Genomic DNA, 72,089 nt, shown 5'->3' on the forward strand with positions numbered 1-72,089 from the left:
AAGGAGCAAATTCACGAGTCAAAGTTCAACAAAGCAACATTTCATAAACCTAACCTCTGATTGCAGCAATGTCATTGGAATGATATTTCACCATTATAAATCCTGCTTAGACCAACCGTTTTAGTTGTAGTATTCAGTATGTATATGGTGTTGCTGTAAAAGTCTAACTTTTTAGAACTAAAATATGGAAACATATTTGAACTGTCAATTTGCTTTTCAAATTTTCAAAATCGTTGCAACGTAAGATGTGAATGCAGACAATGTTGCGCAGAGTTTATGGTTAGAGCATCATGAGAAGGAGCTGTTGTGTGGTGAACTCAAATCTCAATTGATGGTTGTAAAATGTTCTATATCCCAAGAGCGAATCGCTCTATCCAGCACACAGCACATAATTACAAGCACCCAGTGATTTATGAGCGTGCAGGCTCTGCTTAGTGTACACAGTTGGCTTCTCAGATAGATCTACAGCTACAACTGTGTTCAGCCAGTGCCCAGACACTTGGAATCATCTCATACCCATTCCCAAGCAGGGATGTCAAACCAGACAGTATATGCCTCGCAGCCAAAGGGGCTGTTTGGTTTTCACATAAGCAAAGCTGAATACACAGGCAGCTTGAGGCACTCCCGCTGAGAAACTCCTGTCTCTGAAAAAAGATTTAAGTGGCCTCTGAAAGTAACTACTGCAATCTTGTTAAAAACTCTTATTTGTGTACTCTTGCATTGTCAACTATGCACCCACTAAACAACAAGGTTGGAGTCATACAATATGTCTCCATGTTGGTACAAAGAATCAATTGAACTGATCGATAAGGATATACAGGGCTATATAGAGTTGTAGCTCTTGCAAGTTAGTCGTAGCTACCTTCAGGTTTGATGGAGATGGCGGAGCGAAGGGTGTGAATGGAATATGTAACATCTTGCAGGAAGAAAATACAAGGAGCATACTAATACTTTGGTTTGTCGTTCAGTTTTTTCATTTTCATAGATTATCTTTCTGTATAACCTGCACAGGTGGAATTCAGCTGTACTGGAAACCAATCAGAGACATTTAATAACAATTACTATCTTTCATCACATGGGAGTCACAATCTCCAGCAGCAATAGGCTGAAAGGATGACTCAATTTATGCATGTTTGGCTCAACACACATCATCTGTTGTATCATAGTGTCAATTGACAAATGATTAATATTGTGAGCTTTCAAATAGCAGCTATAGAGAGCCAGCTCCCTCTCATTAACACAGCATAGTTTCTCTAGTTGGTCTTTCTGGCACTTTCTGTCCACATTCTAAGCTAAATATGTTCTACTGTACGGGAGTTTTATTTATTGTAGTGGGTCGGGACTTTGGCCCTCTACTAATGATAATGTAAGGACAAATATATATGGACTGATATTTATATTATGAAAAGCATTATTACTACCATTAAATCAGGAAGTAGAGTGTGGCATCTACTAATCATAGCAGGGTTGGCGGTTGATCCCTCGCTCCGACTGTCCATGTCTTGAAGTGTCAAAGACACTGAAACTTAAGTTGCTCCCGACAGCTCAGTTGCTGTTAAGTATGTGAGTAAGTGTGTGTGTGTGTGTGTGTGTGTGTCTAAATGAGAGGCCAATTGTGAAGCTCTTGGTCCATAAAGGTAGACAGAAAAGTGATATATAAATGCAGTAAATGTACCATTAATCCTTTTTTTGAAGAATGAAACAAACTCAAGGCCTGTAATGGGCTCATCATGTTGTAGTAGTTGGTTTAACAGGGCGGCATGGAGGACACCAGAGTTAGGGCAGCGCAGCAATTACAGGCAGTCAGTTCTGCAGGTTTTAAAAGGATTTTAATTAAACAAACATAAAACAACTCAAAACGTAGCTCGGTCCAGAGCTGCATCAGTGATCTACTGAACTACCGTCCTTTAGCCGGGCCAATAGCCGACTTACCGGCTCAATTCTCCACCTTCACAAAAAGGAGACGCCGCTCTTCTCCTCTCGTTGCCTGTCCTCCTGCTCTGTTTCCCCCCCCCCCCTCCTTGGCTTTTGTAAGCCTCTCTGATGAGGGGGATCTGAATCAGGTGTGTCTCGTCTCACACCTGATCCCAATGCTCTCCTGACGAGCGGGTGGAGCCTTCTGGCTGCAATGTAGATTCCATCCACCACACCTCCCCTCAGGCCCTTACATTGGTTATAGCCAATCTGTTGGCTACAGCAGAGGCCAACATGATCCTCTCTTTGGATTGGTGTTTCTGTTCCTCAAATGTATTGTATTTGTTCTGCGTTCTTCTCACTGGGGGGTGGGGCTCTGTTCGAAAAAGGAGCTGTACCAATCAATCATAACTGATACAACTACACACAGCACTGTTGAAACTGAACAGTTTGTGTTAAACTCTTATTAAACAATACCTACATATTTGGTTGTTGCTTAATTCATCATGAACATGTAATGTTAAAGACAGGATAGTATATAGCGTTATTTATAATATTTAGCATTATTCCATATTGGAAAATAGATGAATATTGAATTTGTGTGAATCAACTCATTGGTAATGACCTGATGTTTAAAGCATCTCTACTCGAGCAGAGAATGAATGTGCATCGCCCCATCTGTGTTACACAAATGCATATAGTGTATAATTCACATATACCTATGTTGTCGACTTTACATAAACATATGTATTACCACTTCTATTATAAAATGTGAACATCCAATACCAATCTGTGACAGTCTCCAGTGTATTCATTATATTTTTCGTAATTATATTACTATGAATTTGGTGATAGACAGAGCGAGCCAGAGACTGACAATATGGTATTTGCGGGGCCCCTCGCATTTCCCGAAACCTTGATAAAGTGCGAGGCTTGGCGTTTCGATGCGGCCGTTAATTAGCTCCATCTCCCTTGTGGGGTCTGCCTGATTGAGCGCCTAATGGTTTGCTTTAAAGTGCTGAATGAACAAATGTGCGTGTGCATGTATCAACTGAGTGTGCGCATGTGCTTCAAAGTGCTTTGTTTGTTTTGTGTATGGCTTATTTTCTAATGTGTGTGTATGTGCTGATGAGAGTATCTGTCTTTAGCTGTCTGTGTGAGCGTGGAGTCTGCACTGTGCCTCTGTCAGCGTTATCAGATACTTGACTGCGGTTGTTTCTCTGAGGCTGTGATGGCAAGGGATTGGCACAGTACACCTTGAGTGGAATTATCTTATGTTTTCATTTAATTGCTTGGAATTGGCTTAGTTGTGGATTTTCTTGGTTGGGTCTGACTTTTAGGCCTGACTTGCTGCATTCATGAGCACACAGCCGCAGCGTTGGTCACTTACTGTAGGCCTCTGACTCTGTGACACAGGTAGTGTTAGCATAGCTGCATATATGTGTATTAATCAACAGCTAAAATGCCTCTGAAGCACTCTGAGCGACTTCAAAGATGTCAAGACATAATAACTTTAGTCCCCAAACACCATTACCTTTGAATAATCAGACTTTCTCTCATCTCAAAAGAGATTATTAAAGGGATTTCTCTTATCATTTTAATGACCAGAATATTGCTTTTGCTATGGCATGTGCAGCAGTGGATTCATATATGTGTTGTGTCCACTTGGACACAGGAGATCCAGGCGTGCATGTTTTTTTTAAGAATTTCTTTACTCAACAGGAACAAAAGTACACGAACACACTGAAAAGCACAGAAACACACACTGATCAGTTCCACACGTTGTACTACTACTACAGGCTATTCTAGTCTCTACTGAATAGCGCGAGCGTAGCTTTTTCCCTCGCTTTTTCCCCAAAGGACCCCTGAGCTGACCCAAGTCTCTGCCTGAACTTAAATCCTTGTAACCAACAACAAACAAACAGATGCCAGGCGAACAAACAAAACAATTAACAATCAATAAAAATCATGCCATAAAAAGCTGCCATCATGTGTGGATCATCGCGATCATGTGATTATTAAGTGAACCTCATTATTTCAATTTGAAGACCATGATCATGACCTTCTTGACCTGTTGTATATAGGAGTGAGGGCAGGCAGCTGTCCAATGGATGAGGATTATTTGTTGATGCTGTGGCATTCAACTTGAATATTGGAGTTTGAATGTTTGAATATGATCCAGGAAATCCAGTTTCAGTAGAACATGTATTAGATTAAGCTTATTGGACACCACAGCACTGCACAGAGTTTTATAACATTATCAGGCAGGATAAGAAGTTCCCCCGGCAGCAATCATTGCATCCTCCAGTGTGAAGTAAACAATGACACCATAAGCCAAACTGTTTCTTAAGCCTAATTTATACTTCTGTGGAAAAGCCTGTGCAGAGCTTCTGCAGAGCTCGTTTGCGGATCTCACTTGTTCTTCCTGAAAAATGTGACTACGCACTAGGGACAACAGCCACCGCTGACGGTTGATTGGACATCGGAGTCGGGAGTATGGATTTATCCAGAACTTTGTTGTAAAGGATGTGTACCCCACATCCTTTACAACAACAACCTTATTTATTGTATGCAAAGTAGCTCCTCCTCATCCAACTCTTCCATAATTTTATTTTTACAGGCATGGAGTTGTGTTGGGTCAAACATATATGAAACTATTAAATTACGCCCATTAACTAAAGCAAAAACTGATTGGAAAACTGCAGGTCATAATAAAAAAGTATTAACAATCTGCCATCAAATTATGTATGTGTGTAACAGGTGCTCAGACCAGAACTCACAGACAGAAGAATATAAATCAGGCATCCCTGGGAACTTGATCTCAAGTTACTGCCGATGCTTTACATTTGCAGTATGCTGAAAGCATAAATACACAAAAGGTAATTTCAAACATATTTGTCGGCTCTGACCTCCCTTTCATGGACACACTCAGTGCACAGGAGAGCACATTCCTGAGAGACCGAGCACAACTCAGGATACAGCCGGAGACACCACAGGCCAGAGAGCATCACCACTCACCACGCGTGCTTCCACAACCGCCTTTTTCTAGCCACTGTCAGACTGATTGTAAAGGACATTAAGGCTGAAGGGAAATACCACACCTCTTTTTATGTTCAACTATCTCAACCCCGCCTCTCACTCTCCGGTACTACCTTTATCTCTGTCATACAGAGTGCATTGCTCGTGAGCCTTTTGTATGTGCATTTGGATACCTTTAATATTCATAGTGTATTTGTAGTATATTGTTTTTATTTGCATATAGCTTTTATCTTTTTCAATGCTGCTTTTTAAACGACATTTCGTTAGTTATATAAAACCATTCACGCTTACATGCAATGTGAACAGGCGATTTAGAGTCTCAATTAACTTTTCTTGGGACTTCTAATCTAATCTACATCCATCTCAACTAGCATGTGGAGTTCTTTACGTTATATTCATATTTGGATGCCTTTAATTTTCTCCTCAGACAAGCCAGGCTGGTCTCGTCTCTCCTCTCGTTAAACTGTCAAATGCTTTTAAAGGGGTCGACAGGAGCTGATGAGGTTGGACGTCATGGAAGCCTGCTCTGACTCATGCTGCTATGAATTCCTTCCCCAACCAGCTCTCAGTAGAGCACATCTCTGAAGAAAAAAAATGTAACCATCCCGAAATGAATGTAAACTGTCCAAAATCGAAGTCGTTAATAACCTGATGGCATCATTGATAGTTGTTGATAGTATAATAATAACAATATACAAATTTGAAGAAATTAACAATTATACTTATTTTGCTAGACCAGAACAAAAAGGCAAAAGTCGAAATGTTTTATATTTTATGGAAAGCACTTTGTAATCAATAACAGCTGCATACACTTTTTGTAAGCAAAGTACAAGTACTTAAAATACATGTTTTTCAAAAAGAGTGAAACACGGCAACCATAAGAGGTCCTTTTAAAATACAGTCAAAAGATTTGGCTAATGGGTCCACATTGCTGCTCAAGGATTGTACCTCTTTACTCTTCAAAATGTAGTTTAGTTGGTCATACTCACATGCGCTGGCAATCACTCTCATTCTAAATCTGAGAAAACTAGATGCCTCTGAGTCTTCGGGTACATGGACGGTCCTCTCCAGCTTTCTCAGCGCAAAGAGCTACTTTGTAATGGAGAGTGAAGGCCTTAACACTTAACTTCTCTCCATGTCTCTTCATCAATGTATTTTAACCTGCCCTACTCCCTCACTTAACCTCTCTCCAGTCTCTCTTAACATCTCTCACCGTCTCTATTATCACTCTTCTCACTGAAACTGCTGCTTCCTCTTTCTCTCCTGCTGTCTTTCTCTTTCTACCTTCCCTACTTTTCTCTTTCCTTCCTACCGACTCATCACGTAATTGTTCCAACAGAGAGACTCTGCTGGACGGCCACAACAGCAGTACTGTGTATTTGGTTTCTGTCCTTTGGGTGTCTCTGTTTGTCTCATTCTATTTATTTCTCTGTCCCTTTCCGGGCTCCTTCAAAAATCAGATAAAAAAAAGATCTTCCTTTTTATGTCATCCACTGGAGACAGACGTTTGGTCTTCATCACCCCACTCTCTCCTCTCGTACACCATCATTGTCTGTCTCCCTTGCTTTACGTCTGTTTCACCTTCCCAGCATCCTCCTTCCATCAAACACATAACTGTTCTCTCTTTTCCTCTGGGTTCATCTGTTTCATTCAATTATTTCCTGACTGTTTTCATCGCCCCTTCCTTAGTAGTCCTTTCCTCTTCCTGCCAATTGTGGCATTTGGTCTACTATTTGTTTCCCCATAGTTTTTCGTAATGTACAGTACTTCTTGCTGGTGTTGTGTGTGTATTGTGTGAGGAGCCAGCATCCATTAGCATAGCTTAGCATACAGACTGGAAACAGCAAGCCTGCATCTTTCCAAAGGTAAGCTTACTAATTAATTACGAAGAATCATATTACATTATATATATATATATATATATAATTGTGCAATGCTTGCTTGGGTGAAATCCAACAGGAAAAGCTATCAATTAATTAGAAATGCATCAATTGTCAAGGTCGCCGTCGACTCAATCAGCCCATGAATTTTCTGTCTGTGTGTTTATGATTGTTCCTTTCACAGTCAGCACCATAGGCTTGCTTCAGGTATCCTCAATCATATGGATGGCTTGTCAATTTCATCTTAACATTAATAAGCATGTTCATGGGTGCCAAAAAATGTGATCTTTTTGTTACTTGTTTTTGTTCTATATGTTATTCCCTGATAAAATACCCCAGTGCTTACATTTCTGACAAACTGTGATCCTCATACACTGGTCATACACTCAAGCAAAGTGTTATACTCTGGGAATTTTCCAGAGTATAAACCATTCAATTATTTGATTTCCTTTTCCACAATCAATCATTTTGTGAGAGTAGCTGTCATTTATTTTCCAAATGGTGGACATCTTATTTGAAATGAAACCTATCAATGCCTTTCAGCGAAAACAGGCTTATCATTCCTTTTCTCCCTCCTCTTTATTTTCTCTTCCTCTCTGTCCACTCATGGCCCCGGGGCCAGTCTATTGGCCTGTCAGACAGCCAGGATCCAACATGTCTGTCAGGGCTGAGTCAGCCTGCCACTCACTCAGTCATTCAGTCATTCGGTCGGTCTTTCCTTCTGTCTCGACTCTGTTAAGGTAAACATTAGCGAGGGGGGTGCATGGAAAAACATTTCCCTTTTAGCCACTGCTCACAAATGAGCATATTAGTATTCCACAGAGCGAGGCACTTTCCAGCACTTTCTAATCGCTTGGCATCGTGCAGCCTCCAACCAGTGCAGAAAATCAATGACATCATAGCCACATAATTGCACGTTACCAGCAGAGGCATGAGAGTCCGGAGCCTTTGGCAAGCTCGTCTGTGACAGAACATGGGAGTACCCTTTGTGTATCGACGTTTGTGATCAAATAGTGGTCCACCAGCATATGTTCATGTTATGTGTAAAACAGTGGAGATCATGGGATTCATCCGCCAAGCAATTTGAGTGATGGTTGCAGCCTATGTGCATGGCTCTCTTGTGGATATGAGTGCGCCGCTGAATGGCTGTAACGGTAGCGGAGAATAGAGTACATTCTCACACGCGTGGTCTCCTGGGCTTCTTAATATCTGCGGGCGAACACTGCACCATCTGCACTGCTCAGAGCACAGAGGAGGGGGGAGGGCGGGGGAAAGAGAGAACATTCTCATAGCGAGATTGTAGCATTAGCTGCATTGCTGAGCAGTGACCTGCCACTCTGTTTCCAATTTCAAATTCAAATGCAGAACTCATCCTTGGGGACCCTCACCTTTCTCCCCTCTTCTTTGTCTCTCTCTGTCTTTCTCCTCTTGGCTTCTCTCCTTCATTCCCTCTCGCCTTTCCGTCTCATTCTATCCTGCTCTCAATTCGCTTTTTCAATTTCAAAATGCCTTTGAAGCCAATGCCAGCCGCAAGACATCCCCCCCTCTCTCACACACACACACTCACACACACACACACACACACACACACACACACACACACACACACACACACACACACACACACTCCTCCTCCCCCCTGGGATTCAACTCAGGGACTCCTTACCTTTTCCTTCTCCTCTCTATATCTCTCCTTACTGTGTCATCAATCCTCGGTCCCCCCACCTAGCCATGCCTATCTCGCTCCATTTCTTTTTCCACTGGATGTATTGTTCTTGCATGAAAAACTGGTTCCTGGACAGGGGTGAAGTACATCTTTTGTGACCCGGTATTCCCTGCTGGGCCTCTCCCTCTCTCTTTGACTTTTTTAGTTAAGACTCTCTTGGAGGACACCGGCACCAAGCTGTAACACGATACAGATGGAACAAAGTATCAACAGAAAAGCTCTCCTAAAAGGGAATGGCCCTCCGATTCCCATCCTCCCCCATCAGCCTGTAGCTGCACCCTCTCTTCATCCTTTTTTTTTAACAACCAGGTTTTTGTTACAGGTGCTTTGTAGTTTTCTCTAAGTTTAGTCAGTGACTCAGTGAGGGAGTGTATAACCTGTCCTTGTACACTGCGTCTCAGAAACTTTCTCTATGGAATTCTTTTTTTTTATTCGGTTCAAAGTGGACAGGTTTTTTTGCTTTAACTTACCATTATGAAGTATATGTTGATTAGACAATGTAATGGCTAGAATAATTAGTTATTAATGATTAATTATGATTTAATTATATCATTATTAATTTTGTTTTTAAATAATTGTAGTTCAATCAATTGAGATAACATTTCTTTTGGGATGGATCTGGTCAAAAGTTAAAAGTGAAGTGCATATCAAATTCCAACATACTATAAAACAAAACAATACATTATCGAGAAAAAACTAAAGTCCATGCATCAACAGAAAAGGTTAAATAGAAAAAGTGTAAGACAACTTTTATTGAATGTCTGCCAATACCAAGATCCATCTATTTGATGTATGTGACACATTGAAAATAACAGCTGTAGCCAACACAATTTGACCAGCCTCTTTTTTTGTAGCTGCTCCGGTGGATCCAAATACAAGTATATACGATTTAGCTGGTATGATATGAACGAAGGTTTAACTGGGATAATGTAAATGTGAAACTTACGAGACCCAATATGCTGAAGACTCAATTTGGACGAAATGGATTTGTTGAAAAGTGAAAACTACAAATACTTGTCTACTCGTGTTTGTACAATTACGTTACGGGGTGAAAGTTCTTCCCTCACCAACTCTTTGATGAGGACCGACATCGGCCTCCGACAAGGCCCGAAAACTGCCAAGTTAAATTTGTCATCAAGTAACTCATGTAATTAACATTAATTAGTGTCAAAGCGCAGCTGTACTTAATTAATCAAGTGTTTTATTCATCAAAAAGTCTGTCAAAATAAGTCAAATGAATGGATGGGAGGAATCTGTATAGTCTGTAGGAGTGTGTGGGCTAAAATGTGCTGCGTAGATGTTGTGTTGAAACACCAAGGAACCGAAACCAAAAGCCATGCACAGGGATATGGGCTGAGACTGACACTGCTGCTCAGGCTTTTCTGCATGTGCCACATGGGCCCAGGTGTGTCATGACGCTGATTACTCTCAAATCAAGTCTGCAGTCCTAAAGATAGAAAGCACAGACACAGCAGAGGAATCAAAGAGAAGGGCAATTAGCAACAGCTGATCTGCAACCATTAATGTTGGTCATTATTTGACCATAAACCAAATTGCTGGGCAAATAAACATTTAGCCTTGATGATGGTGCTGAATGGAAAAGTCAAGGAATCACTAATTATCCTGTGATGTCCATTGAGGGTGATAAATAACCTTCAACTCTTGTCAATTTCATGGCAATCCATCCTGGTGTTCAAACGTTTCACAAAAAAACAAATGTCAACCTCATGGTGTCGCTAAAGAAAAAGTCAATGGATCCCTTAAGTAATTGAGGCACATACCATGACTGTACAAAGTTAATGGCTGGTAAAACTGAAAGGTGTCCAGTGGAAACAGATCCAGTTTGGCACAGAAGGCATGACTGTAACGTCTGATGCATGTGTTTCCGTTAATGTTTCACAGTTTTTTACAATTGATGTTGTGTGCTAATAACAGCTGTTCCCTGTACATGCCACTGTCAGGCTGATTCATTACAAATGTTTGTTTCACTAGTCACAGTCCCAAAGGCCATTGCCCTTAATGAAGCCATGAAATGCACTTGTGAAGCATGGAGGGCACGGTCATCGGCAGCCTATTCAAAACAATACATTCAGCAGGACTTTACAACTCTGAGGCATTGATAGCGCCCCATACCTCCTCTCTGAATGCCTTCCCACACTCTCCAATTCAGTTAAGGAAAAGCAGCTGGTCAGTGACCACTGACGCCATTCAGACAGTTACAGTGACGCAGATTATGTTGGCAGGCAATGTGAAAGGGTCATTTCAGGTCAGCCCTCGTCCTGAAGAGTCTCAAAAAGATTTGATTAAATAACATTGTCACATATTTTGATTGAATCTTTCAAGAGAGACAGACGGCGGGAGAGACAGCAAAAGAGTGAGCTAAAGACAGAAACAGAAAGGTCATGTGTGGGCAAGCAGGCAATATAAATCAAACGTAGGCTCCGCATAGGAAGGGATGTAAATTCTGAAACTTTATTTGGTAATTATGTCATGAAATTCTTTGTAATTCTATACTTTAGCAGAAGTGTCTTCAGTCTTCACTGCAGATTCTCTGGTTACACTGGAAACAACTAACATGTAACAGCAATGCCATATTGCAGGTTCAAACTCTTGGAGTATAACTCTTTTGCTGCGTTCATACCAGCATTTTTCCCCGCAAATGGTGCGTTTGACACGGGGCGAACAGAGCGTTTGATGAAGCGCAAATTCACGCGAGTTGAAATCTTCCAAATCTGGCGAAAAAATTGCGTGACGCTGAGTTGCGTCAGCCAATCAGCCTTGAGAGGCTGTGCCCGTTATCACCGCCGTCCTGCCGATGCTTGCTGAATCTGCTGCTGCTGGTCTACCTGAAGTAGCGCTGGTAGCGGCCGTCATTCAGGCGCTGTTGTGGGACTACGGATAATATTATGAACCCAGACACCATGGAGTTTGATGTTCCGACGTATGTGGAATTTACACAACAAGTTTAAAGCAGAACTAGTGGTTATTTCCATGGTGGATGGCGGAAACGGTAATGGTGTTTTTACGGAGATAAGCCAAACGCAGTTCCTGAAGGAGTCGGTGAAATTTACCGAGCTGTGTGTGGCTACGGATGGTGTTATGACACCAGACATGAGGGCGTTTGATTTTCCAACGTTTGTGGGACTTCCACAAAAAGTATAACGCGGTGCGAAAATATTCGCGATGCGTCAAAGGGGGCATGGCTTATCTCCGTTGCTTATCTCTGTGAAAAGAGCTATCATTTCCGCTATCGACCATGGAACATATAACCATTATTTCTGCGTTATACTTGCGTTGTGGAAGTCCCAAAAACGTCGGAACATCAAACGCCCTCGTGTTTGGGTTCATAACATCATCCGTAGCCGCACACAGCTCGGTAGATTTCACCGACTCCTCCAGGAACTGCATCTGGCTTATCTCCGTAAAAACAGTTACCGTTTCCACTATCCACCATAGAAATAACCACTAGTTCTGCTTTATACTTGTTGTGTAAATTCCACATACGACGTGATGCTGAGTGAAAAGCCAATCAGCGTTAAGATGCTCCGCACGTCACTGCCGTCCTGCTGTTGCTGAATCAGACTGCTGCTGGTCCGCCCAGAAGTAGCGCTGGAAGCAGCCGTCATTCAGACGCTGTTCCTGGAGGAGTCTTAGCTGTGTGCGGCTACGGATAATATTATAAACCCAGACACGAGGGCGTTTGATGTTCCGATATTTGCGGAATTTCCACAACAAGTATAAAGCAGAACCAGTGGTTATTTCAATGGTGGATTGCGGAAATGGTAACTGTTTTTACGCCGATAAGCCACAGAGATAAGCTGCGCCCCCTTTCCGGCGCGAATGAAGTGAATGACGCGAATTAACAACATAAAGTCGAGCAAGTAAAGCGTTGCGAATATTCTTTTGGTGTGAACGCAGCATTACTCTTAGGGTATAACTCTTAAGGTATAACTGTGTCAGAATTACAGTGTTCAGGTTATTGTGATGTTAAAGTATGTTGATGTTGATTATCCTACATTGTGCTTTGTCTTTAAATAAAACCTCAGCTGAATTTCAATAGAACTCCATCTCCTTTTGTCCATCACTGTTCCCATATCAGCCCAACTAAAGCCACTGTAAGCAACTAGTTGCCAGGGCCAAGCCGTTCCTCCTGTGTGTCCCTGTGTTTCTCTCTTCCCCTGTGTCTCTTGTTTTTCCCGTCTGTGTGTGTGGTGGGGGCGTGGCTCCTACCTGGTTTCCTCCCAGCTCCCTCCTGACAACAGCTCATTCCCCTCACCTGTCCAGTCTGCTCAGCTGAATTCCATCTTCTCATCCACTCAGCAGTATACCGACCCAGGTTTTCCATCATCCTCGAGGCCAGATCGTTGTCGCAATCACAGTGGTAGTTAGGCGTTCTTGGCCGCTCAGTAATTGTGAATTCTGAGTGCTTTCCTCATGTTATCACTTGCCTGTACTTACCCTGTCTCTCTGTGCTTCCAGGATCACCCTCTCCAGTTTCCCAGCCTGCCTGCCTCGCTCGCTCATTCCCAACCTGCCATGCTCACACCCCACTCTTCCTGAACTGCCCTGCTCATCTCAGTCATCTCCCATCGCACTCTTACCCTCAGTCTCCACTGCTCTATCTTAACCTCTGGCCATTCTCATCACCCATTATCCCTGCAATAAACCTTTCACTTTATTTTACTCCCCTTATCTGCGTTTGGGTCCAGACCTACAGACTACCGTACAAGACTATTTCAATATCTTACTAAAGGACCAATGTGAAGGATTTAGGTTGCATATATTGAGAAATTGAATATATTATTAATCATTATGTGAACTTTTGAAGAGCTTGTGCCTGCGTTCAAGTTGCTAAATGACCACTTGATGCTAGATGACCCACTAAAAGTGTGCTTCCCATGTGGTTGTGTGCATCCCCCTCTTCACACTCTGTTGGCTGTGTCCTGTCTATAGTCCAGCCAGCCAGTGGATCAGAGCAACAGGGACAAGCACCCCTCTTTTGTGTTCGGGTAATTGTGTTTTTGTATAAGCTGTCCAGCTGCATTACAGTAGCCAGGACCCAGTGTCTACCCTGCTCTCATCACCAAGGCTACTGGGGCTCGACTGCGTTGGCAAACAAACACTGCTCCCATCTCGCTATGCTGATTCAAGCCATCCTTGTGAGCTGATGCTGAAATTGCATTAGGTATAACCAATAGATCAGAGACATCTCATGGGTGTGAGGCTTTATTGAGTCTGTATTATAGCAAGGGAGTGAAACTGGAGTAGAGGATAAAATGACGGAGGAGGAGGAGGATGTTGTTTGAAGGTATGGATCAAATGGGGTGGTGTTATGTCTTCTTATGCTGCTGCACAGACACGACAGGATTGGAAAGGCAAGGAGGTGGCAGACAGACAGATTGAATACAAGGACAGGCAGATACACAAGCAAACAGAAAGACAGTGAGGAAGACAGATATGCAGAAGAAAGAGAGAGGATTAAGAAACGTAAGAGTAAGATGAACCAAGACCAAACCACATACAGGCATAGTCAGAAGAAATATGGCAGCCAGGGAGAAAAATATTTGAAAACCAAACATGAGTAGTATGTGTAAAGGTAGGTGCTAGACAGACAGACTCCCATCTACTGTGCCTTGTGCGAGAATGTGCTGATAGAGGGCTTAGCTGCTGGAGGATTTTCACTCTTTAGTTTGGCTTTTCTGCTAAGTAGTACGGCGATACAATCGGCCACTGTCTGTGCGTACATATGGAATTCCATTAACCTTTCTGGCTCTGTTGGTTAAATGTCAGCATGGCGCATGAAATTGAATTGGTCATTGATTCAGAAGCAGGATGATTCTCCCACTTAGTTGGAGACAAGTGGCATACAGGCGGAGTGAACGTGGATGTTCCTTGCTGGGACAAACTAAAGCCTAAATAAGAATGCTCCGGGGGTGCAAGACGTCTGTGTAGACAGCTGCAATGTGTATTCTCTACAGAAAGTTTACTCCGATTTTCTAAAGGACTTTTCCCTCCTTTCTTAGATGAAAAGAAGAGTCAATCACTTGAAATCACAATATTCATAACTAGTGGAGTGGAGTCAAATTGTGTAGGATTTTTGTAGGACATTTTAAGTGAGTCCATAAAAAACTAGCTTCATGAATGTCAATCAAAACACCAGCCGGATGAGATGAAAAGGAACATGTCAGATGTTTCTCCAGGAAGATTTTCTTCCTTTTTTTTTTCAAGACTCAGGAAAAACATTACATCCTTAAGCCAGGCAGACTGAGATGGTGGACCTGGAGACTTCCAAGCAAGCAGTATTCTGCGACGAGCCAGAAGAGTAGTAAAAGCAATGATATCATTTTTCTTGGTGCTATATAGGATGGGTTTGGCAGGGATTCCAAAATACTTTTAACAATACGTTAAAGCAGATGATTATGGTTGGACATTAAAACAACTAACTGAAGAGATCCTGCAATTTAAAATCCCAGTATTGTGTATATTTCATATTAAACCATTTTTTTACTAAAAATAAGTTATGATACTTGTATTGAAAAGGACATTGTGGGACACAATACTTTAGACATGATGTCTGACCACATGTGTTCTATAACAATAGCACAGGTAGCAACAAGCCAAACAGCGTAGTGGAGCAGTTAGAAACCTAAGAGTGCTATTTGCTCGGTATCGCGTCTGTGGCTCTCTGGGGGTAACAGTATAGGAGTGACCTTCTTGATCCTGCCTGAAGAAGATTAAACATATATCTAGCTCTGCGCTAGTCAGCCTGGGGTGGGTTACTCCACTTGTTTGCTAATGCCCATACAGATGCAGGACTTTTGTTTCAGGTTTGTGTAATGGTAAGGCTTAGTCCTACTTCTTGTTTGTTTATATAATGTACTGTAGGGATTGGACCTTGATGCAGACACTGACCTCATGCCTTGCCTTTTGTTTAGAGCATTGTGGAGTCAGAGAGTGGGCCATGAAACACTCACTCACTGTATTGTCTTTGCTCTGTCTTTATCCCACATGTCTGTTTTGGATTTAAAAGAAATTAGGAAATTGGTCTCTGCTTTTAACCCATCCTTAGAGGAGCAGTGTGCTGCCCCATGGGACGCCCGGGGAGCAACTGCGGGTTCAGTGTCTTGCTCGAGGACACTTTGACTTGCGTATTATGGGGAGACTGGGGATCAAACCGGCGGCAACCATGTGGTTACGTACGACCACTCTCCCCATGAGCTACAGCCTCTCCACAATAATCTTCCTCTCTAGTCTCTGAGATGCTTCCTCCGAGACCAAGGTTGCAGTCTGAGGATGGAACCTGGGATATTGTTAGTTTTTTTGTCAGGGATTGGTGGCAGGTGCATTTAGTTTTTTTGATTGTATTCAACCTTTACCCAATAATGTTAACATACAATTCTTATTTTTTTTACAGAAACTAAATGAAAAATTTGACTTCAAGATTTACAGAATACTTGCAGTAGGGAATACACTACAGGCATCGCAACTTGATTTTAAGCCAACAGTGAAAACATGGTATAACAACCACATATTGTAAAAAGGGGGGGTCAAACACATATTTTCTAGTTTGACAGTACAAGTTGATTTTAAACTTTCAGCATTTTCAAATCAACATGTTGCTGTTCTGCTGGATATATATGCACTCGACAGTCCTGCTGCATACATAAACAAATCCTGACCTTTGTTCTCATTTGTGGATGCTCAATATTAATGGCAAAAAGGAGGGCGGTTTCTGAGAGGCAGCAAGGGAGGACTTTCAGAATATATAGGAGCTCAGATGCTGAAACAATGAGGAGAGGTAACAATCGTGCAGCTGAGGAGGTCAGCGAATCGATGTGTGGGGATTATGGTGCAATGTGAATGTCGATAGGTCAAGCGACATACTCGCTAATGAAGCTGAGTTATGACTCATTCATTTAGCTGCTGGCCACACACTCCACTGTCTGCTGCCCCTTACTACTTTATTTATTTATTCTTTTCCAGTGTGTCTGTCTTTCTTGCTCTTTTTCCATTCCTTTCTCTCTTTTCTCACATGCTTATTTCTCCTATTTATTTCTGTGTTCCTTCAGCTGTCCCTGCCACATTTCTATTTGTCTTTCTTTCTTCATCTCCAGCTTTTATCCTTACCCCCATGTGTCAGAATTAACCCGCCTACCATCATGCTCTCCCACTCCATGCTCTTTGTTTTCACCCTTATATCTTCTTTCTCTCTCTCTTGAGCTCTTTCTCAATACTCTCAAGTTGCTTGTAACTAAATCTCAGTGTTCTCCATTTCCTCCCTGCTAATACCCACCTAATACCCCCTCCCACACACACGCACACGCGCACACACACACAGTCTAAGCATTCACACACAATGTCCAATCTAAGAACACAAACGGTCCAGATTTTTACTGCAGCCACACTGACATATCTTTGAAAAAGAACCCCTGTCCTTGATGCACAGTGAAGGCTTTTTCTTGACAAGTGATGGGGAAAATGTCAGACAAAAAGATCTGACAAAATTCTAGTTAATTCTTCCCAACAGCACCAAAGTTAAGGGGAAGACTCGTGAAGAATGCTTTTACGTACTTGATTTTTGCTACTGTATGTTTCTCAACAAGGGAACGGAACAGTGGCGGCTGGTGTATTTTTTTTTTGGTGGGGCCATCGAATCCCAGTATGATTCAATGCAAAAAAAGGTATCACGCATTACTACTTTGCAGTTAAATATTTAACATGTATTTAACACTTTGACATAATAAGGACATCTTATTAATACAATTCAGTATAGGGATGGGCATTGTTTGGGTTTTTTCCGATCCCGGTGCTAAAACGATACTGGTGCCTAAACTGAACTGAACTGATACTTTTTTTTATTGCCAAGGCAGATTTTTTTCTTCAAATTGAACAATATATGAACTATTTAAAGTATACTTTAAATATAAATAAATAAATACAAAACACTTGACTTCAAACTACAGCTTCAAACTTTTTAACTTAAACTTAAAAAAAAAGAACAGACACAAGCATCAGGTGTCCTGATTGGGACCGTGTGCAACAGAACTCCACTTCTACAGACTGCTGCTTTACTGGACTACACGTCATCATATCATCATAATATCAACTGGGAGAGCTTTGTTCCAAAACGCCGAGACGGTCGGCACGGCCAAAGCTCGTGCATGTCTCCTCAGCGATCACTCTGTGAGCACACACTGATGCTGCTGTTTGCGCCCCCTTGAGCCCGTCTCTGTATGAGAGAGAGAGGGAGCAGTGAGTGCGCTCTGATCTGCGCTATTTTATTTTAATAAAGAATCGATACTAAAAATATGCAAAATCATATAATTTTTATTGTACGAGTACCGCGCTAGCTTTTAAGTATTGTGCAACATTACAGAGTAGTGTAAAATAAGTATTTGAATCGGCTCAGGCACAGAAAGGAAGCACCGAAATCTGCATTGCTTTTCGGTCAGGTAGGTCCGGTTGATCTGGGACCAGGTGTTTTACCTGTAGTTTCTCAGCCAAAGGTCTTCTCTCAAACGGGTGTTGGAGGAGGGATTATACAGAGTTAGCGTTTGGTTTTCTATGAAGACCAGTGGCTCCTGCTCGCTGCTGTCATGTTGTTATCATGGGTGGCGCGCGCCTCGTCTGCCCGAGGAGACAGAGACACGGGAACGTGCAGCCTTGGGGCTTGGTGAGAATAGCCCTCCAGGAAGTCTTTTTTAGGGCGCTGATTGGATAAATTATATGTAATTAATTTATTTAATCAGTGATTGGCTAAACTGCGTATTAAACCCGTCTTCCTTGGGCCCAATCGATTGAGCCCCACGACGTGCACGAGCATTAGAGACGTACTTGAGCAGAGAGGACGTGCATGAGCAGAGGGTACAGGCAGGAAAAGCAGATATTTGGCGCAGATATCCTTTTTTACAAATATTACTGGGTATATTCCATAGCTCAAAAACACATTTTTTTTTTTGGGTGGCTCAAGGTGGGTGGGGCCAAGCCCCGTTGCCCTCTATTGGCCCGCCGCCACTGGAACGGACTGCAGTATATCTGAATTTCCTTACATTTGAAATGCAACAATAAAATAATGTGACAGGGTTGAATCTGTTCATCTTTGGAGAGCGATGCTGTTATCTGTATAACACTGGGCCACATCACAGCTTTTAGCACTGCTTTCATAACCACTCTCTCACCAAGCACTTTCTGCACTAAAACACTCAAACGCTTTCAACAGCAGATTGCGAGTTTCTCTTGTTCTTAACCTTGCCTTTCCACTCAGCTGCATTATCAGGGTCTCCTCATATAAACACCTGCCAAGATGGTGACAGAGTGGCTGAAATGTACCTCCCTTTTAGCCATGATCCATTTGTATATATATGTGCAATAGACTTTGTGTCTTTGCCGCCTTGTATGAATGTGGATTTTAGACTTATTAAGTTTCAGGTTTGTGTTTAAAATTGCATTATACCCAGAGCTCAATGTCCCTGTTAGTGTGAATGCATGCTAAGAAGAGAGAAAGTCAACTACAAAGGATAGTTAGAGGGACGGAGAAATGTAATTTCCAGCTGAGTGTTAAGCTTTTGTTGAGACCATTAAAAGTGAACACAATGCTTCATCCGACAAATATTCAGCCCACATGCTGAATTTTTGGGGACGTTATATCAACACAAAAGAAACAGATACATTTTTAAAGGACAATATTAGCTTGATGACAAATTAAAATAAAATTAATGAAAATAAAAAAGGCTAAAGTGTTGAGCCTGTGAAACTGTACTTGGGGGATGAACAACATTCTTCCAGAAAATATTCCCTCATTTGGCAGTTTGATGATGGTGGTGAAGATAGCTATTTAATATTTTGGGCCAACATCTCCTTTCCTTTAATCTGTGAACCATCTGTGTATGTGTAATCTAAATTATGCTAAAACAGAGATGAGAGGAACGAGATGACCAACGATGAACTGAATGGAGTGTCTACTCAACCTGTTTGGTAATGTTAACACCTAGCTGGCTACGTAGTTATTGTTATTATTATTATTATTGAAATCAGTCTGACTCACTGAATATTGAAATTGACCTTCATAGAATATTAAAATGATCAGCGTTCCAAACTCTGTTGGAAGTATTTTAGAAGTTGTTTGCTTCGGTTAGACAGACCTGACAACAAAGCATGAATTCAGACATTCTATTAATCTGCATTCTTACGTAGTTATTTCAGCATCTTGTTTATTTCAATTTCAAATCAGTTTATTTGGGGTTCATACCGCTGTATTAAACCATCCAACATGCGGCTTTAGTTTACCAACATCTCTGGGACCTCCACAACATGTACCAAACAGCAGTTCATGAAACATTGTTGGTAACTACTTGGAGGTAAGCCTCCCTCCTCTCCGATTTGTATAACCCAAATAAACACAAAGGATCCCGCAATCAAATTAATGTGAGTAACCAAAGTGAAAATGTGGTTCGCATTTAGTGTAAACACAACATTAGTCCTATTTGTCAAGGTCCAACAAAAGATTCTGATTGGCACAAGAACCCTGCTTTCAGCCGCAGCAGGCTATTTATTTCTGGAAGAAAAATCTCTTACCTGCCTAGCACTGAATATAACTGACAGACACAGTCTGCGCCCATGCAGTTGAACCTAGTGGAGAGTTACTGGGACTAAGTTACTGGGACCAGACCTATCAGGGAAATCTGAACCAGGAGCAAGCGATACAGATTACAAAGTACTGTGGCTCAGCGAAGAGACAGGAGTTAGATTCATGGCTAAACCAGTGGCAACCTACTTTTCAAAAATGACTTAAAGAGCCAGATACTTCCTTTAAGATCAGACCAGTGTTAAAAGGAAAGTAAACATTGGATTCTATCTAATCAGGTGGACGGAAACGTATCCAAATGAATATTAATGTTGCTTTGTGAAGGTTGTGTTGGCAACTGTTTGCTAACACGTTCATCATGTTGTATTTACAACACGTTGCTCTGCCACAAAAAAAATCCATCATACTGCTTTGACTATAATAGGACAAGACTCACATAAAACTCTCATAAAAGTCATGGAATTATATTTCAGCGTTTTCCAAAATCTGTCTTTGCCCTTTGCCACCTGTTTCACTTCTGTGTGGGGTTTCCGATCCCTGTTTTATCTGTTCTAAATCACAATGGCCGCCATGAGAATGAGGTGAATTAGGGAAGTTCACCTGCAGACCATGAGACTGTCTTCCTTTATTGACTTAATGCACACTGCTGGGCTGTGAAGCCAGAATTAAGTAGGCAGGCTGGGATTCTTAAGATGCAGGCTCTTAAGAATCCCACTTATCCCACGGTTCAACACCTCACTTTCCTTTTACACTTGCAAAGTTAATGCGCTGAAGATAAAATGAAAAGATCCCTCATGGTCGACTGGAGAAGGGTGAGAGTTCCACTTTCTGAAAACCTTTTTCGCATATTATAGTCGAGCGAGAGAGAAAGGCTGGTGTAAAATCATTTGAGTCACAAATTGTAGGTCACCCTATATTGACTACCAATATTACAAAAGTAGATATACAATCTGTAAATTACATGTTTGAATGTAAAATACCTTCAAGGTTATCTCTGTTTTTGTAACCCTTATTTGTAATTTAAATCATGACTGGTTGCTCCTTTGAATGTACCTTTATATTTTAGCTTCATGAAGACAACAAATTCTTTGAGAAGAAACACTAAAACCTCACAAATGTTCCCAATCGATTCCAATCTCTGGTGTGTGTGTCTGTGTGTCTGTGTGTGTGTCTGTGTGTGTGTGTCTGTGTGTGTCTGCTTGGTTTGAGCCCAACCATCGTCCACCGCCGCTGGGACTGATGGTGGACAATGCACAATGGACTGCTGACTTGATTTCCTATTACCCGCGCTGGAGGAACTCTTTTGTCTGTGGATGGCCACTATAATAGAGTGTAATGAGAGAATTGAGGTGTTTGCGGAGGCGTAGTGCAGTGCAGCAAGAGGGCCAATTTCTTCTCTCTAAATTTGTTTGTGTTTCCCCCCCTGAACCTGTTTCCTCCTTGTGTCAACTCCTAATAGCGTTCAACACATCAAGAGATAGCCAAAGAGTGTGTGTTGGTGTTTGTGCGTCTGAAACAAAGTGTGAGTGGGAAAGAGTGTAGACATGCAAATGTGTGTGCGTTGGTGTGTTACTTTGTTTCTGTTCTCTCTGATCTCGATTTCTTTCTGAGATCAAGCCACATTTTCTCATCTCCTCCTCTTTCCCTCTCTTGTCGTCCATCTCACTTTTTCTCTCTCTCTTCACCCTCTCACTGTTTTCTTCTCTCTCTCTCTCTCTCTCTCTCTCTCTCTCTCTCTCTCTCTTTCCCCTCCCTTCTGACTGATCCTGAGGGGTTTCTTTGGGTGTATCTTTCCTGTTTCCTCGCCCCCATCCAATGCAATTTTCTCTTTATCAACATTTGATTTCCACTGAGTGAGTTGTCCTCTGCGCAGAGAGCAAGAAGAGAGAAAGGGAGATGGTAAAAAAATTAATGCCGGAAACATTGTTTATCTAACTTCCCCCCACTATCTTTCAGATCTTCAGCCGCTCTTTATCTCCTTCCACCTCTCCTCCCTTTCTCACTCGCTCTGTCTCTACCACACAAAGTCGTGACAGATGTGTCTTCTGTGTTTTAGCAGATAGGACCATCAGCTTGTTTCAACAAACCCTGTCCCCTCTTAGTTACTGTTGCCAGGCCTGTGAGGCTTTGCAATTTAGCGTTGTGCAGAAATTGTAGATGTTGAAAGGCATTAATTTTCAGGAAATACACAAAAACATTTTTAAATATTGCGTCATCAAAATTGATATTCTGTCTTCATACATGGTCAGATATCTGCGTTTGTCATTATGTTATTCATATTTTACCAAAATCATGCTTAAATGGAGTTCCAAAGTTTTTGACCAGTGACTGTATTTGACGAGGTGTGAGAACGGCTTGATTTTGAATTTTCATCGTCTGCTGTTTTCGTAATTTTCTCCTGCTTTTGTTCATCAAGGGTCTATTCACCATCCTTGATTGCCTTTAATATACTGAGCCCCACCTCTACAAAACACTTTCACACTCACACACACACACACACACACACACACACACACACACACACACACACACACACACACACACACACACACACACACACACACACACACACACGCGCAGTTGCTGCAGAGCAATGAACTCATTCTCCAAGAAAGAAAGACAAAATATCCCTCTCTCATTTTGCTCCCACGCCTAAAGACATCCATTGTGACAAATTCATAATTCAAAGTCCTTTTAATGATGTGATTAAAAAGTCATTTTGAGCTTTTTTGCAATCCCCCCACCCTAATGCGCACACACTAACACACACACTTTTTTTTGTCTATCACACCGTACCACCATTTTGTCTGCAGAGTGAAAGTTTCTAATTTGCTCCTTGTGAAGGCTAACTCTTAATGAGCCCCATCCTACTCCCCTCCCTGCTTTTGCTCCTCTTTGATCTTTTAGGGTGCATTTGATCATTTGTTGTGCCTCGTGTTTGGAGGCAGATTCATCGTAGCTCCTTGAGTAAAATCCCTCGGGAGGGAGGCTAATGGTGGATGAGTGGCAAGACAGCTGCCGATTGGAGTTTATTATAAGGCCCTATCATTTACATTTGATCAACTCTGATTCCAATTCTGTCAATCAATAGATAGCTAAGGTGAAACCAAAACGTTCAGGTTCTGGTGTACAAATACATTTTCATGGCCACTAATAAATGTAATTTCCCACAAGCCCATTTGAAGAGAGCATGAATATCATGGATAAGGTATAAAGAGTTACAATGACATATAATAGCTTCACAGCTGGAAACATGAAGGAACATATTAATGAAATGTATTTATTTTATTGCCAGAAAATGAACAGTTAAGCATAAACAGTACATACATATTCTTGGGGTGCAGAGGGGTCAGAGAAAGGGAGAAAGCGGCATGTAGAATGTGTAAAGCTGCTTTCCACTAAATACTAAGCACAAGCTACTAGCTTGGATTCAACATCAGGACAATTACTCTTTATTACGTCTGGTTTCATACAGGAAACTGTTCGTGGAGAAGCAAGAATCGCCTTGATTTCCAACAGATTTAGTTCCCAAAATCAATAAATTGTCAATTTCTTTAATAAGTTGGACGTGCTAAATCTAGAACATTATGAATATGACTGAGGAAATCAAAACTACTGTTTGACTTTCATAATGCATAGAATTATCTTTGTACAGTGATTATTGAACAAAATCATTCCTGCCTTTTAAAAAATTCAGTTAAATGTAACTAACCAGTTTAATCTAACTACTGTTGGCTGTACTGCAAACAGCTGTCAACACATGAGTAACTGACTTTTCTAAGCCAGTACCACTTCATTACACAACCCTTTATATGAATCAAGGCCACAACCTATACGGTAGAGTATGTGCAAACAGAAGAGTGTTCGTGCCTTGAAATGAACACTTTATTAACAATAATATACAGTATATTACTATTGTGTCTTAATGGTGTCAGATTCAATATCACAACGCAGTAAACAAAACCAGTACAAATCTAGACTATCCATATTTCACAGCGGACCAGAGCTATGCTGTTTCTATGTGTGTGTTCAAGTCCATGGTGTGTGTGTGTGTGTGTGTACAGGTCCATGGTGTGTGTGTGTGTGTGTGTATACAAAGTGGCATAAATCCCTGTATTGCACAATGGTATTTGTGTATTGATATGTCTCTTTCTCTATCTGTGTGTATATCTGTGAGTGTGTGCGAGTGTGTGTGTGTGTCTGTGGAGACAGACCGATCCGTGGGCACAGTAGCTATTATGGAGCCGACGGAGCCAGGGCGCTCCATTAATAAAACAGGCAGAGGCAGTCCCTGGATAGCTGGCCTGGCTTTTTCCACTGTGTGTGTGTGTGTGTGTGTGTGTGTAAAAAAAGGAGATATGTCATTGAGGAAAGACCACAATTGGTTGGTTAGAATAATACAGTTACAACAACCCCCTGCTACCAGCACCACCCTGCTGTCCCTGTGTGGTCCTGACTCATCTTTTACACATTCTCACTCACACACACACACACACACACACACACACACACACACAGGTCATATGCCAGCTGCCGACAGAGGTGCGTGTATCTAAAGAAAGGTTGTGGTTTTTTCAGTGTGTGGTGGAGAAGGTCTGTGTAGACATGTCAAGCTGAATTGTAGATGTGTGCTCTTTTCTAAGTGCGTGTGTGTGCATGTGTGTGTGTGTCTGTGAGTGTGTGAGGGAGTGAGAAGTGGACAGTTGTGTAACTGTGTTTCCTGTATCCAGCTTTGCTGAGGGGTTAAAATAAGACGAAGCAGGAAAGGGATGAGGAAACAATCCATCCTGCAGGATGTAGCACAAAGGACACACACACATATAACACACGTGTTGAAGCGCATATGAAAACTACGCCTGTGTAAAACTCAGACCCACACTAATTTCTCCGTCTTCCCATCCACACACCTATACATCCACAAAGACATGTATTCCCCTCTTCCCAGAATGAACAAACACGCCGTGAAGATAACATATCTGACTTTCACCCTCTCTCATCTGCCAAAAAAATACAAAAATCCAGCAACTTGTCCAACATAAGAGGTGAGCGTTGAGCTGTGATGGAGCACTGCAAAACACCACCATTAAAATGGTCAGGCTGTCATAGCATCAATTAAACTGACAGCCTCTCTCTCACACACACACACACACAGATCAAGCTGACTTTATTTCTCCTCCATCCAAACTCTATCGCTCATTCCCCATCGCCTCCCAGCTCCCTGTAGGCCCCATCTTTCTTTCTCTTTCTCTCTTTTATTTCATACTCTGTGGCTTGCTCATTATCTCTCTCAGGCAACAGTTCTGTCTTTCTGATCAATCCGTCCTTTATCCAGATCTATCCTTTTCTCTCCCTCCTCTATTCCTCCTCCTTTTTTTTTACCCCTTCTCTGAATCTCTGACATGGCCATTTGGCCTTAGACATGACTAATCGCTATCACAGCTTATCAGACTGCTGCTTTGGCCCCACTGTTCGGGTCTGGCCTGTGTGTGTGTGTGTGTGTGTGTGTGTGTGTGTGTGTGTGTGTGTGTGTGTATGTGTGTGGGGGTGTGGGTGTTGGTTGGTTGGTTGGTGGAAAATAGGCTCAGTCATGGTCGGAGTGACAGTGCCAAATCTAAACATGGGGTTTAGAGATGAAGGGCCTGTTCGTAGCAGCACCTGGTGCTAGCTGTGTCCACTCTTTCTCTCTTGCTATCTGATGTACTCTTTGTCCTCTATATTGTGTGTACGCTGGCTCATGAGCCAACTATTTGCATCGCTCTACACCACCACACTGGGTGTGATAATCCTGATGTAGTTGTGTTGTGAATAATCCACCTATATTCTAGAGAGGCTCCAGACAAGAAGCACGGAGTGACATTGCTCATAATAAAATGTATATTATACAGAACGCATCTTCGGCCAAAGTAATATACAACACACCTTCGGCCAAAGTTGAAACAGTTTTGGTTCTATATTTTGTATTTGTGTTTTTGTCTGTGCTTTTCTCAGAGTTTGAAGTAGTCGGGCTTAAATGGACAAAGATGATGTCACACACTGAGCACCAATGAGAGTCTAGCAACATTTGAGACCAAATGTACTGACGGTTGCAGGCTTATATGTTTTTACTGCCAACACTGTCAATTGATTTTAATGAAACCTCACACCGCCCACTGAAGCAGCTGAGTTGTTGACTATTGAACTCTTAATTATTACAAAGAACGCGTTTTATTTTTATTTTTAACTTGGATTCTTTTAGCGAAAGGGGCTTTAATAAATATATGAATATAATGAATATATCAAACTCATTCTTGTCACACCAGGGTGAGGGCTGTCTTGTCTTGGGTTTTTGTCTCGTAACTTCCTGTTTTATTTTGAAGCCTGACTCTCCTCTCGTTTCAGGTCACTTGCCCTTCCTCATGTGTCACTGGTCTGATTGTCTCCCCTGATCCCTAAGTGGTTCCACCTGTTCCCCATTACCCTCATGTGCTTATTGTCTGCGTCTTCCCTCTGTCCTGTGCCAAAGTGTTTTGCCTTGTCCATGCACCAAAGCCCGCGTCCACAGTCATAGTTTGATTTCGCCGAAAGTTTTTGTGCGTAAGTTGTTTTTTTTCCCTGTTTTTCTTCCCTCCTTCGGGAGTGCTTTATGTTTGACGGATTAGTGAGAGAGTTGTTTTTGGATCAAAGGAAACAATAAAGTGCGCCGGTACGAATATCCCCTGCATCTGGGTCCTCCTTTTAGACCAGGCCTGACAATTCTTCCTACAGAATGTATGTTACTACTTTGTGTAATATGATAATTAAGACCAAGATCAATTGCGCTGCAGTTGTTGTTTATTTTAGTCAATTTAAAAAACATTGTAAACTCATCGTGACCTCCTCAAATGTTGACCAACTATAGTCAGTGTTGTCCATTAGGAGCTTTAGTTATGTGATGTGTTTGTCTGGAGGCTGATGGATCTCAGTGATGTTGTATAACTGCGAGGAGGTTCATGATATAATTGAACTGTTACAGTGACCGGGCAGCTTATTTTTTCCAATGAACCCCACATGCTCAGTCCTATCACTGCCAGCTTTGCACACATTGCTGCTGGTCCCTCTCCCACACACACCATGGACCACACTATGAAACTGCAGGACCAAGTCTTTCTGTCTGTCTCGCCAGTGATCCCGTCCTGTAACAGCTGCAGCTTTTACTGTACACACAACATGATGAAGTCAGCAGCACAATGTGTGTGTGTGCATGTGTGACGGTGACCTAATTGCAGGGAGCTGGGGCTGGTCGCTTCCTGTGTTTATGTTCTTGTCATTAGTAGTGCACGAAGGGGAAAGACAGTTCCTACTCTCGGTCCCTTGGACACTCAGTTGACCGGGCCTCTCCATCTCACTGGAGACAAGGTGAGAGGAAGCAAACATAAAGCCCTTTTACTGGGATTAAAAAAAACAGGGGAATAGGCTAATAAAATATTTGCCACGCTCCTCTGTTAATTAACTTATTGCTCTTAGCTGATGTCAAATAACAAGCGGGAGTGTGCTAGACGGTCAGTTATTTTTTATTTATATATATATATATATATATATATATATATATATAGTATACAATGAAAATGTCTCTTTTAAAAAAAACATGACGTAATTGGTATTAAGCAGCCTCAGGAAAATTCCAGTGTATTTCCAGTTAATTTATTATTTTCATAGTGCTAGCCACCATTTATATCCCTATACGGTACATTATGCTCAAGAAAGTGACTGACTGTTTGCCATTGTGCCCCTTAGTTACTGCAACTGTATGCCTGTCAAGCTTTCCCTTCTCGCACTGCTCACCTGCAGTTTACAACATCAATAACAATGCCAGCTCGTTATCCATGAATCCATTGTAAGTTTTGAAACCATTGACTTCAGACAGGTGAACAAAAGCAACTTCTCATTTCTAACTGGCGATCATGAGTTTTTTCAGTTTTAATGGCAACTCTCTATCGCTGATTTAAGCTGTAGCTCATAGCTAAACTAATGTTAGCTCCATACGTTGGTAAAACACTGTCTCAGGCTTTCTCCAGATGACTAATTTCATAACATGGTTCTTGTCAAATTGGTCTGTAATATGCAATTGATGGCTACATACATGATTGTGACGGCTCCCCTGTCTGTCTGTCTGCTTACCTGTCTGTCTGTTTGTCGGTCGGTCTGTCTGTCCCTCTGCTTCCTGCAGGGTGGCGTGATGAGACGCACCTGGGCCCAGTGCTCCTGGGGGAATAAAGCTCCGCCTCTGGGCCGGCCAAGGTTCCCTCTCGATAGCGACAGCAGGCTCTACGTTGTCGTCATTCTCGGCCGCTTGTGGGTTTCGCCAGCCCTCGTGCGTACCTAATAAAGCTTTTTTGCTCAGAACGCTGCGTCTTCCGTGTACTTTGTTGCGGCGCCTGAGCCAGGCCGTGACATGTGGGGGCTCGTCCGGGATCTTTTGTTCCGTGTGATTTGATTTTGATTTAGTTTGAAGCGGCGCTCCCCTGTCAGGTACAGCGGCGTTACTCCTTTGATTTTTGTCATTTTTTGTTTTTTGTTTTGGTAGTGCTGTGGTGACCGCGGCTATAGCGTCTCGTCTAGGGAGCACTTCCATGGTGCAGGGCAGTCGCCAGTTTCTGGTTGCTTTCCCTCGCCACTGGGCTCCAGTGCATAAATACCCGCCGCCATTAACCACATGAAGACTAGGGTTGAGTTTATTGTTTTAGTTAGTGGGTGGGGAGATAGTCAGCTAGAGGGGCACGCTGCTGATACGTCATTGGCTGTGGACTACACACCGGTAGCCTTCATTTATTTATTTATTTTTCTCCCGTTCATGGTTTCGGACACACTTGGCTATGGAGAGTGTAGACCACTTTGTGGCTTCTCCTTCTGAGAAGAATTTGGATCTCTGCACGAAGGAGCAACTGCTGAAAATAGCAGAATATTGTGGGTGATAAACGGTTGAAAGACAGAGTTAAGGCCATTTTGAGGTTGGGGTTGGAGGAAAAAAAAGTGTTAACGGAAGGTGCATCAGCTGTGCTCCGGGAGGACGTAAGTGCTCCGCCCCTCGCCACATCTAGCTTAACCTTTTCCCAATTATTGTTGTTGCAGCTGGACTATGATAGGTTTAAGGTGCTGGCACAGTTCGAGAAGGAGGTGGCTGTGGCAAAGATGCACCAACAAACGGAAAACGCAAAGTTGGAGGTGGAGCAGGCTAGGCTAGACTTGATTAAAGAGGGGAAGCTGGCTGCTGCTGGGCTAAGGGGGAAGTTGTCTCCCTCAGAACAGCCTGGGGATGACTTTGACATCTTAGGCAACTTAAGGCTCGTGCCAACATTTTCTGAAAAAAATCCGGAGTTGTTTTTTTCTTTGTTTGAGCGTGTGGCTGATTCACGTAAGTGGCCGGATTCAGCGCGTACGCTGATGCTACAGTGCGTGCTGACTGGGAGGGCACAGGAGGCATACTCCTCACTGACTGATGCGGCCAGTCAGCGATATTCTTTGGTGAAAGGGGCGGTGTTAAAGGCATATGAATTGGTTCCTGAGGCCTACCGGCAGTGGTTCAGCAACATGGAAAAGGAAGAAGGTCAGAGTCATCTGGAGTTTGCACAGAATCTGACTGTCCAGTTCACTCGTTGGTGCGCTGCGTCAGAGGTGGAGGATTTTAAGCAGTTATGTGACCTTATGGTCCTGGAGCAGTTTAAAATGTCTGTTCCCTCACGTGTGGCTGTGTACATCAGTGAACACAAAGTAACAGATGCTGCTGCAGCCGCAGCGCTTGTTGACAATTATGTGCTTATGCACCGAGACGGGTTTGGTGAACCCAGGGCTAGGGGTAGCGGTAACCTCTGCCAGGCGGGGAACACCTGTAATTATTGTCATGAACAAGGCCACTGGAAAGTGGACTGTCCGTTGTTGAGGGTCCAGCCAAAAAAGGGCTACTTCCCAGTTCCACACCAAAGGCGTTGGGTTAGCCGCACCCGTCTGTCAGATTGTCGCTCCTGCCGGTCCTCACGTGCGGGTAGAGGACTTTGGTATGGTGGGTTTGGAGCCCTACCTGCCGTTTATCAGTGAAGGTGTGGTGTCCATGGTGGGAAGTGAGGTAGCGGTGCCAGTGACGATTTTGAGGGACACAGGGGCGTTTGACTCGTTTATTCTCGCTGGAGTTCTTCCCTTTTCCATCACATCGGAAACCGGAGATTTTGCTCCGGTCCGGGGGATGGATCTGAATGTGCTGTTGGTTCCATTGCACAGAGTGAAACTTCAATGTGATTTATTCCAGGGTGAGGCTGTGCTAGCTGTGCGCCCGGCTTTTCCAATCCAGGGAGTTGCTGTCATCCTGGGTAACGATTTGGGGGGTGCACGAGTCTGGGCAGATGTGCCTCCTCCAGTGTTGGCCCTTGTGCCATTGAAGTCAGAACCAGGCGTAAAGGGCCAGGATTGTCCTGAGGGGTTCGTGGCCTGTGCAGTGACTCGGGCGATGGCGGCTGCGAGACCGGGGTCTCAGACAGATGGGGAAAAGGTTGCAGGTAAATTCTTGCTGCCTCTGTCTGACTTTCCTGTATCTATATCCTGCAGTGGCCTAGTGGCAGAGCAGCAGGCTGACCCCTCTCTGGAGAGGCTGTTTTGTCAGGTTCGCTCCAAGGCGGAGGTGCTAGCCAGTACGGGGGGTTACTTCATTAAGGATTCGCTCTTGGTGAGGAAGTGGATGCGGCACGGGGAGAGTTGTGTCGGGGAGCCGGTGTTTCAAATAGTTTTGCCGGTTGCACTCCGGGAGTCGGTGTTGAAAGTGGCTCATGATGAGTCGCGGCACTCTGGTTTAAGGAAGACATATGACCGGGTTCTGAGGCACTTCTTCTGGACTCTCATTAAAAAAGATGTCTCCAGGTTTATTAAAACATGCCATATTTGCCAGTTGACTGGCAAACCGAACCAAACGTTAAAACTTGTGCCGCTGTGCCCTATTCCATCAGTCAGCCAACCGTTTGAGCATTTGATAATCGATTGTGTGGGTCTTTTGCCTCGTGCCAAATCAAGTGCTGTCTATCTTCTGACAGTTATGTGCCAGAGTACCCGCTATCCGACGGCGTACCCTTTGCGTACCATCACTACTAGGTCAGTGGTAAAGGCACTTTCCCAGTTCATCTCAGTGTTTGGCATTCCGAAGGTCGTCCAGTCAGATCAAGGGACTAACTTCTCGTCCCGTATGTTTGCACAGGTGCTGAAGCAGCTCCGTGTCCAGCACAACCAGGCCTTTGCTTATCATGCGCAGAGTCAGGGGGCATTGGAGCGCTTCCATCAAACATTGAAGTCCCTCCTACGTGCTTACTGCATGGAGTTAGGTAGAGACTGGGAGGAGGGTTTACCTTGGTTGATGCTGGCAACAAGAGAGGTGACACAGGAGAGCACTGGGTTTAGCCCGAATGAACTAGTGTTTGCTCACACTGTCAGGGGTCCCTTGGCTGCCCTATCCCGCAACTGGAAAGAGACTGAGCCTCCTAAGAATTTGGTTGACTATGTCAATAGTTTTAGACGTAGACTTTACACTGCTGGAGAACTAGCTCGGAAGAATCTGGGGGTAGCTCAAGTCAAGATGAAGCACTTGTATGACCGTCGCGCTGAGTGTCGCGTCTTTAGTCCTGGTGACCAAGTACTTGCTTTGCTCCCTATAGTGAGCTCACCGTTTCAGTCGAAGTTCACAGGTCCACTTACGGTTCTGAAGCAAACTTCTGACCAGAATTACATTATTTCCACTCCGGCACGCAGGAAGGCCACTCAGCTTTGTTACGTGAATTTGCTAAAGCCATATTATGGTCGTGTGTCCGGTCCGACGGGTGCTGAAGCTCGACCCCCTCCGTAGGACGTGCGCCCGATGTGTTCAGTTGGCAGGGTCTCTGTGGTTTATGCCCCTCAGCCCGTGGCGGATGGGGTAGAAGATGGGTTGCCTGATCTGGATCCGGCGGTGCTGCAAGGCCGTTTAAAGAACTCTGAGTCGTTGGATAGATTGCCTGTGCTGCTGGGGCATTTAGCGGAGTCGCAGCAGGCAGATCTAGCCGAGGTCCTAAGAGCTTTTCCTCAGTTGTTTGGTGATGCTCCTACTCAGACGCACCTCATCAAACACGATATAGACGTTGGAGATGCTCAGCCGGTTAGGCAGAGGTTCTATCGGGTTAACCCTGAGAAACGTAAACACCTGGATATTGAACTTAAGTACATGTTAGAGTGCGGGATTGCTGAGCCCTCGTCTTCAAGTTGGGCATCCCCCTGCATTATGGTCCCTAAACCTGACAACACTCCCCGGTTTTGTACCGATTTTCGGAAGGTGAAGGCAGTGACTAAGCCTGATTCTTTTCCGCTTCCACGGATGGAGGATTGTATTGACCAGGTAGGCCATGCCAAATTTGTTAGCAAGTTTGACTTGCTAAAGGGGTATTGGCAGGTTCCGTTGTCCGAGCGAGCTTGTGAGATTTCGGCGTTTATAACGCCGAGTGGATTATACTCCTATAGGGTCATGCCATTCGGCTTGCCTAATGCCCCAGCAACGTTTCAGTGGCTTATGACGCAAGTTCTGGGAGATTTGGAGGGGTGTACGGTCTACCTAGATGATGTGGTGGTCTTTTCGGATACGTGGCCTTCTCATTTAGAGCGCGTCCGAACACTGTTCGGACGCCTGGCGGAGGCACGTCTGACCATCAACCTCGCCAAGTGTGAGTTTGCAAGGGCGACGGTGACGTACTTGGGGCGGGTTGTCGGCCAGGGAACGGTTTCTGTGGTGCAGGAGAAAGTCCACGCGGTGGAACGTTATCAGGCACCCACCACAAAGGAGCTGACCCTCGTGCGTACCTAATAAAGCCTTTTTGCTTTTGTGTACTTTTTTGCGACGCCTGAGCAAGGCCGTGACAATGATATTGTGCTAAAATTCAGAGGCTAAAGTTGCAAGTCTTAGATAATCGGTCAATGAGTATGAGTTTGTTCTGCAAATTAAATAAAGAGCAGGTCAGAGCTGCAAACATTACCAAAACTAAGAAATTATAAATCAAGCTATAAAGTTATAAATTACTACAGGAAGCAACTTCGAAAGAGGAAACCCCTCAAACGCTTTGGTATTAGCAGGAATAAATTAAGTTGCGCAAAATTTTGACTGACAACCAGATCATGTGCAAATGATAGAGAGAGGACTCTCTGTGGACAGTACAAGAATTATCAGACTACAAGTGTGCTGAAAATTGCAGGATAATTGGGGCCCACTCAGGTTGAGGGGACAAGTCATTGACATGGTTGAATAACAATTGAGGAGCTTTTTTCCACTGAAAACGCAGTTTTCTTTCTGGGTTAGTTGGAGCCTTTTAAGTGGCATGAAGGAATACTGAAAATGAGGGCTTGTGATAACTGTGTTACAGGCATTATTATCATGATTTCACAAAATGATGAAGTAATTAAGTGAAGTTCTTACATTTTGCTGCAACAAACAGCAATTGTATATTGTTATGCCAGTGCATGCAATTTTTGTTTGTGTTTTTGTTTTTTTACGCTTAAAGTAAGATCTCCTTTTCACTCTTCATTGGTGGCACTGGTTGCTTTTACCTGGCCTCAGGTTGTTATAAGGTCTTTATCTGGTGGGTTGACAATGATCATAAACTGCAAAGTGTGGGCAAAAAAATGTATGCATGATGTCAATATTTGTGCGTAAGTATAGTATGATCCACCAGAATGGCATTATGACGCAAATCTGTGACATGCTAACAAATAATATCATCAATCCTGTTTTGATTAAATGTTTGTATTTCATGTACAAGTTGGGATCATTCAGAAATGTGGATATTAGCTTTCATGTTTATGGTAATTTAATTAAATGAGATCAGCAGGGTTGGAAGGTTGTTTTTAATGTTCTGTCATTGTTTTATTTACTGGAATTGCTATTTGCTCCTGTTGGCACAACATGAGTTAACCACTAAAACACTGCAATTTCCAAATAGATTTACTAATGAGGGAGAGGCAATTTATTACGCATTTCACTTTTAAATCATCAAACATGGGTTTTTGATTATACCTCTGAGGAGAAACTAATCCCAAACTTAGCTGGATGCAGCCCCAGTTCCATCCTGTAGAATCTTGGAGAACGTGAATTTCATCCGCATTTTAGTAGTGGTGTCTGCGTGGCGCTAGCATGCATTCAAGGTGTGTGTGCATTTGCTTGTGTGTGACCTTTGCAATTCCAGCGGGGACACTGAAAGTGTCAGCTCAGCCTCTTCCTTGAAACCTTGGAAACAGAAAGACAAAGTAGCGTGCAGCCATCTGTCCCCCATTCCTGTTGATGAAGATTATTGAGGGAATATAAATATCTCATAATGCATAACTCGAACCAGAAATGAGCTTCCATACAGAGAGAAAAGACAAAAGAGGAGATAGCTCAAGGTTGAGTTTCAGGTCTAGTGGGTGAACCCCATCATTCTTGGAGGCTGCAGAGCACAGCGGCATGCTTGAAACTGTAAAGAGTGGAAGCATCAGGTTCATCACACCTTCCACTTGATTACCCTCAACATTTCTCTACTTTCTCTGCCTACGTCTTCAATCTTGTTTCATCTTCAATTTCTTGTCTATTGTTCTATATCCCTGCTGACTTGCCTCCATTTCCTCTCTTTCACACTTACCCCGACCTCCATCTTCCCTTCCTGTGAACCCTTGTTCAGTTCCAAAACCTTCTCTAACATCCCTCCAGTCTCTTCCTAGCTCCCCTACATATAAACTCTGTTCATCCTTCTGCTCATCTACCCTATATCATTGCATCGCTCCTCTCCTTCCTTACCTCTCTATCCCTCTATATGTCCGTAAACTCTTCCTTTTCCCCTCCATCCCTTCCTCCCTCCTTCACTCTTTTCCTCCCTTCCTTGGCATCCGTCACTCTTTGCCTTCCTGTCTTTGTCAGTCTGAGCTTCCAGGAATTCATTTGGAGGAAGTCTTGCTTTCCGGAGTTGATAACACCTCACCTCCTCTCAGCTGTTTCACTCACAGTACAAATCCAGCCAATATGGACTCCTTAATACAATGTAGACACTGTACATGCTGCGTGAAACATTTTGGGAAATACACTGATTCACTTTCTTGCGGAGTTGCATGAGAAGATTGATACCACTCTCGTGAATGTATTATAAATAAGAAGCCTCAGCCAGCAGCCAGTGAGCTTAGCTTAGCATTGAGACAATAGACTGTATACAAAGTGGCGTTTTGCGACACGAGAGGGTGGATCTACAACCGAATGCTGAATAATATATATTTAGATGATGAAAATGTTACAAAGTACAGCTCCAAGACCTGAAAATACACTGTGAAAGGGTTAGAGTTGTAGACTAAACATTTGCAACACCCAGACTGGACAACGTCATGGTAGCAACCTGTCAATAAAAAGGTAGCCCCGCCCTAAAACATACCCTGCTGCATTGTCTATTTTACTCTAAATGGACCCATACTTTACAGAATGACAGTCATGCTGTATTGAACCCTTGAAACTAGTGATTGAGACCATGAACTCATGTTTAGAACATTTTGTGAAAGGTCGGGTCATTTCTAGACTTCCAAACCTGCTTCCTGATGAAGACTGGGAACACAGGGAAAGCGAAAAAGCACATTTTCGATATAATGGGTGAATAAAAGTGAGCTGAGGTCTCCAGAAGGCAAAACATATTCAATGTGTCAAGTATCTGTCACATTTAGAGTTTAGTCTGCATGTACAATACCATGCATATTGTGTTCTAAATATCTCCAGTTGTTTAATATGCATTCATTAAATTAGTTTCAACCCACCACTACATTTCTGACCTGGGAGTTTTCAAAATGGGAAAAAAATTAATTGTGAGGTAGAAGTAATTAAGTGCCTCTCTATATACTCAAACAGTTTCATCAAAATGTCATTGTTTTGCAAGTAAAGGTCTTAAGATGCTTCAGCTAATTAGCTTTAATGATGTTCCATAATAGGGTTTAATTGTCATGCCAGCAATCAATTTGTCAGAGTAGGTATAGTATTCGTTTTTCTAATGGTAGAAAGTTTCATTTTGGAATGAAAATGTGCACTGAGTGAAAATGTGGAGCGCACACACACACACAATGGCCACATGCTCAAACTCGCATCATCTCTCTTCGAAACTAAATCTTGTAAGGCAGTTTGATTGTTCCTAAATACGGGAATCTGATCTTGCACACTGGCGAGCAGGGATGATAGTAATCATCACTCTAAAGAGTTTAGCTAAGCAGCTTTAAACACATGATCAGCACTACTGCAAGCTGAGAGAAGCACTATACACCCACTTCCATCAGTTCACCCAATTCCCAACTCAAACGCTATGCTGCCAATTCCTAACAAGTAATACAATCTCTGAATCTCATAATTTGGCCCGCTCTTTTTCTGTAGGCAGAATCTGCAAATGAGGTGACAGCATGTTTTTTTGTGTGTAATTCAACAAGTGGACCTGCAAGGCAAACAATTAAAATGATGTCACTTAGTATGTGGAGAAATTACTAAATGGTGCGGACAAACTTGGGTTTACTTGCACTATTATCTGTTTTTTCCTGGCTATGTCGCATATCTAAAGAGGATTACATTTTAAACTCACAACAAGGGTAGAGTGCCCAGCAGCACAACCCAAATATGAAGATTAATCTATTTCCCCAGCCTAAACCTCCTGAAAGCGTGGTGTTTTCTCCAAACACCTTGACTGAACCAAAACAACAATACTTTTGGGTCATACAGCACTCTCTCGTAATGAAAAATAGATGTTGCAAATAAAATATAGATGCCCCTGAAATGGTTCTACAAGTGTATATAAAAAACAAGTCCTGGTTAAAAACCAACATAAAATGCAAGCTTTGATTAAAAATAAGAGAAGGGTGCACAAGAAAATAATGAAAATGTGCGTGTATGATTTCTCTTTAGATATACAATTTTGGGTTCAAGGAAATTATCATTTGAAAATAACAAATCAAATAAATAATTTAGCATGAATAAGACACTACTTTCTTCATAAATAGCTACATTAGCTAATGTTATTCACCATGTCTTCTCACAGCACAACTCAGTTTCTTGACTTGGACCATTTTTCCTACTCACCCTTGCCCATTCTTACTCCTTTGGGCAACTGGCAGGCTGACCATTATGAAGCTCTGGCACATACAAGTTGTATGAGTATGTATTTCCAACCTCGCAAGCTTTGGGGTACATCTTTGTTATTCTTGTACTTGATCCTGGTCCATCCCATTTTCATAAATGACATACATTCTAATTTATCTGTTTTAAAAAATCTGTCCAAATATCAATGTGCATGTTTTTTGACATCATCCCAGACATGAATTCGGCCAGGTATGCCTGATTTTGTTGTTGCAATCCCAATCTCTTTGAAAATATGTATGCAACAGTTCATATTATATCTTAAAAGTTATTCCTCAAACTTCCCACTGACCGACCCATCCACCCTGACTTCCTTCCTACTTGGTGTTTGTCGCTCTTTACTCCTCCGGGTTCCCAGCTACGTGGATTACATTTTGGGGACAGCTTGCCAGGGTTAAACTAGCTGCTGACGATCAGGAAATGCCAAAGTCACGGGTTGAACTTTTCTATTTCTACACTTGAAATACAAAATGTGTGACGTGGGTTTGCAGGGGATAGCATAAACCTCCCCAGTGAAGGCCCCGACCGGATTTAAAAACATTACAACATGTGACACTAAAGTACCACGAGTTGCAGTTACAGTGTCGTGTTATCAAAAGGAGGCCTTGGCACAGTACAGCAGCATGAGGGAAGGGCCGTGGCCTTCGCTTTGGGGAGAGCAGACTGTATCTTAAATAGGATATCCCAGGTCAAGGGTCACCCAGCCCTGGCAGGATATCCTCCCTCTCCTCCCTTACTGCTCCCACCCTCCCTCACAGCAAACAGCCATCTACTCGAACAAGACATTCAACCCCCAATCACTGTTTAAATCCTGACTCTGGCCTGAAATAATTACAATTTGTCTAAAATGGTCTCATGCAATATAAGGCTAATTGCCCCACTTCTTTCTAAAAAGAGCAACATGACAAAGGTAAAAAGTCACAGACAGGCTGAACCTTTTTTTAAACTGTTTCACAAAAAACTAATTGTATGACTTCTATAGTAAACAACTTAGTGAGAAGGATATTTTTTTTTAATTCCCAGTCCCATCTGGAGCATGGGGGCTGAGCCTTGAGAAACTGGAAAGTGCTGACAAAGTGTTACTTATGTGTGGGCAGGAGTTTGTGCTTTCATGTCAGTGTGCGACAAACTTATTCTTTCCAGCTCTTTATCAAGAAATACTCCAGATCTCTGTGATCCAGACTACGTGCTGGCCGTAGTTATGGACACAGGTTGCATTCTTCAATAGTCATTTTATTTGCTGTCCTCGTACTCCAGCCCTGTGGATGCCCTGTCCCCAAACACACTCCCATTGAGCTACTGCTCCGCTCACCATCATAATAACTCTTATTGCTGTGAAATATGGAACCTCTTTTCATACCTGCCCTCAGCAGAAAACAGAAAGGACCAGAAAGGAGGCATTAAATATTGAAGTGTAGACCATTAGGAGTTTCCTCTCAGCATTTTGACGTGCCATTACTCTCCATGACAGACTGTAAGCCAATCCCTTCCCCTTTGCCCGACACATTTCCTGAAACTCCGCTGGTGACGACATCATTGTATTTAATGAGCTCTCAGTCGCTGCCCTCTGGATTACACCTTGGGCCCTTCTTTCCCTTATAGCTTCACTGTGGTCAAAGGAGTTTGATGCATTTACATTTTGACCGGCAGGGATGGGAAGAGTTGTAAAATGTCCTATTCAAAAGGTACTGTAAGGACTGTAGTATATGAGCCTGAAGTACAAGAGCCTTCTGAAGTCCTGTTGCGGGCCAATCACTGATGAATACACAGTGTCACCATGTTTGACCTGTAATTGCATATTTGCAAGTGGCCAACAAAAGGCAGCTTAATTGAAGTGCTATCTATTTAGAAACCTTTGATCTGTACAGACTGACAACGGCACTTACTCTTATAAAACGTGTGGTTAACCTGCTGAGTGGAGGCTTCACATATTGCAAGCTGGCCAGATGGGAAAGTTGTATTCAGTGTCTTCCACTGTGAGTTGTAAGTGAGTTAGTCTGCAAGTGTCTGCACAAAAGCACTGAACATGCAATAACCCAAAACATGATTAAGCCATAACCCAAATTGTAATGTCTCTCAATATCTTTTATGTGCATCTATTTAGATAAAGAGGAACACTATTTTTTTATATCAGGGGACATTTAAATTATACTCTGACTAAAATTATGCAGTATGATCATTCCCATGTGATGCAAGAATAATGAGAAGACGGAGAGTTTGAGCTAGATTATGTTCATTAAAAAACATTTGGGGGGAGGTTCATAGTGTTTTTTTTTTTTTTACAGATTGTCCTGCTTTTTTCAAATGTAACTGTGTTTGCAGAGCTCTAAATCTCAAAGGTTCAAGCCTATAGGTGAGCGCTGTGGAAATAATTTGGATGTGATAACCTTCACTGACTTGGGTTACCCATTAAACTTATGTAAATCTTTTCTGTACTTATAGTCTACAAAATGTGTTCTCTGCACTGGAGTATAATATTATAACCCATAGGTTTGTGGACTGAACATATGATAAAGATGCTATGAACACATACCAATTCTGCACACTCGGAGATAAGTGTTTGCTGTTCCTCTTTAACATACAGAGTTTAACATAGTTTGGGTGAGACCTCCACATTTCAGCTAAACAACCTGTTAGCTTTCTTACCTCCAGAAAAAAAAGAGTAAGTAAGAATCTGTCTTTAATCTTTGTTTTTTTGGGGTTGTTATTGTCTTTTTAACGGAACAACTAATCCGTTCACGTTCCTTAACAGACAAACAGCTGACAAACAGTCAGAGAGGTTAAAATAAGGAGGTAATGAGAAAGAAATGGCAAAGATAGAAGCTTAGGATGGAGAGAGAAAGACATGATAAATTAGATATGCTGGAACAGAGAACATTGAACCAAAAGGAGTAGCCGGAGAGAAAAATACCTCAAGCAATTTCTATGTCACTACACAGTGCCGTATCCCTGCAACGCAGACAGCTCTGCGGGCTAAACATTGTTTTATTCATGCCAAAGCCGTCACAAAAAAAATGCTCTGAATCAAGGCTGTTCAGGCTGTTGCTCAATTATTCATCAAGTAGAGAAATGTATCCCGATTGAAGTAGCTTTGAACTTAGGGCATCATTTTTCACAGCTGTTTTTTTTTTCAGCTGTGTGTAATGCGCCGCCAAACAGAGCTGAATTTCAAAACCCGCCTCCCCACTGGGCTTATGCCCGTTAAGTTATACGAATTTCAATTATTTATAATGCAAAAACCTATTCATGCTAAATTAAGCCCTCATAATGCCTTAATAGCCAGTGAACTATACCCTGCTGCTCGTGCATAATATGTTCAGTTTTGACATGCTGTGAAATTAAATTTTTCGTCTTTGTGAATGTGACTTCATTATGCTGTGCCATCATTGTGGCCACTAGTGTTGTAATATTCCTGTCGTGCCTTTTTATTCTGTGCTGCGGCTGAGTATTCCTCATCAGACTACTGCACAGAACACTCATTTTGATGGATGCATACTGATACTCACACACATACACATAAACACTATCAAAAGGGTTTCCAAGGAAGTTCCTAAAAGTGTATGGAGGAGACAAGTTAAACATATGTATTTATTTCATTCCATTTTCTTTTGCCTCACACACACTTTTCATGAACACTTCTGCTTGCCTTAGGGGAATCTGAACCCATTTTACCCCACTCACATTCTCTGACACTGTGCTGGTCTCAGTGTCAAACTGCAGCTCTGTGGAACATGATGCCAGTGTCAAACAGGCCTTCCCTTTTTCTCTCTCAACCACATTTTTCCTCTGTATTTCTTTCTACCCTCTCCATCTCTCTGGACCATTTTCCCTTTCTCATTTTCCGTTTCCCCTCTCATTTTACCTCTAATTCTGTGTCTTTTCTCTATCTTTCCGAGGACAGGCTTTGCGGCTAGTTTAGCAGGCCGGATCGTATTTCAGTGTCAAATAAAAGTCCCTGGCAAGCTCTGTCCCAGCAGTGGAACAAAAGTGGGACGCTTTGTGTCGTGTCATTTGGAGGCGAACGACACAAGATTCCTCGACTGGCGCTCAAGCAGACTCGAGGCCTCAAATTAAAAGGTCATTACGTGGCGGGGGTGCGAGGCTTGTTTGGGTTTGGTTCGTTCAGACAGCCGTGGGCTGCAGCCTTCCAGTCCACCTCCACTGTTGAGTTTTCAATGTGTGTATTTGTCTGAGGGTTGAAACGTCCTCGTAGAGACAGACAGATGAAAAAAAACGTCCTCACTTCTAAAGGGGAGCAACTGTTAGCTTACGCTTGTGTTTAGATTTCAGGTTAAATGAGGATTACATTGAGGTTAGGATGAAGAAAGAAACCAATCTGTAACACTGACGGTGTTTACAGCAAGGATCGGTTTACTCTGTTTTGATTTTCATTCTGATTTATGAAAGTTTGACTTGCATATCTTATACAAACCTCTTATTTCATTCTGTATTTCCCTAAAGCAGAGACATATATCACTTGCTTTACAAACGTGCATGCTTTGATCGTATGCATGTGTGTCTGTGTTTGCATCTAAGTGTATCGTGTATATCTCTTTATGACATGCATGTTGTGAAAGCTGCTTACATGAACTCTGTCGTGGCAAGAAGTTCCATCTTGGTGCAAACTTGCAGGCTGTTTATTATCCTGACTGACGAGATATCTCCCATGCATTGCCCAGATTTCCAACATGAAGGCACTCTGTGTAAAATATTTACTTGCTGCCAGGAAGTAAACAAGTGCCCCTTGCTTGTTGGGACCAATCAAAAGTTTGGGCAAAGGACATGAAAGGCTGAGACAGCATGTGGCATGTGGGGGTGGGTGAGGTGTCAGTCTGTATGTTTGCATGCGTATATGAGTAGATGTGTGTGTGCTCATGTTCCACTTGTGTGAATGTTTCAGCAGAAAATCTGTGTTTATCTCCTCTCTGTGTATGAAAGGGGTATCAGAAGAGCCACGTATGGCACCCGGCAGATCCCAGGAGCTACGGGCCTCTGCCACTGCGTTTGTTTCTGTGAAATGAAGAAAACATGCTAATTTCAAGTAGAACTGCTACTCTTGCAAGCACAAACAGGAAAACATGCCCTTGTCGAATGTTTATTTCCCAGCCTTGGTTTGAAAAAAAATGTAAAATGTGCACGCTCATATCGCCCTGGAATGAGACGCACCACAAAGACAATCCTTGTGTTTAATGTATAGGTTGTTTATTTAATTTGCTTGCATCACTATTTCTGTTACCAGGGGAACGCTCAGTTAAATGGGTTACAGTTTTATTCTGTGGGTTTGGTTAGTGCGTTATCACTGGAGTGCTAGTCTAATCTTAGCATCGCCGGCCTGATTAGCATATTCCATCATGTTAAACAAATAGAAGACAATGAAGGCCTCGGGGACGAGGGGCAAACATGTGCGCAGCATACAAAGAGATCAATCTGCTTCAGTGGCATACAATGGCCTGTTCTTGGAGTCCCTCATTGGCTATGCATTAGAGATTGATGGAGTTCCTCTGTTGTCAGACTGACTTTAACATCCACAGTGAACTCACTGAGACTGTGTTAGCAGTGGTGTGGCAGGGGATTGCGGCGCTCCTTCACTTCTTAATAGAAAAAGCAATTTTTGTTGTTTGTGATTCAGAAGAAAATCAAAATTGTCAACAGAAAAAAAAGAATTGAAAACAATATTTGAAATATTCCTTGTGTGGAGAACCCTTTAATGTACATTAGTCTTTAGTTATTTATATGCTGAGATGCTCTCCCCCCACATCTCCACATACAAGCTCTCTGAGAGAAGCTTGCATCTCTCTTTGGCGACCGGATGCCCTTTGTACATACATGCATGAGCCAGGGATAATTGGCTGACAGCATTGCCTGCTAATTCGGCAGGCAGTTATTAAACTCCTCGATCCAAAGAGCAGAGTTGTAGATCCCGATGCTAATTTCAAGACTCATCTGCTCAGTCTGTATCCAAACACATGTTCTTAATAAATAAGCAGCTCCTTATCACGCTGCCTATTAAAAACTGCGATCACCACTGTGGGAGCTCACGTGGCCTCGGCAATAGTCATTGGGGTGGGGTGGATGTAATGCATGCACGCTGCATGCATGCTAAGTGAACATGGTTTCTTTCCCTGCCTTGCTACTTTACTCCATGACTCTCCAGATCATTGTCACTCTGTGTTTTTCTTCTTATCTTCTCCTTATAGTGATAAAACAGGTCACACATTGTGTTGTTTGTTTCCATGGAGATGTAATAAAGTGCAATAGCTGCCGAAATAGCAATTTCAAGTAGTTTTAATCTTCTGCATCACCTGCTGTATATTGAGTCAATAAACTACCCACTCTAGCCCATACATGTCTACAGAAGATGAAATTGCACCATCTCTTCATTGTGACTAGCCACATGCAGCATTATTAACCACAGTATAGAATGTGCAACCATGGTTAGTTTGAGGGAATTGCACTTGGACTGAGAATAAAGTATGTGAATGTAATTCTGCACACATGCAGCTGTCATACAGACTGGGACAGAAACATTTAATGTAATTCTTAAAGAAAACGTTCTTGCGTGCCCCGACAGCAAAGGGAGAGTTAAAAAACTGAGAATTGTCTGGAAGAATTTAAATAAATGTGGGCCACATGTAAAGCCTTCGAAGCCACACAAAGGTCTTTTCAGTTATTCTGGCTGATGAGACCTTGAAGGTGGGCAGAGCGTTGATGTAAATGTATAAGGTCACAGATCTTCATCTGCCAATAAGAATGATAAAGGTGTAAATTGTCCCGCCCTAACGACGCTCAAAGAGACAAACTCATCGGAATTCTCACCTGACTCTGCACTTCCCCTCAGCTGTGCAGAGCTGCTGGCCCAATGCCAATCGCCACAGTCACGGACTCACGGCCTCGAGGGGCACTCCCGTAAAGTCCCGTGAAGGGCTGCCCCTCTGTCAAATCATCCAGTGTTTGAGGGCTCTCTCCAAGCCATTTTGAGCACTTTCTGAACCCTTTCTGTAAGACCGCATTTCTGCAGACTTTGCCCAAGTGAATTACCCACAATTCATAGCAATACCAGTGGAAGCATGCAGATGTAAAAAGGTAAACAAAGAGAATGCACATGGGTGTTCAGCCTGGCAAATTATTACTCATTTATTACTCATCAATTATTTACTCAGAAACAATAAGGAATAAAGATGGAATATAAAAACACATGAAACCAGAGGAATGGAAGCAGAGACTATATTACACAGATTTATTCATCGAACATTTAATTTTGTTATTCAAGCTGTTTTGAACAAAAACGACTAAATAGATTATTTTAAATGACCTCATCTTGGAAGATGTTCAAATTAGGGAGAAAAAAATATCAAATAAATGTCCACAAATATATGGTAAAGTTCTGTCCCATTCGTGTTTATACCATTTCACGCCCATGCAGTCTCTCACACTCAACCATTTACCATGGTGACGTTAGTGAGTCCCGAAAGATTCAGGCTTTAAGGCTGTAGAGAGGACTTTGATAGCGCTTATAGTTAGGGCTGGCTCCGACCTTTGATTCGGGAAGCTTTTTTTCAGAGGGGGAGTCAGATAACTCACCCCGTGATTCACGAGGGCCGTTAGAGTGATTCCCCCACCTCAAATTTTCAGAAGTGCTGCTATAGGCTTAGACTGCTGGGGGACATCTTAGGATACACTGAGCTCCTCTCTCCTCTTCTCTCTCTCCTTCTGGATGAATGAATGCCTCTTCAATGCACATTACTAACTCTGGTGAAGATAGTTTAGCATTCAGCTGCTTGTTGTGTGGGCCTGCATGTGGCACACCGGTTTTAGCTGTTTTTTTGTTGTCTCTCTCTCTCCCCCCTCTCCCTGTCTTCTTCTAGGAGTGGAGCACCTGATATGAATGAGGCACCAGGGGAGGAGGAGGAGGAGGAGGAGGAGCGCGTTGGTGAAAGACACACAGACCACAGACCGGTCAACTGGCAGCCCAGTCGTGGAGACTTCTGTCTTTTTTTTGTTTGTTCCTCCCTAAATGTATTTCCCCCAGCATGGCCGAGACTGTTGGGTTTCTGCTCTTTTAGTCTGTTACTGTATTTTGGGCTGCAGATGCCTGTTAGTTCAGTTATCGCGTTCTGTTCAGTTTTACTTACTTTTTAAGTTTAGAGGGATGAGCTGGGTGTGGCGGCCCATTTTTATTTTATTGGCTGGGATCTCTGACTCTTTGTTTTCTTTGAACTTTGAGTTATTTCTTTGACAATGAAATCCTTTTTTTCTTTACTTTCGAGAGGCCATATCACAGCTGAAGAGCCAGACAATTTGTTTTACAGGATTGGTGGAAGCCAAAAAGCGAGCTAAAAGAGAATGCACATTGGACTTCATCATGTGGCCAGAAATGAACCCTCCTATCTGCTGGATGTGCAAATACGCTATTTGCTAAGAGCTTTCCACATCAACTTTACAGGTCCCAAGTGGTCAAAATATCAGTCATTCCAAGTTTACATAGCTTATATGTCTGTATTTTTACTTCAATACATTTTTGAATGGAATACTTTTTTATACTGTGGTTTTGCTACTTTTACTTCAGTAAAGAATAAACAATAATCACAAAGTATTTCACACAAAGGAAATACAAATTATGTCTGCTGAGGATTTCGGAGCTGTGCGTGACAGTCCACTTAAGTTTTGCTGACGCATGTATCTTTGCAGAAGCACAATTCAGCCTGTACTCCCATCCTCTCTCTAGGGAACCAGATGCAGGTTGTAATGCACCGCCTAGTTTGTAAGAAATGGGAAGATTACACAAATGATACTCTCTCTTTCTCTTGTTTTCTAAACGTCTGAGTAAACAAGTAAATAATTTAAGGTGTAGAGTTTTCATGAACACATTTATAAATATGCATACTCACATTCAGAACAAGACATGCACAAAGGTCCAGCACATAGACGTGCATGCTCTTATGTGCACACAAACACCAGCAATAATCCATGGGAACATTAAAACAACTCTGCTCAGTTGAGGATTACATAAGCAAGTATTGAATGGAGAAAAGCCTGGAATAACATTTGATGTGGAATAATTATAGGTGAAGTCCTTCAGTGCATTTTATTTTTTGATTGTGTGTATAGTTATTTTCCTGTGTGCTTCGTCCTTAACACATTTTTGCTTTGCACCGTACAACAAAATAACAACACAATGTATCTATCTAATACATGCACGCCCATATTGTAGCACAGACCCTCTGCAGTTGGCATGGGCACACCCAGTTTGAATGCAACACAAACTCTCAGTTGCTGCAGTTGGAGATGCCAGGAATAGTTGGCGGGGCAGAACTTGTCCTGACCCTGTGTTTCCTCTGGTTGCATCATTGCATGTCTTTGTTCCTCGATCAGAAACCCAGAAACATGCAAACATATACAAAGCTTGCCAGACTGATGCCTCTGTAGCACAAAGAAGACAGTGAACCAAACAATCTTCCTAATGATGCTCTCGGGTGCTTTTTAAATGTTCCATAATTGCTGTCATTTGTACACACTCTGTCCGTCGTTGCATTTATTTTCCCCCTTAGAATTCAGGAAAATCAGTTTTTTCATTCGCGGCACGTCATCAAGATATGAATTTATATTCATATTGTCATGCAGAGATCTGAACAAATTGGAGCAAAATACGGAAGATTGTTTGAGTAATAAATAACAGTGATATAAACAGTTCCTATTTCACACAGGGAGAGAGATGGAGACTCCACAGAGCAATATCACATTAAAATGCTCTACTGCACGGGCAAGAAAGAAAATAAGGAGCAAAAGAAATGCAAACAGGAAGAGAGGAGGATGGAGAAAGGAAGGAAGAGGAAGATCTATAGCAGGAGAGAATAAGAACTAGATACAAACAGTACTGATGAAGGGTAGGGGTTGATTTCTAGGGCTGTGCCTCCTTTGCAGTTGAGACGGGGTGGAGACAAATAGACGGAGGCGTTTGAAGTCAAGACAGGCTTTTCTTCGCTGAGCTCCCCTATCTGATGACAGAGAGGAGGGATGGATGGGGGAGGGGTGGAGGTGTTTAGATGGGCAGGCAGACTGGGGAACAAGAGAGTAACAAGGTTGTACATATTAAACGGAGAAAATGAGAAATTGAGGGGGAGAGAATGAGAGCGGAGGAAAAACAAGGTGGTAACAAAGAGCGACTGAAAAGAAAAAGAGAAAGGGAGATGAGGCGAGAAGATGAGGATTTTTCTGAAAGAAATTACAGAGAGTACAATCTGGCCGTGAGGAGAGAGAGAGACGGAGACAGCTATTCATAATCCAGAATGCATTTAGCACCCCTCTGCCTCACCCTGATTGAATTTTAAATTCCGTCACAAAGCATGTTTTATTAGCATGCCAATATATGTATAAGAGCATTATACTTGCTGCCTGCCTGCAGAGATTTTAGCTTAGCACTTTATGGAATACCATTTTGCACGATTGCCAAGCAATAATGGGTAGGAGCTTCAGGGCTGTTGCAAATAGTTACAATTAAACATATTAATAGGGCTCAGATTACACTATATCCACATAATCACATTGCTTACAGTGCTTATCTGGTGTGATGGCTTTCTGTGAAGCTGTTCTCCACCTCAGCTGTTATTATCCAGCCTCGCATGAGGATCTAATCTTTTGTCATTACACTATCACACAATATCTGTTGCTGCCGCTAAAGTCAATAAAAAACAATTAAGCATCCTTTAGAGAGAGGCTTTTCCTTCTATATGCATTCACTGTGTGTATTTGTGTGTATGACGGTTTCTGCAGTCTCTCTCCAGTAGAGATATGAGATGAGTGGCAGCGGGAAGCTTTGAGGGGAAGTGAAGAGCTGTAGAGGAAACTGATTTCTCCCTCACTTTAATGTTGAAGAGTTGAGGCCTTATCTGTCCACTGACTTTGTCTTACATTTCTCATGGTCGACACACCACATCATGCCCCTTTTATAAAACTACTGTAACAACCCTACGGTCAGTGGCGGCTGGTGGATTTTGTTTTGGGTAGGGCCAGCCAATCAATTTCACGCATTACTACTTTGCAGTTAAATATTTAACATTTATTCCAACACTTTGACATAATAAGGACATCTTATTAATACAATTCAGTGTATATATATATATATATATATATATATATATATATATATATATATATATATATATATGATACTCTTTAAACAAACAACACAATGTGTGACCTGTTTTATCACTATAAGGAGAAGATAAGAAGAAAAACACAGAGTGACAATGATCTGGAGAGTCATGGAGTAAAGTAGCAAGGCAGGGAAAGAAACCATGTTCACTTAGCATGCATGCAGCGTGCATGCATTACATCCACCCCACCCCAATGACTATTTTATATATATATATATATATATATATATATATATATATATATATATATACTGAATTGTATTAATAAGATGTCCTTATGTCAAAGTGTTGGAATAAATGTTAAATATTTAACTGCAAATATATATATATATATATATATATATATATATATATATATATATATATATATATATATATATATATATATTTTCTCATGTAGCATACGCCTCCGAAAGATAGTCCTGCACTTGACTGATGATTTCAAATGTAGTAAAAGAGCTGTGTACAAAGGCACATAACGATAAGCATGTTTGCTTACTCCTAGTTTGCATTAATAGCACACACACACACACACACACACGCTAATTTTCTTAAAACATACACAGTTATTACAACTTTAACTAACCGTGTGCCTCTTCCACTGAGAGCTAATACTGTTACCGTTTCTAATTTGTATACAAAACTGACCATATTTTCAATGGCGCACATTGCGACTTCCTTTAAAGCTTGCGAGCCGTCAAAATAAAAGCATCTCATCTTACAGGAAACCAGTTAGCTTAGCTTAATGCAGGTAAAACACTTAGCCTACATGTTTTTTTTAATGCTGTCTGTGAACCTCTGGACAAGTCCTTTAATGAAGACAGGGTCGATGTTCCTCTTCTGCAGCTGGTTGAATAGCATGTCCACATTTGGGGATGCCTGCTGCATGATGAGGTGATGCACGTAGCAGTGGACACGTAGTGAGCGCTGACGGCCGTCGTCAGCTTGGGCGATCAGCCTCTCCGTAAGCGCTGTAGCGACGATGTCAGCGGTTGCGTTCTGGATGGTGATGTACTCGAAAAACCGCTCTTGGTCGTTACTGTTAGCATCGATATCGCACAAGCACCAGCTGGCAGTGGGTGGTGGACATGTCCGCCGTCTCAACGTTCTTTACTCCCGTCCATGCTGAATCTGACCCCGTCGACTTAAAAAGCATGCATGGAAAGCAAAATACAGCGTTAGCATGACTGCATCCAGCTAGCCAAGCCTTCCTCATGTACCAGTCTGTACAGCTCCTCATGCGCTGCTTCCCTTTCACGCTGGTCTGTTGTTTTATGGTGAGTTCAGGTGGCTGATCTGGGCCCAGTTGTTTCACCAGGAGTTTCTCCGCTATAGTTCTTCTCTCAAATGGGTCTGGGAGGAGAGATTTTATCTTGTTAGGGTTGAGTCTTCTTGGAAGAGTAGCGCTGGTGCTGGGCTGTTCTATTGTCATGACGTTAAAATGTCGCTGCGAGAGAAGAGAAGCCCGCGAGAACACAAGACACCGGCGTGACAAGAACACGCGAGATGAGAACGAGACACGGGAACGCGCACCGTGGGGCAAGATGAGCAGTGCCCTCCCGGAAGTCTTTTTTAGGGCGCTGATTGGATAAATTGTATGTCATTCATGTATTTCTTTAATCAGTGATTGGCTAAACTGCGTATTAGACCAGTCTTCCTCGGGCACTAACAGCGGAGACGTGCACGAGCGCAGATATCCTATTTTACAAATATCATGGGTATATTTCATAGCTCAAAAAAAAATATTGACAATTTGTATAATTTATTAGTATTATAATTTATAATATTATAAATATTTTATTTTTTTTATTTTTTGGTGGCTCAAGGTGGGTGGGGCCAAGCCCTGTTGCCCTCTATTAGCCAGCCGCCAGTACCTACAGTACAATGTGATTAATACCATACATTATAGCACTTTCCAAAATAAAGCGAAAAGGGAGAAGAGGCGAGAAGATGAGGATTTTTCTGAAAGAAATTACAGAGAGTACAATCTGGCTGTGAGGAGAGAGAGAGAGAGAGAGACGGAGACAGCTATTCATAATCCAGAATGCATTTAGCACCCCTCTGCCTCACCCTGATTGAATTTTAAATTCCGTCACAAAGCATGTTTTATTAGCATGCCAATATATGTATTAGAGCATTATACTTGCTGCCTGCCTGCAGAGATTTTGTTACAGACCTGCCAACTACGGGGTGCTGCCCTCTTTGTGCTGCCCGAGACTCGTGGGGTAACAGGGAACCTTACAATATTATATTGTCATTATTGTAATACAATATAATAATGCAATATGACTGTATATAAATTTAATTATATCCTATTCTGTGCAATATATACTTGTTTATGCAATAATACACGTATACTATACAACAACACTATGCTAAAATATATTTGAACTTGCTTTAGGGTGTTTTACTCTGCTCTATACTGTTATATACATTACTATTCTATGACTTGTTTTACGATGCACTATCATATACATATTATACTATACTGTGTTCTATGCTATACTGCACCATTTCACACTGTGATTTGCTCTTCTGTATACTATACTGTGCTCTATAATGTACTTTACTCCTCTATATAATATCATATTGCACTGTGGTGTGCTTTGCATTGCGTTTTATATTCTCTTAAGTGCTGCACTGTGTTTACATACTCCACACTAGATTGTCCTACACTCAGCCACAGTGTGCACTGCTACAGTGTGATACATATGTCTGTGTTTTGGTATAGGTGCTTTACCCTATGCTTAACATGTATTAAACTATGATCCTGACATTTTGTGTTCAGATGACTGTACTGTTCTGTATAGCATACCACATTAGAAGAATGTGTCATGATTCTGCAGCAGCGCCTCAGTATGACTGTCTGTCTCTGGCTTCAGTACTGCTGTCTCTTTGTCTGTCTGGAGGCAAGTCACACAATCTATTCATTAGCCCCCTTCCTACTGCCTGATAGGCCAATTGTTTCTCCCTGATGCACTGTGGGAGAGATCCACACCAGGGGCAGGCTGTTTTTGATACACCAGGGTAAAGCAGATAGCAGACATGTTGAGAACAGCATCCACGCAGTTTTTACAAAGGAAGAGGCAAATCTGTCAGATAAAAAAGTACGTGTCCGTGCAGGACTTTGAAGGCCAAAAGCAGTCAGCTATAAACTTATCAGGCTGGTGCTGACAGTAGCAACAAGCTAATGGGCTCATCTGCGAGCCATATTGACAGCACAGCACGCTTCATTTTTGTGCCAGACTAGTCAAAGACAGCATTGTGCTTTATTAGAGGTGAGATCTGACAGTTTGAGAACGGTAGTCTTACAATCCCATGTTTCCCTATTCATCTAAAGACCAGCCAAAAAAGTAAACTTCGGCGTTCACAGAATTATTTTGCACCGTTATGTTGTTGTGAAAGACTTTCTTTTTTCGCCTCAGATCAGAATTGTACATGTTGTTCGGATGGATCTTTGGTTTGCCTTCCAAAAGGAATACAGAGACGGGATCGTGCAACACTCTATAATTGTCAAACTGTCTCTGAAGCAACTCGGCGAGACTGACATTTGTGATACAACTATGCCAAACAAACTCACATTACTTTTGTTGCGGGAAACAAGCTCATACCGGCAACCTTTTTTTTTAATTTAGGAGTTAAATGTTCTGTACTGGTTGTGCCCTTGGGCCACGGAAAACATTAACATTGTGCTGCTTTCAGATCATGTGTTTACTTTGTTTAGTTTAATGATTGTTTTGCTACGGCTTTAAAACCTCAAAGGTTATCTACTACCAGACAGCTTCCATCTGCTCTAACCACCAGCACATGACGCAGGTCCTGACATTTGGGGAAGCAAAACTGAATTTCACTTCATCAAATAGAAAAGCGCACCAAATTTCATTAGGCGCTCCTTGAATCCTGGTGTTGTTTTTGTACCAGTTATGGATTTAGCAAACCAACAGGGATCATCAGGATTACGTGACAAGACAGCTCAAATTATTCATAATCTTCTGAGTCTTATTTGAAGATGACAAAACAAAAAAATTAGGAATCATGGTCACGGGTAAGAACTGTTTTCCTCCCTGTGCCCAAGGTCGCATTACCAATTAATGTTTGCAAAGCGATGGGTGTGATCTCTGTGGGGAAGACGAGCCGCTGTCATCTCCTATGCTCTTCTATTAACTGGATCAATCAGTTGTCCACTGTTGGCTCGTGGAGTTTCTCTTCACTGCTAATGCAAATGTGATGTTGGCTCTGAGTTTTGTCTGGTGTTTAAAGAGGCCGTCAATCAACTGGAAGTCCAAGGTTGTGAAAAACAAATGCTCTGCTCAAATCGTAAGTAACTGTCTGAAATCTTTTCTCAAAAATACATGTCAATTTTTTTTTAGCTACCCAACCCCGAAACACACACTTCCTTTGCAATGGCCTTACATTGAATGAATGTGCTCTACTTTCAACAATCAAAAGCACCCTTATTTTCACGGGGATTCTTGTAAAAGTAATAACACAGCATGCTTTTTCTGAAGTTCCATCTACTGTCTGATGGAATTAATTATCTATGACTTCAGATTCAAAATGAGCGATTTTACTCTCGCAAATCTAATGCGTGGGAATTTTCATTTGTTTTCTATTTGCATTTGCGATGTTTTTTGTAATTTGCAGAGGCAGTTTATTCATATCCCCGCCATAATGAAACTAAATCCTGAGTCCTCTTTGATACAGGACCGACTAAAGACCAGGACTGATCTTGATGACTGTAACCTCAGGAGACAGGCTGCGCTATGATCTGTCGGATGCTACCTGTAGTGTAACTGCCTGCACTATTTGGATATGAGGTTGATGAGAGGAGAGACTGAAGAAAAACACAAAGGGCTGTAAAACTAAAACCGTTAGCTGAAATGGGGTAAAGGGCCCTGTAGAGGGAACTGCAGAGTAAGGCGATTATTCCCCATGGGATTATTACTATGAATTACTGCTTTCACATCTTTTATTTAATTGTTTTTAACTCTTATTTAGCCAGGATAATCCCATTGATATTTTGAATTTAATTTACAAAGGGGGTTCCTAAAATGGCAGTTTAAACGATTCACACAACTGCCCCATAAAAACACAGATTAATAGGCGAGGGACAATTAACATGAGAACATAAAAGCATTTGTATAAAAGACAACAAACCAGCAAACTCCATCAACCAAAGAGTCATTCCATGCCAGGAGAAGAACATTCAGTGCTCCAGTGATCCTTAACCCTGCTTTCAAAATCCTGCAAGTTTATGAAATTATATAGTTTCAAATGTTTCTGGAGCTCACACAAAGATGAGGATGAAAAAACGATGCGGGTTAATGGAATGAAGTACAAAAATCGTTGCAGCTACTGAACAAAGAAAGATTTGTGTAATATGACCTTATGAAGAAACATTTACCAATGTTCCATTCTACAACTGAATAAATAAAACAAACAACTTTCCATTAAAAACTGCAATAATGTGTGCGGATAGCTGTCTTCTTTGGCCTTGATAAACGCATTATTTTGGTTTTGTCAACGTTAAAGTCTCAAGTCACAGATTCTTGTAAACATTACAAACAGATTACAGTTCCTCAGTCACACAAGTAGTAAGTTCATCCATTGTTAATTTAGAAGTATTATTTAGAGTCGTCATTACAATCTTCTTCATGGTGTGTTAATAGTGTAGCCAAGCATGTAATCAGCCTTCACTTTTCGTCTGTGACTAGTTAGTTCCAGCTTTTGTAGCTGTTGGATTAATCTTAGTCTTTAACTGAATGACTGCAGGACTTCTGAATCCAAGCGAGTTGCAAACAGCAGCCCTACTAAAGAGTCTTTGAACAAGGCAATGAATCTGTACGTCCTCCTCACGAGACGTTCTAGCTGCTCGAGTCCTCAGAGCTCCCTGTGGACGCTGCCAAGAGACCAAAGAAAGTCTTTATGGTCCGTGTAAACTCAAGTCGGTACAAATCACACTAGCAATTGCCAGTGCCTGCAGAGTTTGAGGGAATTAGCAACCATTTCCATCAATAAAACATCAGTGGATTAGTGGTCAATTTGTTGTGTTTTATTGACAAATATTTAAGGCTAATCGAAATGCACTCACAGGGAAACCATACCTACTCAGTTTAACGACTCACTTCTGTTTCTTTCTCTCTTTCTCATGTTCACTCGTACTTCTCTTTTTTTCTCTCCTTTCAGGCAGCCAGATGCACTCCTATACAGAGTAATGTAACCACTTTCCTTTACATGGGACTCATTTCCGTCCGCCCTCTGGCAGGAGACGAACTGCTCAGTGACGGTATAAAGACGTCAAGTTAGTGTACAATTTGCTCAGTGTGAGGAGCACATTCAACTTCCTGTTGACTCACATGCGGGAAAGGAGTGTTGAGAGAAGGGAAGAGGGTCCTGCACTCTAGAAGTGTGGGAAAAGATGTTGGATGACTCAGAGGGTGATCACTTGATACATTCATACTTGCGTAGGCATTGACGTTGCTCTTGGTCAACTTTTTACTCTGATTAAACCTCTTTTATTTTACGTTGTACAGCAAACCCAAAACATGTTTACAAACTTCTTCTTGCCTCCATCCTCTTTGCTAAAAAACACGCCTTTTCTTGTTGAAGCAGCACAGCTCAGATGCCAGAAGAAAAGTTTTTTCTGAAAGCTGTGGAAATTGGGGCTCTTGTCTCCCATTTTCCCCATGTGACCTGAATGCACCACGAGACAGCAGAGGGGGTGGAAAGGGCGAGTCTTTGCTTCTTCCTCCTTTCCTAGGCGTGGCAGCAGCAACACCTCAGGGATCTTTTCCCCTTCCCTTTGACTTCCTGCTCCCGCCCCCGCCTCCCCTCCCTGCTCTGCTCCGTCTCCCTCCTCCCTGGCCCTCCCTGGATTTTGCTGCTGGATCGCCCTTACACGAGCTGCAACTCCCAACTTTTTTTTTATTGTGTAGATGGGGGGTGTCATGATGAATTTACAAGGCAGGCACACAGACAGTGGGCAGGGTAGAGACACACTTATATACATAGAGAATTACTGTGAGAGAGAGAGAAGGGGGGAGAGCAAGCGACTGTGAAGTTAATTAGAACATCCTGTGTCTACTTCTCTCTCTCTCTCTCTTTCTCTCTCTCTCTCTACCCCTCCCCTCTCTCCCCTCTCCTCTATCTCTGAGAGGCTTTGATGTGGCTTAGAGCCTGGAAACTTAATGAAAAATGTATAATAGCCTTTCCTTTCACTGTCTCTACCCGCTTTTCTTTCCTATCCCTCCCCCTACTTTCCCCTACGTATGGGTCCTGCCTCCATGACACAGTGCTTTTTATGCTACATGGAGCACATTTCTTCAAGCTATTGAGAGGAGCTGTTAAGCTTAGACTAGGTCCATGCATACTAAGGTTGTTTTGTTGAAATCTCTGGCCACAGTTCCACTAAACATGCCTGTGATCATGTGTTTCGTCTTGGTGACTTGAAACTCAGTGACTGCAATAATACGCTTTTTTTCTCCAAACGTTTACATAGTTAAAGTTACTGGAAGGAACTTGTTATGAAAAAGTCTCAGTTTGATACTTATGCCTGCAACCGGAAACTACCAGCCCCAATGTGGACAGACCCAGATCCGGCCTCATGCTAACAGTAAAGGTCGGGGTCTGCCTAAAAGTCTGTATATCGTGTTGTCTGAAGCCTAAAGACTTCACAGCTAACTTCCAGCACTGCAATGTTGAACGACTTACTGTTTCATGATTGCAAACTTGTATGACAGAATATAAAATGGGATTAACTGCAGTACTGTACTTTAAAGCTAGGGCAAATGGCACTTTTTTTTGTCACAGAGGCTAGCTCTCTATGTTTCCACCTCCTCGCTCTGTTTGATTCTCCTGTTTTGACCCTCCTGATTCCCCCTTCCTCCCTCCCTTCCCTTCCTACCTCCTTCCTCCCTCGGCGGTCCCTTTCTGCCAGTCAGCACATCCCCAGGCGGGGAGGGGGTGTTTGATCCAAGACTCTTCAACTCTCCCTCTCTCCTTTCTCTCCTTCGCTCTTAGTCTGTTTCCTTTCAGCTGTTCGCTCTCTGTCGATTCGCCTCTCACACACAGAAACGGTCTCCATTACTTACCGTCAAGTCCAAGTTCAAAGATGACATGACTTTCTCTGACTTTACTAAGGCCCATCAACTCGGCGCAGTGGAGTCGCTGCCGTGGGAAAAATGTAAGGAATAAAAAAAAGTTCTGGTGTCATGTCTCAAATGTAATCCATCAGCAGCGATCAACATCATGTGGCTATTAACATGCTTGGACCAACGCTGGGCATCAAACGGGCTGTGATGAATAATCATCCACCCTCGAGTTTTCCGCTTCTCACGTCTCATTGGATGGTTGATTTTTATGTTCTTCACCTGCTCATCCTCCCTATTTGCGGTTGTAGCTTCCCCACTGTACCCGTCATCTCTCATTCAAATCAGCATCTCTCATATCCTCTCGTCATTTCATTCCAGCTTGTTCATAAAGATGAGGCTCAGCCTCTCCTTGCCTCTCTCCACCGCTGCGTCACTATATTTTCGAACGTATATTGAGCTTTTATACATTTGATAAGCACCTTTCCCCCCTATTTTCAATGTCCCGCTCTCTCTCACTCCCCCTCCTTTTCTCCCAGGTTGGGTGAGCTATATTTGTTAGCAGATTTGTTTTCAGATTCATCTCCCTTCTTTGGGGCTTGTTTCGGTTTGTTAACGACCGCTTCATCTCGCTGCCTCTCTCGCAAAGAAGTGGAGAGAACATTCCGTTTCCAGATATTTCCCCCACCTTCAAACAGCAACCTGAGCTCCCTTAATCCCCATCCCCATATGAAAACTGCACAACTCTCTCCTTCTTTTGATACAGGTAGCAGCAAATAGTAGCATTTGTGCAGAATCAGTGTAACTTGTTAGCTAATGGATGTGACTTATGGAACATTACCTCACCGACACAGACAGCTTAATTTGTATGGGTGGAAAGAACATCTTTTTCTCTCATTCGTTTTTTTTATTCCCCTCTCACATCCCTCCTTGCTTCTCAATGGAGCCTTCCGTGCTCTCTCTGTCTTTTTCCTCCTCTCCCGGGACCTTTCCTCCATCATACTTAACTCCTCTTCAAAGCCATCTACTCTCCCTCATCCCCCCTGCCTTGCGTCTCTCTCTCATCACTATTTTGGTTTTATGAGTTGAATGTCCTCTGTCTCCTTTATGCACTCATCCTCCATTTCAAAAGTAAAGTCAAACCCCCCCACTGTCCTCGTTGGGTTGAGCAGAAGGTCGTTGTCATCAGCAATCCATGAGGGCACAATGGCAGGAGCTGTGCTGCTGCTCCGACAGAGTGCAATGTGCTGTTCTGGAGGAAGCGGGGAGAGCACAGAGAGAGAGTGCTGGGCTGACAGAAGCAAGCTCCCCAGCAGACAGACAGTTAGGATCTTTCCACTCACGTTGTGCCGCTGGATGCGGTGCCTCTGTGTCGTTTGCCAGTGGAACGATGTGCCTCATGCTTCTATGCCTCAGTTCATTGGCACTTAAAGATAGGAAAGTAAATCTTCAAAATCTCAGAAAATGTTGTGCGTTCACATTACGTGGCTGGTTTGACGTTTTCATTGCGTTCCAAAAACAACAAGGTAAAAACAGCTTCACAAGCACTCATCTTTGAATCTGTGAATTTCTAAGACTTGTTCTCAAGTTGAGCCCATTTTCTATTGTGTCCAATAGCGATGATTAGATATATCTGTAATGTGTGTTTTTGTCATTGCTTTCTTTTACTGATTTAAGTCAGCTGGAAATAAGGTGTCACATACTTCTGTATCAATCAGAATTTAGCAATATTTGGATAATAATAATAATAATAATAATAATAGCCACTGCCAAGGACAAGGGCAGGCTGCAGCGCATTATCCACTCTGCTGAGAGGGTGATTGGCTGCCTTCAAGGACTCTGAAACGGGCTAGAAAGATTGTAGCCGACACCTCACACCCTGGACATAACTCGTTGGAGTCCCTTCCCTCTGGCAGGAGGCTGAGGTCCATCAGGACCAAGACCTCCCGCCACACAAACATCTTTTTCCCATCAGCAGTCGGGCTCATCAACAGAGCCCGGGTCCCCCACTGACTGACTCTGTCACCCCCAGACAATTTCCTACCATTCACTCCTGTGCACATCCCTCTAAACCTCATTTTAATTCACTTGCCACTTTACTTTACACTTGTCACTTTCACATAATCACTTCATTCCGTACACTTTATTTTAATTTCATTTTAACTCTAATTTTTATATTCCGTAGTTCTAATTGTAAATACTCAGTAGACCCAATTGTAAATATTCATGCTCCCTTTTATTGCACTCCGTTTTATGTTTATCGTTAGATGTTTATTGCTAAATGTTAAATGTCATGCACCTTCCGCCAGGACAAATTCCTCGTATGTGTAAACATACTTGGCAATAAATGGTTTCTGATTCTTTCTGATTCTGATAATCCACAATAATATTGGATGGATTGCGATGGTATTTTGTACACATTGTGGAAGTCTTAGATACGTTGGGAAACCAAACGCCCTCCTCTCGATACAGTGAATACAGCTTGGTGAATTAACAAAGCTGTAGTCACATATGTGGCAACTGCTGACATGCAATGAGCCTGCATGGTGATTACTGTAGTTCTTCTTCCAAAAGCGACATTGCAGTGATGAGGTAGGGCTGCAAGGCAGGCTAAATTATTATAAGAAGACAGTGAATACGGCTCGGTGAATTACACAAAGCTGTATATTCAATCTACTGTCGCAAATCACGTGTCGCTGAATTAATCGGGGTTACTACAGCAATATGAGCCCAGAATGTACAGATTTTGCTGTGATTTAATTGTAATTAATGGATAAAAGGACACTGAAGTAACTGCGTAATGATGGAGATTCTTAAAAGGTTTAAATGTATGCTTTGGTAGGTCTGTCCACAAGCTGAAAAATGCTTGCTCGAGTTGAAATATTTCAACTGGCACGAATTTGCTTCCATCCACATCTTTGCATGACATTTGTTTGTAACCGAAAGGTTTGTGTCACAGTTGGTGTGAACACACCGCTGGTCATGTTGCATGTTAAACTAAATATGCTTATGTGATGCTGATTTAGTTATAAGCATTACATGTTACAGACAAATGGTTCAGTGACTTAAACAGCATCAGACTCAGTTAGCATGAAGGGGTAAAACACATCATGGTAATCTTCATGCTGCACCTGTAGAGGAGCATGTGAATGCACAGAGCAGAGGGATGGACTCTATCGCCAATACATTATGCAGCATGTCCTGCTTTAACTTCATTGTGGTTGTCAGCTTTTAGTTTTCAATACAGACAACATAAAAAAAAGTGCCACAGACAAATGCATTGCTCACAGTACTGAATGGCAGCTGCAGCCACAGGAGTCATAAGGTCCTTCGGTAAATAGCTGGCTGTGGTCATCGAACACTCCAAACCATTTCACGTGATTGCTGCTGATGGTTTTTATGTCAAAAGCAGTGTTCTACTACATTGAAGTACAGAACAGAATGGGACACCTAACTCTCTGATGATGTGGTGCAGGCCATAAATTATTTTTCCCCAAAGAATCCTTTATTAATAGATTACTTCATCGTATGTGCTATCCATCATGATATCCAGAGAAGGGTATGAGAGTTGTGTTTAAGAATTTTGGAAGGTCAGCCTGCAACAATTGTGATTATATATTTTTGTGCCAAATGCTAAGATATAAACATACAAGTGAATTTTGAGTAAAGTCTTGCTTTCAGGCATCACCTTGGTTCAGCTACAAACATTTCCACGACATTGAACTCAATGACATACAATGGCTGAGCTTCTAGCCTCCTGCACCAGTGCACCATGGAACGATTTTGAACCGATTCACTTTTCACTATATTCTTTACATTAATTCTTATAAATTCTCGCATGGGCTTATATGTGACTTTGTCAGACACATTTGTGTTTACAGTGACATTTCCGCTATTCTATTATGTTTATCAGTTAAGGTGGTATAATAATATAATACACATCTGAGAGACGATGCCAAATACTTTCTGCCATGGTACCGCTTAAAGCCTCCTTACTGAAGCTCTAACTCCATTATCGGACACACAGGTCACAGATGGTCACAGATAATAGGCTCTTTAACGCCTGTTATTGTTTTGGCTTTATCCCCACATCCCTCACCCTTTTCTCCACAGCATTTGTCGACAAAATGGCAGTCTGGCTTCACTCAGTACGATGCGTACTGACAGGCAACAGACTCAGGAAGATGATGAGACCACCAAGAAGAACCACAACTTGCCCATCGAGCATTAGTTTAGACAACGAGACCGTCCGATTCCAGTGAGCAAACATCAAATGAACTGTGTACTCTGAAAAAAGGATATTGTTGTGGGAAAAAAATGACATCAACAATTTCAGTGGTGTGCGCTGACTGTTTGTGTGGTGCTGTTTTCCAAACGTCACAGTAAACAGATTGTGTGTGTGTGCGCGCACAAGCGTCTGCCACATCGAAGCTGCTGTGTGTACAAAATGCGTGTCAGACAAGAAGAGGGGAAAATGCTTCTGATTGTGTATACCGTTGCATCCCTCGTCACATCGCTCACATAAGTGTGTATTTTCAAGTTCGCCGTTTACTTGGAATTTCTTTTTCATTCCAGCGTCAGTGCCTTGCAGACTGCGCTAACCTTTTGAAATGGCACCGGCTGTCCGTTTCCCTGGCAAGAACTCTAAAAGAATGGAGTGTGCCGCCAATAAGGTTGGCTTGGCTCTCCTCTGTCTGAATTACTCTGTTTTGGTCAATCACTCTGTCCCTGTTTACGCAGCACTCAATGTGCTGTGATTGATTCTGCACCCACTGCACACACAATTCCGGACAAGACTTTGGAAATTGTCAGCCATTGATTCTCGATTCGCCCTCTCCCGATGGCAAAATGTGTCTTCACATTCTCGCCATGGGGCTGCAGCTTAATTAGTTTTAAGATTTGTTCCACTTGGACACAAATGACAGTTAATGGTTCTTGTGGGACTTTGCACACAGTCTGTCGTGCTATCGGAATGGCATGTAGCCCAGCTGTGAATGCAAGATGTCTTTGTTTTTACAATGAATTGATTAAGTTGCCAGAAGGCTCCAATTGAAGGAAACCTCTTATTTTATTTCCGACAAAACATTTAACAAGCTGTGCCTCAGGCTGACTAAAACACGACCCATTTTAACTTTTGCAACACGCATTTAAATTGTATTCATTTGGCTAAAGCATTTGGATATTGATGAAAATGCAACAGAACTTGAATTGCTATATTTGCCAAACTTGAGGGCAACTAATAAGGAAGCAGACACATATTTAGGGACAGCACAGACTGCCAAGAACTACAGGTACATTTTAAATTAACACAGTTGTCGATCAGGTATTGGAATGGCTAGTACTGGGAATGTCTTATTATTTTGTATCATACTTTTTAAAATAAAAGAGCCTCATTTTTGCACCAGAATCCATGGCCGGCCGCCCAAACCCCTCGAGCCTGTCCTCAGACCAGACCTACAGTTGACCCCCTGCTGACAAAATGACAGATGGGATGTAGAGAGTTTGTGACCTCAACAAGCCTTGAAAACCAGGCCACAATCACTCTTTTTCATCCTCTACAGTTATATTTCTGGAGGACATATTGGCAAGAGAGGAAAGTGTGTCGGAAAGGTGACCGCAGTGTTGGCGAGAAAAAAGTGAGAAAAAAAACAATGGAAGCTCTCTTTCTTTCTTTCACCTTGACACCTCGATCCGTCTCCTTCTCTCTTCTGTTTATTCTCGTCTTCTGCGTTGGCTTCTTTCTCTCTCTCTCTCTCTCTCTCTCTCTCTCTCTCTCTCTCTCTCTCTCTCTCTCTCTCTCTCTCTCTCTCTCTCTCTCTCTAGATATTTTTCCAGGCCCCTCTTCACCCTGCTGGTCTTGTGAATTCTGCTCCTCCTTTCTCATTCCCTACTCTTTTGTTTTCCTCACTCATCTCCCTCCCAATGTCTCTCTCGCTCTCTGCCTTGCTTCATGTCTTTTTGGCACAGTCCCATTTCCCCAATTGGCTTAGTGGCAGTCTAATCATTCTCCGACACCCCTGCTGTCGTCTCCTCTATCTCTGCGCCTGCCGTCGCCCTAATCTTCTGATCAGTAAATACCCTTCTTCAGCACACACTGCTTCTCAGCAGCCCACTGCCTTCCTAGTGTACTTCTCCACCAAGCATACTGATGGTCCTTCCACTTCCTCCAGGCAAGCACAGCACAGAATGACATTGAGGGCAGCACAAGTGAAAGATCGAACTAGAAAACTCCTCCGCCACTCTGATGCACCGAAAACTTCCAGAATGTGTTTGGGCAATATTTCATCAGTTTTGTGATGAAATGTTTTCATTAAGCAATGGCTACTGATAGGAATTATGTAATTCCACTAAAAAAATTGTGTTCAGCGTTCTGCTTTTACTTCATTTTTAAGGCGGTATCAAATGGTAATATTGCTCTTCGACTTGCTGCTTTCAGGTCATTTAGATTTATGTAACTACAGTCTTGCCAAACACAACCCCCACACTGTAAAAATATGTCCACCCTAAAAACTTGAGTAAATCAGTGAGTCAGCCAGGTCAGATGAATTCACTCGTTTCTAATGCAATTCAGTTTTCTTGTTGATCTCTGTGCCTTGTTTAAAAATACTGAATGTTTTTTTTTTATTCTTGCTTTTTTTTCCCAATATCTGCACATTGTCAGTTACAATATGGTTAAAGGTGCGGGGGTTGTTACATAACCTGAGATTGAGGAGCTCCACCTACCAAGCGATAGGTCTTGCACCGGCCTTACTCTTCCGTAGTATAGTATCTAAATTATAATATTAAAATGCTCATACCTTACACAATTGCACTTTTCTGATATTTATGTATCGTCGTATTAAGACAAGTAAACAGACAAACGTGAATATGATCAGTAAGACTGATTATAACTGCATCCTAAATATGTAGCTACTGCCAACAGCTAACTGCAAGCATGCAACAGGACATTAACTCTACATGCTACTCCATCACCGTAGCCTCCACATCCTGAGTGAAACACAAGGCCTTGGTATGTAGTTGACATTATCAGGTAAGGATTGGAAATTCCTTTAGTGTAGGTTTATTAGATGTCAAAACGCCAGCATTTTATTGAATGTTGGCGTTAGATTAATTGTGAGGAATGAAAGAATTGCTGGCAACATCCAGTACGCTCAAAGGTAGACTATCGTTACAAATATAATCAGATTATTATTACTACACTAATTACTATTAGGATGATAATTAGGACAGAAATGAAAGAAAGTCACCTATATTTTTCAATTTCATCAGCTAGAAGTTCAAGAGGCGGCTCCCTCTTGGTTCACATAATCCAGTCAAGTAATCCTAGAACTCGTCTTTCTTACCCGCTAAGGAGCTAATCGCTAATCAGTGTGATCCTCATTAACCTGTGGAGCTGCACCTGTAGCACTCTGCCTTCAGATCCTGATACAGACAGTCGCATAGCCAGCAGCATTAAGCCTCCATTCAGAGGCAGCGTGATGGCGGCTAAGCTGAGGGGCAAAGGATTATATTGTTCATCCTTATAATCGGGCATCAACCCCCAAGGATGTAATGCCAAAAGTCTAATCCATGTTTTATCAGCAGTGCTTTATATCTGGAAGTCTCTTCTTGTTAAGATTACATCAACTTGTGGTTACTGCAAATTGTATGAACGTTTTAATTGAGATTTGATGTCAGTTATTTATTGTAATAATGGGCATGTCAATGTAGAGGGTACAGCCCGGGGTGCTTCTATGCCTTCCACTCAAGGTATGCTGGAAAAGAATACAACCAGCTCATAACATGCTGAAGAGGTAGAGAAAATTAATGGGTGAATTCATTCATGAAATTGAAGGCTAAATGAATAAATAAATAAAGTTCTGTCTGCAATTATGTGCTTTATTGTGCAGGACAAACTCCCTGAAAACTTTGCTCCAAAACGTTAAATTAAAGCTTCAAACTACTGTTTGCCACAGCATTATATTAAATTAAATGTGAGTAATTTTTATTCTTTGCTCTATTTTCATTTTTCATTATTTCATTTGACATGTCATATTCATTGCCATGTTTTTCTCATCTTTTATCTTAATATTTGTTTGTGTCTTAGGTGAAGCACGTTAAATTGCCATGTTGTTGAAGGGTCATATAAAAATAGATTTGCTAGATTAATAGATTTGCTAGATTTCCCTGCTTCATGACACATGAAATAGTTTGTAAGAAAATGCTATTCCTGCACAGTAATTATATGAATCTTTCAAACTTAATTGCACATTTCAGTCATATTGATATCTGGATGGTTGGAAAAATCCTTGATGTATGATTTTCATTTAGTTAAAAAACTATAACGGTCCCAAATGCTGGAACCTGAAAAGACGTACGCCGGAGTTGTTGTTCTGATTTATATTTTGAAGTCGCTGGAGATTCTGTGCTACATGCGTTATACATATTGTAAACAAACATGTGAATGGGTGCTATGTTGGTGTACCACGAAGGAGATTGCCTACACCTTGCAGTTTGTTCTGCAGAACAAAGTTCACGATTTTAACAACCGTAAACCTGGCCATATTCAAAATTGAAAATAATCCACTAATCCGAAAACTACATTATTCTTAATTTTACAAAGGTCATGCTGATTTTAGGAGTGAATTCGGAATATGAGTTTCAATTAGGGTTTTTACAGCAGTGTAAGAATTCTTGCCCATTCACAGCCAGCTCTCTCCGTTGTACACAAAGCTACTAGCAAACCGTTTGCAGAGGTGCGTGCCAAAAGAAAAGCCCACATTTCTGGTCGGAAGGAGAATGAGAATTAGTATCAGATTCAGTCAAGTGTTTATTGCCTGGTACATTGAACATATGAGGAATTGGACTATGCATAACAATAAACATAGAATAAAACTATCAAAAATATTATAAAAACAAGAAACATAGAGCAATAGATAAATGGTAAATAACAAACAGATAACAGATACAAAAACAAGTATATATTTTAAAAGAGAAACACACCAAACTAACACATCTGCCTACAACTTTGTAGACCTTTTCAAGACAAGGGTTGAATGAATTAAAGATTACTGCTGTGTTTTTTATGGTGGAACAAGTTGGCCCCTTGTTACTTTAATTGCAACATACGCGGCTGCATTTCAACAGGAATACAGGTGGAATATTCATTTTCATGAGCCATGAAAACAGCTTTGTCAAAACATTGTTTTTTTTTCTTTTGTGCATATAAACATAAATCACTGATCTGGCTCTGGATGTGGGAAGAGCCGGGTTGAAGGGCAGAGCTGCTGAGTTTTTGTATCGCAGGTGTGTGCTTTGGATTCAGTGAAACAGTTTGGCAGCAATCAGGGAGCCAGGAGCTGGGAGAGTGTATCTGGAGGAGCCACAAAAACAGCTTTATTCTTACACTATTATGTTCCTGATTATACTGTATGTGAACCACCCCTGACAATTTAACCATCTTTGTTACTGCTGCCATGTTCAGCCCTTGATTCCTTATCCTGTTGCCTTCTTGTTGCGTATCAAATGTACACTACCGTTCAAAAGTTTGGGGTCACTTCGAAATGTCCTTATTTTTCAAAGAAAAGCACTGTTTTTTTCAATGAAGATAACTTTAAATTAATCAGAAATACACTATACATTGTTAATGTGGTAAATGATTATTCTAAGTGGAAAATGTCTGGTTTTTAATGAAATATCTACACAGGTGTATAGAGGCCCATTTCCAGCAACTATCACTCCAGTGTTCTAATGGGACATTATGTTTGCTCATCGCCTTAGAAGACTAACAGATGATTAGAAAACCCTTGAAAACCCTTGTGCAATTATGTTAGCAGAGCTGAAAACAGTTATGCTGGTGAGAGAAGCTTTACAACTGGCCTTCCTTTGAGCTAGTTGAGTATCTGGAGCATCACATTTGTGGGTTCGAGCAATTTCTTCTTCTCATACATGTATAAAAGCAACCTGTATCAACATCTGACTTGTAACCATCAATTAAAATTGTATCGTACCAGTATTCTCTTTTAATTAATTATTCATCACCTAACATTGAAGTCTTTGGGTTATTTTGATTTTAATTAAATTGTTTGTCCTTGTTTTGATTTAATTTAATCTTGTTTGGTTGCACTGGTCAGTGATTTGTCTCGATGTTCTGCGGAATCCAAACATGAATAAACAAACATAACTGAAACAGTTTCAATGTAGTTAGACATGTAACATAATAATGCATGAAACGGTTATAGAACAATGGTGAAACTGACTGTACGTGTATGAACAGAGTACCTTCTCCTGTGTGATGAGTAATGAGTAATAGTAATAGTCTCATATTTACTTTAAAATCACTTAAATATATTTATATTACATTAAATATGTCTAATCCTGTCCACCAGTACTGTTGTTTTTCTACTAATAGCTATGATGCAGTAAAAAAAGGAGCTTGACAGACCCCAAAAAAGAAAGCAAGAAAATGTGTTCATAGTTCTTAGTAAAAGTTTAAATATACCATCTTTCCTAGACATAAATTGACGATTGCATTTATATATATATATATATATATATATATATATATATATATATATATATATATATATATGCAAATTCATAATTTATTCAGCTGTCTGCTCCGATTCAAGAAACATTTCAAAAGAAGAAATAATTGAAGCGGCAGAGGCTGATCTCGGCCTCCCCACTCGGGGGACTTTTAGTCCACTTTTAGTGGGTAGAGCTGCAAAAACACTGGATCTGAAAATTCCCATAATGCAACTCAACAGCATCTTTCATTAGAGCCTAACAATCTCCCAAAAGCCCAAAACCAAGATAATCCTGATGACATCACCGGGGTTATTTTGTCTTTGGAACAATTTTCAAAAGATTATACAACATCTAAATTGTGTAAAATTGCTAAACTGCAATAATTGCTGACAGGGAATAAGTTGTTCTTAAAAAAAAATCTGTCTAGTCCACTGCATGAGTTTGAGGGTGGTAATTACAAGGCAGCATCGAGTGATTATAGTGCACTTCATCCTGCTCCAGAACCAACCCTCACACTGCAAAAAAATGTCCACCCTTGAAAGTCATTACATTTTCTGGAAATCTGGGAGTCAATTTGTTAGCATGGGGTCAGAGCATCTCACTCGTTTCTGAAGTCGTTCAACTGTTACAAAAGTTTTCTCACTGATATGTTTCTCATTCGATCATTTGAAAATGCTGACACAGCACTTAAACGGATAACACTACATGCATACCAAGTTCCTGTAAGGTGTAAACACAGTCAGAGTTTCTGGTTCTTCTGCATGAAGTGGAGGAGAGCTGACAGACTGTGTGGTGCATCAGGATCCCTTGAGGGACAGACCCAGTATCCACTTACCCTCCCCAAATCCGAGTCTTGATGGCCAACGCTGAAATGCACAACTGACTTCTGATCAGCCAGGCTCCGGGGGCCACTTATGACTATACTCCCCGTGCTATTCCATCAAACTGACGGCCAGTGTTTGGGAAATGGACCCAACGGACCTGCCTGCCAGTCCCAAAGAGGGCCCGGAACTCCTGACGGAGTCCCTTTTACATTTGCGTATCTACTCCTTGTGTTATTCACAGAAGCATTCGTCATATTAGCACTCCATCAGTTAAGTGCATCTATCATTTGTCAGTGTGCGGCTGCCATGGCAGCAGTTGCGGGGGCGGCAGAGAGTTGAGCCATGCGGACGCTTCACTGGTTTCTTTTATATTAATCAGCTGTGTCAATGCACACCTCTCCACACTCCTCCACTCACTTTCAGGGCAATGATTAATAGATCCATGAATGCAACACAAAAATGAGCTCTGTGTTCAGAGATATGTTTCAAACATCCTATCGCATGATCAATGATATGTTATGAGATGCTTTTTTTGCTCCTTAGACTGTTTTACATACATGCTGCTAGCGTTTGACATATGGAATACATAAACAAAAGGTGTCTCTGTATCCGAAAGTTTCACCACAATGAAACTTTCAGATGTTGGACTGGGTATTTATTTTTGGTACGTACCAAAATGAGTGAGATTCACAGTCTTGTTTTCTAACTATTCAAACAATATCAAAAGATATTTACTGCTGTTTGCATTTAAACAGCATATAAAGCAATTGTTTGTTGTATTGTAATAGTATACGCTTATTCAAGAGTTAGATGAGATTGATACCACTCATTTCTGTATAGAATAGAGTAGAAATAGTGACTCTCACCAAGTGAATGTGAAGTGTATTTTCCAAAATATTTAACTATTTATTTAACATTTGAGAACTTTAGCTTCTTTTTTTCTGGAAAATGAAGTAACTATATATTATTTAAGGTAAAAGGGTCATTTTGCAAAAATGATATTGTAAAGTTTGAGATTCTAGAAAGAAGAATAAGACTGTCACTGCTGCTGAACCTCACCCTTGTTTCATTACACATGGAGGCTAAGCAGGTGATGTTAGCGATAGGTCATGTGCTGCATTGTGGACATCCATCTACCTCATGACGTTTGTTGTGTGTCAACCGCCTCATTTCCAACTTACGTATGATCCAAGGACACAGGAATGCCTTCAACAGACCTTCTGTCTGCTTACATATTTAAAGTTACACCAGATGAGATCATCTGCCAAAATGCTATATGTTGAACAATGCAAGAAATGCCTTCAGGCACACACGCACACACACACACACACACACGCAATATTCAGCCTTTGAATGTTTTGTAAAATCCCTGGAGTGAAACCGTCAATCATCATTATGACCAGTTTCCTCATGATGGATGGCAATGCCTTAGAAGTGGTTGTGTCTCCATGTGCTACAGGCAGGGCAGAGTCAATTTCACACACTGACTTGTCTGTCGAGGGTGACAACATGACTCTGCTTCTCGGAACAAGGGCCAAAAATAGGATGCTGGCACCGAACCCCCACCCCGACCAGTCACTACGGAGCTTTTCCCCCCTTTCTATGTTTCTATTTCTGTTTTGCATTTTCCAGTTATCTAAGCGTCTCTCTCTTTCTCCATTTCTCCATTTAAATTGAATCCAGTTCATTTGACTTCCGTAATCAGTTTAATTACATTCATTTAGAAGAATCAATTTGGCGCGGGTTCAACAATAAAGTTGATGTTTCCAAATGCACACGAGCGAGGAGATAAAGACAATAATCCGAGCTGCGACAATACACAATATAGAAAGCTGAATTTGGCGGGGAAGAGGTACATAAATGAAACATTATTAAATAAAAAAAGTGGCAGCTTCTGTTCCTCTCTAGTTCTCATAGGAGGCAGGGAGTTATTTCTCTGCAGTGATTTTACAATTTGGCATTTCATCTCGTATCTCCAGCCGCATTCTCATTATTTCTTTTCTCTTCCTTTTTTTCCCTTGTTGTCATGTTGCCAGTTTGTTTCGGAATGGGAGACGCTGTGTGTGTGTGTGTGTGTGTGTGTGTGTGTGTGTGTGTGTGTGTGTGTCTTTCTAAAGTTCTAAAGAGTGCACATACTACACTATTATAATAAAGTCAGCTGTGGTTTTGTGTACCACCTTGATATTTTTTATATTGACATTTACAATTTCTTAAAATAAAACAAATAGTCATATTTAGATGCTGCTGCTGTGGTGTATTTTTAAAATAGACTCACTATTAAGTTTAGACAGACACCTTCACGGATATACTACAGGAATCTTCTATCCATTTTTCAATATATTTTTATTTCACTACCGTAAATGCACTCTGAATGTGGCCTGAGGGTTATCCATCTACATAGTTATAGCTGAGGTGCTATAAATCCTGCCATCCTCTGAACAAAGAGCTTCTCAGCTGATCAGACACCCTGTGATTGATACGCATTAGGCTCCACGCTGAAAATAGATGAAGAGTTCATCCAAGACAATCTATGTTGAGTCAGTAATGAAGAGCCCAACTGTCGACACTTATTCTGGGGTGATAGTCGACATAACAGTGGAGATCAATAACAAAGAATTGTAGGTTCAAGCAGAAAAATTTCAGTGAGCAGCCATTCTGCAAACATATAGATTATTTGAGAGCAGATGTTGATAAAACAGGCGGCTTAAGTGATGTTGAAAACCTGTGATCACCAAAATGTGCTCTGATTTATTGTTTAGGATCAGTTACCACCTGCAGCGATATCGAGTTGAAACTGATGGTAAGCCTGACTTGTTTTAGTGGGGAATGTCGATTCTGAGTGTTTTGTCAGAATTAACATGCTGCTTTTTTTTACCAATTTGCTGGCCTTTCATCACTTCTAACTCGCCAAATACGGCAGCTTCAGTGGCCCTACGTGTCAAGCTATGACGCTCTATGTGGCAGTAGTTATGCCGGGAGTACAGGAGGAGGTCAGGTTGTAAAGAGCGATAAAGTCTGCGTAGGGAGGAGGTCAGGGTGGAGGATGAATGGTAAACTACTTTGTTTAGATAACGTAGCTTTACTGCGTTGCGTACGTAACAAGCCTACCTCACTACATAACAAAAGTACTTATTTGAACCCAAACCAAGTAGTTTTGTTACTGAAGGGTTTTAATAACTTAGTTTGTCACATTTAGACTTGCACAATGTAAGAAAGAAATTGTTTGTGTATATTACAATGCACAAGAAATTAGATAATTAATAAGGGATATTATTATGAAGGATTTGTAATTGTATGCATATGAAGGTCACTGTTTTTATTAATGATTAATGTGTGAATGGATTTTAAAACGTTTGCATAGTGCATGCGGATGCCAGTGGACTGTTTTATTAGAAGGAAGTGTTGTTCTCTTGTTCGCATGAGGTGGCGGAGCTGAACATTGACTTTTGAGATAATAGAATCTACCCTTTTCTAAAGAGGAAGAAGAATAGCTCCGCCACTGAAGCTGCGGGCCAATAAATGAGTAAAACTGCACCCCAGGTGTTAAAACAGGGCTTTAACAAATAGGAAGGGCTCTAGGCTCCGCGACTGGAAAATATAAACTAACTGCATGTGGCGAGCGGTCTCTTCTCTCCGGTGACGCGAGCGATACGGACGTGGTCGGTACTGTTCGCTGAGGAAGGAGGGACCCTGATCGGGATTGCATAAGCTGTTCTGTCAACATTCTTTTATTAAATAATTATTAGTATAACTCTTTTTGGACTCTTTTGGACCATATTCCCCACACCACCTCCCAGGATTTTTTAATACATTTCTTCAATACCTAAACTTAACCAAGATTTTTCCTGTGAAAAAGAAAATGTAGTATTGCGGAAATTGCAAAACTGACACTGGAGGGGTTCCTCTTGGAGTGAAGGGCAAAAGACCAAGCTGCCATATTTGATGAGTTGCGATTGAGAGCATGTTCGGCTTGTAGCACTTAATAACAGTGTGTCATTTATTGGCATGTGTGGATTCTTACTGACAGATGTCACTGATGATTGGATATGCTCCTACTGTGTGGAATTACAAGCAATTTACACAGTAAGTGCAAATGAACATTGGCAAATGTCCGTGAAACGTATTATTGTATGTTGACCCCCTTTCCCAATGGAGAAAGAACCCACTTACAACCACTAACATCTGGCTTTTGTCTTTAGTGGGAAAGGTTACGATCAGCATTCATTCACGGGAAACATT

Source organism: Taurulus bubalis, assembly GCF_910589615.1.
Source record: "Taurulus bubalis genome assembly, chromosome: 8".
Lineage (NCBI taxonomy): Eukaryota > Metazoa > Chordata > Actinopteri > Perciformes > Cottidae > Taurulus > Taurulus bubalis.